The 72,089-nt window shown below is 37.4% G+C and overlaps 2 protein-coding genes across 2 annotated transcripts; both read right to left on the bottom strand.

Moving 5' to 3' along the window:
- Window positions 1–25,827: 25,827 nt before the first annotated feature.
- Window positions 25,828–27,709, bottom strand: LOC122005263 (probable protein phosphatase 2C 24). Its single transcript, XM_042560241.1, has 4 exons — window positions 27,125–27,709; window positions 26,701–27,030; window positions 26,491–26,596; window positions 25,828–26,401 (listed from the first exon to the last, which is right to left on the bottom strand). Exons 1-4 carry the CDS (start codon window positions 27,572–27,574, stop codon window positions 26,025–26,027), a joined length of 1,263 nt encoding a protein of 420 aa, XP_042416175.1. The 5' UTR covers window positions 27,575–27,709; the 3' UTR covers window positions 25,828–26,024.
- A 4,059-nt stretch (window positions 27,710–31,768) lies between these two features.
- On the bottom strand, window positions 31,769–32,728 carry LOC122004144 (pentatricopeptide repeat-containing protein At1g11290, chloroplastic-like). Its single transcript, XM_042559072.1, has 2 exons — window positions 32,225–32,728; window positions 31,769–32,158 (listed from the first exon to the last, which is right to left on the bottom strand). The coding sequence occupies exons 1-2, from the start codon at window positions 32,726–32,728 to the stop codon at window positions 31,769–31,771; spliced, it is 894 nt and encodes a 297-aa protein (XP_042415006.1).
- Between the last annotated feature and the right edge of the window lie 39,361 nt (window positions 32,729–72,089).

The raw sequence follows: 72,089 nt of genomic DNA on the forward strand, positions 1-72,089 counted from the left end.
TTCTTCCCGTTGCTGGTTTTCTAGCTAGGCTTGGATCCGAGAAGCTGCTGCTTCACCAGGGTTCCTGCTGACTTCAAGAAGGCAAGCAAGTGTTGTTTACATTTCTGTTCTTGTTTTCTTGTTCCTATTTGTACTTCTATTGCTGTTGCAAAGATTGTGGTGAGGTTTCTCCACCCACAAGGAGTATCTATTAGCCGGGTTTCCGGGGACTCATCCACCGACGGATTGATAGGCTTCGTCCACCTTACGGACACGCCGAGGAGTAGGAGTTCATCTCCGAACCTCGTTATATGGTTTGTCTTTCTTCTCCTGTATTCTTTCTGCATCTATTTTTCCGCTGCGCTAACCCTAGTTTATAGAAAGAAACGAGCGATTTGGGGCGGCTATTCACACCCCCCCTCTCTAGCCGTACGAAAGATCCTAACAAGTGGTATCAGAGCGAAGGTTCGCTCTTCATCGGATCAACACCCGTGGGAGCAAAGCTAGAGAATGGATCTCTATGGAGAAGATGTCACGATTCAACCCTTCTACGAGTCTCACGACAACTTCACATATTGGAAGGTAAGGATGATGTACTTTCTTAGGACTAATATGTTAAATTGGTTTTGTGTACAAGAAGGTTTTTCCCCTCCGATGGACGAGGAAGGAAAACCTATCAAGAAGAAGGAGTGGACGAAGGAGCAAATCCACAAATCAACCATCAATGATGAGGTAACGAAAATCATTGAATTTTCTTTACCTAATGATGTTTTGTGTAGGGTAGAAGGATACAATAGTGCCAAGGAGTTGTGGAACAACTTGGCCAAACTTCATGAGAAGAACTCCACTTCAAGTCATGAAGAGGAGACAAGTGAGTCATCAAGTAGCTCACTTCATGGAGATAGAGAATTGGGAGTTGAGGGCTACTCAACATCCAAGGAAGAAGAGGAGGAGAGCTCTTCTTCAAGATCGGAGCAAGAAGAAGCATCTACCTCCGGAAGGGATGAGGAAAAGAGCCTTCATCCATCCTCAACCCTAGGTAACTCAAGCATCGTAATTTCAAATAAGTTACATATAATATGCTTTGAGTGTAGGGAGTTTGGGCACTACAAGAGTAAGTGTCCAAGGAGGGTTAGGAAGACTCCACCGGCACCAAAAGTCAAGGGAGCCGGAGTCCCGACACGCAAAGGCAAGGAGCACGTGGTATGCTTCCAATGCAAGCGAAGGGGACATTATCGGAGTCATTGTCCGAGGGGGAGGCAACCTCACAAGGGCAAGAGACCGGGCACATCGATAGGGGGAGCTAAGGCAAACCCTAAGGTAACCTCTAAGGTTCATTTTTGCAATTCTAATAAAATGCATGCTAGGAGTTTTATTGCAATTGCAAATAATGATAAGCATGATAATCTTAGGAATCAATATATGTGCTTAGGTGCCAAACATGTGAGCCTAGATAAGGATAACACTAGGAAGGCTAACCCTAGGATCAACCCATCTAAGGCTAAGGATAACCTAGGTAGGAATCCTAAATCAATTAGACACATGCCTAGGAATACCTCAAGGAAGAGTGATAAATCAAAAATTGAGGTATTAGAGAAGGAGAATCAAGTCTTGAAGTCAAGACTTGATACTTTGGAAAAGACTCTTAAGAATTTGGAGAAGTCATCTCTAGGCTCTAAGAGTCAAAAACCAATGTCCAAGGACAAGAAAGGTTTGGGTCACAAACCTAAGTCCCAAGTGGTCAAGCCCACTTACCACAATGTTCCATTTGATTATGGAACAAAACCTAGGGCTAGGAAGACCATTACCAAGGTCACAAGGGGAGTCACCCCTATAGTTGACCTTGATGAGACCCAAATGACCAAGGCTTTAAAGCCTAAGAGGGTCATTAGGAGGGTTGCTAGGGAAGTTATCCCTAGTGAATATTTAGTGAACCCAATGAGCTCAAATAGGTATTGGGTTCCTAGGAGCATCTTCTCTACCCCATAAATGGGTTAGAGAATGTCAACTCCAATAAGAAGGGTAGTTAACCCAACTTTGAGGAAATTGACACTCAAGGAGCATTTTCAAGGTTTTGAGAACTTTTGAAAATGAAATGGAATTATCATTTACTCCCTTGAAGAGCTAAATGTGCCTAATGGTGGAAATATCATTTTTAATCTTAAGTGGCACAATTTGAGGAAAACCTAGAGAAATACCATAATTGGGATTTTGGTTTTCTCTTAGGGATATATGGGCAATCTAGGGTTAGATTTTAAGTTAGCTAAGGCTAAGGATACTTAGATAGGGAATTTAGGTATTTTATTTGTGCTAACTTGCCATGATTGGTTACCATATGCCATGCCATGACATCATATTTATTTTATTATCATTTGAAATGTCATGATAATGCTTAGGCTAGTTGTTATGTCATGTTTATTTAAGTTTCAAACTTTATGCCATGACATCATGACATTGGCACATGTTTTCATTTATGATATCATTATATGCCATGTCATCATCTCTTGCATTATAATCAATGTAATTGATTTAAGGAAAAACACATTTTGATATTGAGATCAAATTGATGTTTAGAAAATGCATGAGAACTTAGCCTAAGTTGACCTTAACCCATATCTCACATCAAATTGACTTGAATGTGGTTTGATACACTTTAGATGTGTGTGAGATATTAGGATCATGAGTTAGGATCAAGGTGCATAATTCTTGTACCTAGATGACCCTAATTCAAGAAATGGAGGATCATAGGAAAGCTTATGTACAAGTCATGTACATTTAGCCCTAAGATTATGGTCCTAAATTCAAATGGTTTTAAAAGCATTTTAAAATTGATTTGAAAAACCTTGATGAAGCTTTCCTAGTGATAGCATTCATCATTGAACTTTGTGATACAAAGTTGAGTTAAAACTTGAACTATTTCAAAGTTTTTGAACTTTGTATCAAGATTTGAAAATGGAAACTATTTTCATAGAAAATTATTTTTCCATGATAGTGTATGATATGAGGAATGTATCCTCAAAATTTCACAATTTTTCGAATTTTCTGGAATTTATTAGGGGTTTCTGAATTTCGGGAGAAGAAAAATCAGAAATCCCTGTGATCAGTGTCTGGATCGGTCGCTGGACCGATCCAGGGAGGGCTGGATCGGTCACTGGACCGATCCAGAGTGCTGTGGATCGGTCTGGTGACCGATCCAGTGAGGTCTGATAGCGTGCCAATGTGCTGAAATTCGACTGCATGTCTGAAATTTCGGCTGACAGTTGGTTTTTAGATTTATAAAGGTTTGAAACTCTCCAAGACATTGTTGGTGCAATGGTCAAGGGGGAGTTGGCCTTTAGGGGGAGTTTTAACTATTAGTCAAGGGGAGTTGACTTTTAGGGGGAGTTTTTACTCCTTGAGGATTAGTGATATGGGATTATCACTAAGTGGATTGTTGAGCTTAGTATCAAAGGGAAAATAAGAGTTTCAATGAAAGGTATGGGACTTTCATTAGGAAGAAACTCTTGACCTTGATACCCTCCTTATTCTTTTGATGTGTGTCAAAAAGGGGAGAGTGTTCATTGGAGAATTATTGGAGAACCCAAGTTAGGTTATCGGTTTAACCTAAGCTAGGGGAAGATTGTCAAGGAATGTTCGAGGAAGAACATTGGAATACTTTTTGATGTGTGTCAAAAAGGGGGAGAATTATTAGAGAACCCAAGTTAGGTTATCAGGTTAACCTAAGGGGAGAATGTCTAGAGAATGTTCAAGGAAAGAACATTGGACATTGGAAGATGGTTGGAAAACCTAAGTTAGGTTATCGGGTTAACCTAACTTGATTATGGTTTTGTCAAACATCAAAAAGGGGGAGATTGTTGGTGCAACCTTAGGTCAAGGTTGACCTGGTTGACCCGACTCGAGTTGACTTGACTCGAGTTGTATTTTGATGTTTGACTTGGGAAGATTGTCGGTGCAACCTTAGGTCAAGGTTGACCTAGTTGTGTTGCATGTTGATGGTTGGAAAACCTAAGTTAGGTTATCGGGTTAACCTAACTTGATTATGGTTTTGTCAAACATCAAAAAGGGGGAGATTGTTGGTGCAACCTTAGGTCAAGGTTGACCTGGTTGACCCGACTCGAGTTGACTTGACTCGAGTTGTATTTTGATGTTTGACTTGGGAAGATTGTCGGTGCAACCTTAGGTCAAGGTTGACCTAGTTGTGTTGCATGTTGATGTTTGACACTCGTGAGAGAGTTCTATTCTTGATATGGGACAAGAATAGATGTTTGGGAGATTATTGGTGCAACCGTAGGTCAAGGTTGACCTGGTTGACTGATTCGGGAAAAGTCCAAGTATGGAGACTTGGCAGCGGAAAAGTCCAAGCAGGAGCTTGGGGAAAAGTCCAAGTATGGAGACTTGGCTCGGAAAAGTCCAAGCAGGAGCTTGGCATGAAAAGTCCAAGTATGGAGACTTGGAAAAGTCCAAGCAGGAGCTTGGCAGGAAAAGTCCAAGTATGGAGACTTGGGACGGAAAAGGGAGCTTGGCACGGAAAAGTCCAAGTATGGAGACTTGGCACGGAAAAGTCCAAGTATGAAGACTTGGCACGGAGAAGTCCAGGTGAGTGAAGCCAGGCGGTGGAAAGTCCTAACTGGGATGTTAGGCGGTTGGAAAGTCCCGGTGAGTGAAGCTGGAAAGTCCTAACTGGATGTTAGGCGGTTGGGAAGTCCCGTGAGTGAAGCCGGGCAAGGAAAGTCCCGTGAGTGAAGCCAGCAGGTGAAAAAGTCCCGGTGAGTGAAGCCGGGCATTGGAAATCCCGGTGAGTGAAGCCGGTGAAAATCCTAGTGAGTGAAGCTAGGTGAATGAGAAAGTCCTAACGGGATGTTAGGCGGTGTGAAATCTGGTGAGTGAGCCAGGTGAAAGTCCTGGTGAGTGAAGCCGGGCAAGGGAAAATCCAGATGGATCAAGGGTGATCGGACATCTGGTGTTGAGAAGTCCAAGTGAGTGAAGCTTGGCATATGGAGTCGGAGAGGGCTCGGTAGCTCGTTCTCCGAACTAGGTTAGAGAGGGCACTCTAAACCGAGGAGTTGGATCGGTCTAGTGACCGATCCAGTGATACTGCGTTTTCCCTGATCGGTCTGGTGACCGATCAGAATTAGATCAGTGGCTCACTGATTGCAATCTGATCGGTCTGGAGACCGATCAGGAGGCAACGCAACCTTGCGAGAAGAAAACCGTGGATCGGTCTGCTGACCGATCCACCCATGGCCTGATCGGTCGGCAGACCGATCAGGAAGAGATCAGTGGCGAGAGGAGCCGAAGACTGATCGGTCTATGGACCGATCAGGAGGTTCCCTGATCGGTCCACAGACCTATCATGGGTGACAAACAGAAGCTTCACGCGCCTAGGCTGATCGGTCTGCAGACCGATCAGTGTTCTAGCCGTTGCGATGCAACGGCTAGTTTCTTTTCTTCTTCGCAGGTATAAAGGGGCTGAGGGCTTCTACAGGGCTTCTTCTTCTTCTTTCTGGAAGTACTCTTCTGCCTGAAGCTTTTGCTTCTTCTTCCTGCTGAGCTTTGTTGAGCTCGTTGGGTGCTAAAGCTTTGCGTGAGCTTCTTCCCGTTGCTGGTTTTCTAGCTAGGCTTGGATCCGAGAAGCTGCTGCTTCACCAGGGTTCCTGCTGACTTCAAGAAGGCAAGCAAGTGTTGTTTACATTTCTGTTCTTGTTTTCTTGTTCCTATTTGTACTTCTATTGCTGTTGCAAAGATTGTGGTGAGGTTTCTCCACCCACAAGGAGTATCTATTAGCCGGGTTTCCGGGGACTCATCCACCGACGGATTGATAGGCTTCGTCCACCTTACGGACACGCCGAGGAGTAGGAGTTCATCTCCGAACCTCGTTATATGGTTTGTCTTTCTTCTCCTGTATTCTTTCTGCATCTATTTTTCCGCTGCGCTAACCCTAGTTTATAGAAAGAAACGAGCGATTTGGGGCGGCTATTCACACCCCCCCTCTCTAGCCGAGTACCCAGGATCCTAACACCTCTAAGGCAGCCAAAGAAGCAGTATGGCTCAGAAACTTCTTGATGGACTTAGATGTGATTCCTGGTTTGCCCAAAATCATCACAATTTATTGTGATAATAGCGGTGCAGTAGCAAACTTGAAGGAACCACGAGCCCATAAGGCAAGTAAACACATAGAGTGCAAGTACCACCTGATACGAGACATCGTAAAGCGAGGAGAAGTTGTTGTCGCCAAGATTGCATCAACAGATAACCTGGCAGATCCTTTCACTAAGGCCCTTCCGACGAAAGCTTTTGATCGATATGTTGAAGGAATGAGAATCAGATGTATGGCAGCGTTTATGACAGCATAATCTTTTAGTATAAGTGGGAGATTGTTAGAGTGTATACTAAAAGTCTAGTTTTTTGTAAACATTTATTTTTGAAATAAAAGAATCACATTAGTCAAATGTCTACATTTATATGCTAAGTGTAGTTGTTCAATTAATTTATATTATAAATAACATGATGTGTGGTGTCACACACAGAAGATCATGTTATTAGTTCCTTATAAATTATAAACAGTAGCTCACGACTAAGATGGATAGGAACAAATCATTGGAATAGTCGTAGTGTAATTTGGTATTAGTTTATCTTGACTATAAAATTACACTAGTACACTATGAGTGTATTGAGCAGGACCATTTGAGGTAGCTTCTTTTTATACTGACTAAATAAAAGAACAAGACCTCTGTTATTATGGAAGTGTGTGCTCTTAATCCTAATATAATAACAAGCACATATACTTAATATTTATTTCTTTAATCTATCAAAGGGTGCAAATTAGTTCGATAAATCAATATGCCCGATAAGTTGGTAAATAATATTATTTATAGTGTGTGTTGTTGATTATAGAAGGAAACTGTGTCCTAGGAATCTAGGTTGATGATGTCCCCAAGAGGAGCTCATAAGGATTGTCATGTAAACCCTGCAGGTGGACTTAGTCCGACATGACGATAAAGTTGAGTGGTACTACTCTTGGAGCTAGATATTAATTAAAGTGAGTTGTCTGTAACTCATTTAATTAGTGGATATTCAATATCTTAAACACAGGGAGACTAACACACTCATGATAAGAAGAAGCTCATATAGTAATATGAGATTGGTGCGGTAGTTCAATAATAACTCTTTAGTGGTATGAGCTATTATTGATGAACTCGAGTTGGGTGTTTGAGGCGAACACAGGAAGCTCAAGTTCATCGAGAGACCAAAACCAATTTCTTCTCTCGGTCCCTGTCGTAGCCTCTTATTTATAAAGTGTTATACCCACTCATACCCACCTTCTTACCCATCTTAAGGTGGCCGGCCAAGTCAAGCTTGGAGCCCAAGCAAGGGGCCGGCCAAGATCAAGCCTTGATGGAGCAAGTAGGTGGTCGGCCCTAACTTAGAGCCCTTGGCAGCCGGCAAGAGGGGGTCAAATACATTTAAATCAAATAAATTCAAAGCAAATTTAAATTATCATCAAGAGGGGGTCAATTACTTTAACTACAAAAGTAATTGACATAAAACTAAAATCTAAAACCAATGTTGGACCCTTGGCAGCCGGCAAGAGGGGGGTCAACTACCCTGCAAAACAAGAACACAGACCCTTCTCGAGCTTTACAGTGTAATTAAAACTAACACTTGTATAAACATAATTAAGAAAAGAAGGCATCGAATTTACTTGGTTTGTAATCAAGGGATTGCAAATCCAAGACCTTGAAAAGCACATTACAATTCTCCTCTTGGCGGAGTAGCCTCTTACAACATTGAAGCACACAATTACAAAGTTAAACAAGAAAGGAATTGATTACAAATGTTTTGTCTAAGCTTCTGGGACCAGTGCTATATTTATAGCCCTGGTTGGGGCGCCTGAAAGGGTTCTAGGAGCCGGGGGAGGATAAATTTTTATCCTCATCACAACAGAACGTGCTACGTCGTGTTTTGGATAAAAGCTTGCTCAGAGCGCCGGAAGGGTTCCAAGCGCCCTAACTAGAAAGTCAACTTCTAGTTGACTTTTTGGTCCAGGTCTTCCGATCCGGTTCTACTCGCTTAGGTGATCTCGGTCATAGGGCTCACCCGAATCTAACTTCCGGCCTTCGAGCAGTCTTCCGCTCTGGCTTCTCGTCCCTCGAAAATGTCGTGTGCATCCTTCTAGTTCGCCCGCGTTCTCTTCCACAACATCTCGTCTCTCGGACGCACCGAGCCCGTCGGCTCTCTCCCGTCCATCCATCTTGCTTGTTGCATCTTTCACTCGACTTCTTATGCTCCTAAGTTTCTGCATACTTAGACACAAGGGTTAAATACCAATAGGACCTACTTAACTTAGTTGATCACATTAAAATTACCATGGGGTACTTACAATCTCCTTTTTAATGTGAGCAAACCCAAGTTAAGTTAGGGTAAACCACAAAAATAACAGTTATAAAATAAGATTTTTGCAAGTACAAAAATTAACATAAATTCAAAATTGTGCTACCCTCCCCCTACACTTAATATTTACTACTCCTCCTTTTGATCTTATTAAAAATGGGGCACTTTAAAAAAATTCTAATTAACAACAATAAAAAGTCTAAGGGACAAAAAAAAATTATTAAAGTTTAAGCTTCGATTTTTTTTTTACATTCAGAAAATTTTAACATTTGAAAATTTTCTTACAGTTAAGTGATGAAGTTCTCAGAAAAATTAACTTTTAAATAATTTCTAATAAAAATTTTGACAAACATTTGAAAGTATTTTTTGTAACAACTAATTGCTTAACAGTTAGTCAATTAAATACTTATTTCAATAATTGACTTCCAAGTTGTGGTAAAACACTAGGCCTTCTTGGATATTGGAGTAACAACCACTTTCTAGACAAAACCTTTTAAAGAAATTAAATATTTAACTTTCTGTCTGAAAGCCAAAAAAATAATTAATCTAAATATGATTTTAGAACCCAAAATAGGTTCCTTCCTACAGGATTAATTAAAAATTTCGTAGGAACATATTTCTATAATATTTTTCTAATTTGGCCATTATAAAATCTATAATACCAATTTAATCCTTTATAGTTTCTAAAATGTGTAGCAGGAAAAATTGAACATGCAGAACTTTTTAAGTTTTCAATTTGTTCCTTTAAATTAGCATTTTCAATTTTTAATTTTCAATTTTCAATTTATCAAGCTCCTCTATTAAGCATGACTTTGCTAAGATTCTTTTTATTTCTAAATTCTCCTTGTTAAAATTATCATTTTTACTTTTTAATTTGCATATTGATTTAGTCATAGACTTAATACCAAAATAGAGCTAATTAGGAGGTAAGAGACATACCTCACTTACCATGTCGAATATGAAGTTTGATTCCCCCCTGCTTCGCTGCTTTCATCTGATGTCACTCCCCCTTCATCGATGTTGGCTTCTAAGGTGCTTTGATTTTCGTGGCTAGCCATCAGTGCTAGTCTAGCGTATGCTTCTATTTCTGACTCGGATGACTCCCCCTTGTCTTTTTCCTCTTTGAGCTCAGGGCAGTTCTCCTTTATGTGTCCTTCCTTTTGACATTGGTAGCATCAAACTTTTCATCTATTTCTTAGAGTTTTCCTGTTCTGCATTTCTTTAAATTTATTATATCTAAATTTTTTTTTAAACTTACTTACCATATAAGCTTCTTGGTCTCCTTCCAGATCTGAGAGTAACTCGGGTTCATCTTTCTTGGTGGCTCTCAGTGTCAGGTTCTGGCTTGACTCTTTACTTGATCTTGCATATCTGGATTCGTGTAATTCCAAAGTCAAAAATAATTCTTCTAGTGTACTTACCTCCAAGTCCTTCAAGATATAGTAGGCATCGACTATTAAGGCCCATTCTGGAATCCTTGGAAAGGCGTTGAGCGCGTAGCGTACCGAGTCCTGATTGGCTAATGTTTCGCCAAGGTTGACAAATCTGGTGATCAGTTCCTTGATCTTTGCGTGTAGTTAGTCTACCTTCTCACCTTTTTCCAAATGTACGTTTGTTAGTTGATTTAGAAGAAGGTCTTGTCGTGTGAGCTTCGTTTCAAATGTGCCTTCATGAAGTTTCAGGAATTTCTTCCAGAGTTCTTTAGCGAACGAGTAGCTTCCAATGCGGTTGACTTCGTGAGGCGGCAACACACACAACAGGTGACATTCTGCTCTGCTGTTGGCGACGAAATCACTTTGTTCCTTCTTCATCTGAAGATACTCATCTTTCTCTATTCATTATTGATCTTTCGGAACTACAAAACTATATTTAATAATTAAAAGAATTTCAAAATCAATTTTTAGAAATATCTTCATTCGGTGTTTCCAGTGCGCAAACTCCCCCTCGAACTTTGGTGGGACAAGGCTTGGTCCGACCATTGATTTTACTTCGGTCGGTGGTTAATCCTTCTGAAGCGAACCTTACTCTGATACCACTTGTTGGACCCTTAGCGGCCAGCAAGAAGGGAGTCAACTGCCCTGCAAAACAAGAACGTAACCCCCTTCTCAAGCTTTACAACATAATTAAAACTAATACTTGCATAAATGGAATTAAGAAACTAATTAAGAAAAGGAGGCACCGAATTTACTTGGGTTATAATCAGGGGATTGCAAATCCAAGACCTTGAAAAGCACACTAAGATTTTCCTCTGGGCGGAGTAGCCTCTTACAACGTTAAAGCATACAATTACAAAGCTAAACAAGAAAGGAATTGATTACAAGTGTTCTGTCTAAGCTTTTGGGACCAGTGCTATATTTATAGCTCTGGTTGGGGCACCTGGAAGGACTCCAGGAGCCAAGGGATAAACTTTTATCCACATCGCAACAGAATGTGTCATGTCACGTTCCGGATAAAAGCCTGCTCCGGGTGCCCGAAAGGGTTCTGGGCACCCTGATTAGAAAGTCAACTTCTAATTGACTTTTTGGTCCGGTTCTTCCGCTCCGGTTCTGCTCGTTTGGGTGATCTCGGCCATTCGAAATAGGGCTCACCCGAACCCAACTTTCGGCCTTCAAGCAGTCTTTTGCTCCGGCTTCTCATCCCTCGGAAATGTCGCGTGCCTCCTTCTCGTCGGCTCACGCACTCTTCTGAAGCACATCGTCCCTCGGACGCACTGAGCCCATCGGCTCTCTCCCGTGTCGTCCTTCTCTCTAGTTGCATCTTTCGCTCGACTTCCTGTGTACCTAAGTTCCTGCACACTGAGACACAGGAGTTAAATACCAATAAGACCTAACTTAACTTGGTTGATCACATCAAAATCACCACTGGGTACTTACAATCAAAAGGTTCAATAATTTAGGGGGAGGCTCCAAATTAGCTGGTACCTCTAAAAATAATAGTTTATCTAGCAGGGTAATTAGGATTAGGCTAAAAAGGGACAAAAGTTTAGCTTGAAAAAATAGCACTGGAGAAGTAGGTTAGGGAAGCTCTGTCTATGCATGTCTAGGAAGATATGACTTCGACCTAGTGCATTTGGCTTAGTGGAACTAACTAAAGTTATCTCTTACCAATCCTAACTGGTTAGACCAAAGTTTTGTTATTAAGTTCAGTGGATAGGACTATTTGGAAAACATCGAAAGCATGGTTACTTTGTTGATGCCCAAGTGACTCACCATAGCCCAGAAGTTTATTCGAAGAATGCCTATTTGTTGAACCCAAATCTAAACTTGAATCTAACACAAGTTTAAACCAAATCCTGAAATTCAACTTAAACTCATCTCACAAAATCATAGGATTCCTTTGTTTAAAAACTTAGACTTTGTGAGATGAATAAGGATAAAATTTAAACTAAATTAAATTAAAATTAAAATAAAATCAGTCAAGTTAAATAAGTTCACACTTAAGATGAAATTTTTTCTCCTAATTTTTTTAGGAATCTAAATGGATATTGGACAATGGTTGCTCCCGACACATGACCGGGGATCAAACAGTGTTCACAAAACTAACCTTCAAAAAACTAGGAACAGTAACCTTTCGAAACAATGGTAAATTGAAGGTAATTAGAATAGGTAACATTAAGTTAGAATCCAATTTCATTATTAAGAAAGTACTCCTTATTGAGAATTTTTAATTTAACTTACTCAGTGTCACTCAATTGTGTGACTCAGAATATAAGGTTAGGTTTATATCCACTGAATGTTTAATTAAACATATGAAAGACCCTACAATAAAAATAAAAGAACTTAGGAATAATGATATTTATACAATTGACCTAGCCAGTCCCTCACATAAGTGTCGCCTGACACAAAAAGATGAAACCTGGCTATGGCATAGGAGAATGTCCCACACTAACTTTAGAAGCCTTACTAAACTAAATTGGTTAGTTAGAGAACTACCAAAATTACCTAACTTAGACTCAACGATTTGTAATGTTTGTCAACAAGGAAAACATACCAAATCAACTCATAAACCAATAATCAAATTCAAATCAACTCACCACTTGAGTTATTACATCTAGATTTATTTGACTCACATCGGGTTAAATCTATTAATGGAAACCTATACTGTCTAGTAATAGTTGATGATTACTCAAGATTTATTTGGGTAAAATTCTTAAAAAATAAAGATGAAACATTTGATATATTTAGTAATTTTTATAAACAAGTTGAAAATGAAAAAGACTCAAAAAATCAAAAGAATTAGGAGTGACAACGGTGGGGAATTTAAGAATCATAGGTTTACAAAACTCTGCCTAGAAAATGGGTACCATCAAGAATTCTCACATCCTTATACACCTCAATAAAATGGAATGGTAGAAAGAAAAAATAGAACTCTTCAAGAAGACATTAGAACAATGCTTAATGAATATCAATTACCAAAACACTTTTGGGCAGAAGCTGTTAGTACAGCCTGCTATGTCCAAAATAGAACAATAATAAATAAAACATAATAAAACTCCATTCAAAATATACTATAATAAATTACCTAGCATTAAATACTTGAAGGTATTTAGATGCCCTGTATACATACTAAACCCAAGAGAATATTTAGAAAAATTTACATCAAAAGTATAAAATAGAATCTTTGTATGATACTCCCTAAATAGTAAAGGATACAGAGTTTACAATAAAACTACCCTAAGAATTGAGGAATGAACCAATGTAAAATTTAAGGAAATTACTAAAGAAACTAACTCAATTCAATCGCAATACCAACCAATTGATTTCACCAGAGCTAGCACTGATCTAGGGGAGCAAATGAAAATCCAATTGATGAATATGAAATTGAACAAAATATACTACAAGAAAATGAACAAACACAAACTGAGGCTAGAACAATAAGAACTAGCTCAGACCATCCAGTTGAACAAATTATAGGTGACCTAGACCTAAGAGTTCAGACTAGATCATCTTTTAGAAATCTAAGTCAAATATCATTAATTTCTAAAATCGAACCTAAAGCAATAGAAAAATCCCTACTCGACCCATACTAGATCATAGCCATGCAGGAAGAACCAACCCAATTTGAGAGAAATGAAGTCTGGGACTTAGTACTACTACCTGATAATAAAAAAGATAATAGAAATAAAATAGGTATTCAGAAATAAATTAAGTGAAATGGAAAAATTGTTAGACACAAGGCTAGACTAGTAGCTAAAGAGTTTAGTCAAGTAGAGGGATTCGACTATGATAAAACATATGCTCCAGTGGCTAGACTTGAGTCTATCAGAATGCTACTGAGTTATGCAGCCCATAAAGATTTTAAGCTTTATCAAATGGATGTTAAATCTACCTTCCTAAATAGGCTAATAAAAAAAGAAGTTTATGTAGGTTAACCACTTGGGTTTGAAAATATAGATCATCCTGACCATGTCTTTAAACTCAAGAAAGCATTGTATGGTCTTAAACAAGCACCTAGGGCCTGGTATGAAAGGCTGATCTCCTACCTAATCTCTAAAGGGTTCAACCAAGGTCAAATTGATCCAACTTTATCTGTAAAATTAGTTAAACAAGATATCTTTATAGCCCAAGTATATGTAGATGACATAATATTTGGCTCAACCAACTCAAAATTTTTACAAGAATTTATAACTTTAATGGAACAAGAATTTGAAATGAGCATTGTAGGTAAACTAACTTATTTTTTAAGATTACAGATTAAACAAACTAATGAAGGAAATTATGTTTATCAACAAAAATATATTAAAGAATTACTTAAAAAGTTTGGAATAGAAAATACCAAAGAATTAAAAACATCAATGACAACTAACACAACCTTAGATAGTGACCCAAATGGAAAACCTGTTGACCTAAAATACTATAGGAGTGTCATAGGCAGCCTTTTATACTTAACTGCAAGCCGACCTGATATTTTATTTGCAGTTAGTATGTGTGCTAGATATCAAACATGTACTAAGGAATCCCATTTAACTAATGTAAAAAAGAATATTTAGATATTTAAAAGGTATAATAAATGTAGGAATATGGTATCCCAGAACACCCAATTTTGAACTAATTAGTTACTCTGACTCCGATTATGTCAGCTGTAAACTAGATCGTAAAAGTACAAGTGGTGGATATCAATTACTTGGACCATCACTATTAGCTGGTTTAGTAGAAAATAACACTGTGTTGTTTTATCTACTACTGAAGCCGAATACATAGCAATGGGTGAGTGTGTAGCACAATTGTTTTGGATGATGCACACATTAAAATACTTTAACTTGGAATATAAAAATGTAAAAATCCATATTGATAACATCAGTTCAATTAACTTAGCCAAAAATCCAGTGCATCATTCAAGAACCAAACACATTGAAATAAAAGATCACTTTATTAGAGACCACGTCGCCAAAGGAGATATTGAACTCAACTATATTGAGTCCAAGTCAAATTTGACAGACATTTTCACCAAACCACTACCTGAATCTGAATTCAGTAGTTTACGAAGACAATTGGGACTGTACACGATAGACTAGGATTTTTTTAATAATTTATAAATTCTAGGAAAATCATTTACTTATGTTTCAAAAATTTTCCATTTCTCTAGTGTTGAAAAGTTATTTTGGCCTTAATCTAGAACAAACTCATAGAAAGCGTGAACCTATAGATCTAAGAAACGAGCATCTCACAAACACCCTAGGTCTACCTTGATTGTATATTCATAAACATAGAATGACATGAGATGTGTAAGCATCTTGCCTAGACTTCAGATACTTATATTAGTGCATCAACATAAATCTGGGCATAAAATAACAAAATACAGTGATCAAGCTAAGTAATCCTTCTTAGTAAACAATGAGTTTGATCAAATCTTACTTAGCTTGACTAATCAAGTGAACACTGCTATCCTTTAATGGTTAGACATATTGAAAAGTGAATGATTACTTTCTTAAATGTTATCAAATTAAGGAAGAGAAATTGTTTAGACAATCTAAACATAATTTTTTTCTTAAAAAGTCTTGACAAACTTACTTTGAAAACTTCATTCAAATGTTTTGAAAATCTCTTTGAAAAATATTTTTAGAATATTTTGAAATGTTATTCTATGAAAAAAAATTACTCTTAAAATGTTAGAAATATCACTTTGAAGAATTTTTTATTCATTTTTACCTTTAGAATCTTTATTAGAAAGTTTTTTTTTTCAATTAATCCTACAAAAATATTAAAGCATTAGAAATCACTTTTTCTAATTTTCCTTAAGAAAATTTTTTTTAAAATAACTTTGAAATTCTTACTTAGTAAATTTTGTTTAAAATATCCCCGTTGAGAGAACTGTAGGCGTCGATCTAACTTAGGTCTATTTGGGAAGTCTAAGTTGAGATCTTTACTAGATCCTAGTCTCGATGAGACAGGATCTAATTACTACCCTATCTACTATGTTGTGCTAACTCTAATTTGCAGGGGAGATATAACCTTTGATTGCCCGAACTAAACATTTCTTGTAGGAAGAAGGCTGCTGAAGAAAAAGCTCTGGGAGCCCGAAAGGAGTCCGGGTGCCGGACCGGGCACCCAGAGTTGGTTCGGGCACCGGGAGCAAGCTCGACCAGCGGGTACCACAGGCGCCCAGACGATCCGGGCGCCCGAACTCGATCTAGGCGTCCGACCCGAAAAATCATCCACAAGCTTTGGTCTCGAGGAGACAGGATCTAATTACTGCCCCATCTGTTATATTTTGTTAACTCTGATTTGAAGGGGAGATATAACCTTTGATTGCCCAGACTAACCATTTCTTGTAGGGAGAAGGCTACTGAAGAAAAGGGTCTGGGAGCCCGAAAGGAGTCCGGGCGCTGGACTCTGGGCGCCCAGAGCTGGTTCGGGTGCTCGAAGCAAGCTTGGCTAACAGGTATCACAGGCACCTAGGCGATCCGGGCACCCAGACTCGATCCAGGCGCTCGACCCGAAAAATCATCCACAAGCTGACGTGGAGTGCATCGATTGACCGAGTCACGTGGTCCAGGCTCTTGGAGGGGTTCCAGGCGCTCGGAATGGACCTATTTAAACACCTTCGACCCAGAGTTTCAAAACAACAATTGCGACAAGTATTCTTCTTGCTCAGTGCTCCGAAAAGGCTCCCGCAACGCTGCTACGCTCCACCAACAACCGGACTTCAGCTTTACTTAGTTTCTTATTGTCGATAACCTTGTTGTTTTTGTTCCTATACTTATCTTGTAACACATTTTGCTAACTATTAGTGGATTGCCCAACGAAAGTACTTGATGAGTGCGGGCCTTAGAGTAGGAGTCGTCGAAGGCTCTGAACCAATTAAAATCAACTTGTGTTAGCGTTGTTTATTTTTTCTATTTTTCGTTGCGTAACTTAGTTTTAATTCAAATTTTTCGACGATCGCTATTTACCTCCCTCCCCCCTCTAGAGTTCTTTTCGATCCTATAGAATCTAGTCAACTTAGAGGGAGTAATTTGCTAAGTCATAAGTTGACTTCTCAACAACACAACTTACGAAGAAGTGTTCGTAAGATTAAACCTCAGAAATGGTTTGATATTGAGAATGAGGCATTAATAACACTCTTAATTGACAATGATGAATCTCGAATGGTTGAGGAAGTATTAAGATGCTGAGTTAGAGAAAAAAAATAGAAAGTTGCAATAGATGAGGAAATGAAGTCAATGAGAAAAATCAAGTTTGAGAGTTAGTCTATCTTCCTCTAGGCCGAAGAGCTATTGGGAATAAATGAATTCTCAAAATCAAGAAGAAAGTGGATGGATTAATTAATTGATACAAAGCTCGACTAGTTACAAAAGGATATACCCAAATGGAGAGTATTATTTGTTAATATTAGCCCTAGTACCAATTATGAGATGATTGTAAAGAGCACATTTTGTATCATATATCACTATTAATAAAAGGCAAAGGTTTTGGTTATTATATTTATTTCAGTTCAGTACCAATTGAATAAGTATAATAATATCCTTGGATAGTAGGTTCTTATCTATAGTATATCAATTGGTTGAATGATAGTGAGATATTGTAGAGAATATTATTCTTAACTATTCCTAATCGAGCATTAATATACAAGGACAATATTAATGCATTGAGACTAGCATGTAGGTCAACGGATGACTTGATCTCACAAGTCATGGATATGATATATCAGGTTGACACATGAGTATATATTAGAGAATATATACTGAATGATCCGCCATGAGAATGTTTCATGGTGTTGGAGTGTATACTGAAAGCCTAAGCTTTGTAAACATTCATTATGAATAAAGAATCACATTTGGTCTAATTATCTACATTTGTTTGTAGTTGTTCATTTAACTTATATTGTAGATAACATAGTATGTGGTGTCACATACAGAAGATGATGTTATCAGTACCTTATAAATTATAAACAGTAGCTCACGACCAGAATGGAAAGGAACAAACCATTAGAAGGTCGTATTGTAATTAGGTGTTAGTTTATCTTGACTATATAATTACACTAGTACACTCAGAGTGTATTGAGTAGGACCATTTGAGGTCGTTTCTTTTATACTGACTTTATAAAGGAACAAAGACCTCGGTTATTATGGAAGTGTGTGCTCTTAATCCTAATATAATAACAAGCACATATATTTGATATTAATTTCTTTAATTTATCAATGGGTGAGATTTAGTTCGATGAATCAATAAGCCCGATAAATTGGGAAATGATATCACTTATAGTGTGTGTTGTTGATTATAGAAGGAAACTGTGTCCTAGAGATACTAGGTTGATAATGTCCCCAAGAGGAGCTCATAAGGATTGTCATGTTAAACCCTGCAGGTGGACTTAGTCCGACATGACGATAAGGTTGAGTGGTACTACTCTTGGACTTAGACATTAATTAAATGAGTTGTCAGTAACTCACTTAATTAGTGGACATTCGATATCTTAAACACAGGGAGACTAACACACTCATAATAAGAAGGAGCCCAAAATGTAATTTGGGATTGGTGCGGTAGTTCAATGATAGTTCTCTAGTGGAATGAATTATCATTGATAAAATTAAGTTGTGTGTTCGGGGCGAACACGGGATGCTTAATTTTATCGGGAGACCAAAACTAATTCCTCCTCTCGGTCCCTATCGTAGCCTCTTATTTATAGAGTTCTATACCCACCTATACCCACCTTCTATACCCACCCAATAGGGGCCGGCCAAGCTAGCTTGGGAACAAGCTAGGGCCGGCCTTTAAGGTGGTCGGCCCTAGCTTGAACCCAAGCTAGTAGGGCCGCCAAATTAAATTAAAAAAGAAATTTAATTTTAATTTTTATTATTATGTGGAAGATATAATTTAAAGAGAATTAAAAATAAAATATCTCTCTTGTAAAAGATCTACAAAAGATTAAAGAAAGAGATTAGATCTCTTTCCTTATTTGTAGATTGGAGAGATGTTTTATTTTCTCTTTAAAAATTATTCACATGTTGATAAAATTAAAATTATAGAAATTTCCTTTTATCAACCATGAAGAGATTTTAAAGAGAAATTTTATTTTTTAAAATTTCCGGAAACAAATTAGGAAGTTTTAATTGTTGATTAAAACTTGTCCAATTTGTTCTCCAATGATGTGGCCATTGAAGTTTGATTTGGAAAATTTATTTTATTTTCTAAATTAAATCATGTCAAGGAAATTGAGGAAATTTTATTGTAATTAAATTTCCTAATTTGCCTAGGCCAAGGAATATAAAAGAAGGGGTGAGGGTGCCTTCATGGGATAACCCTTATTATTTCTCTTCCTCTCTTATTCTTTGGTGTGGCCGGCCAACACCCTTCCCTCTCTTCTTCTTGTGGTGGCCGAACCTCTCCCTCTCCCTTGGAGCTCTTGTGGTAGCCGGATACTACTCGGAGAAGAAGAAGAAGAAGGAGAAAAAGCTAGCATCTCTTGGAGCTTGGTTAGTGTTTTGATTTTCTTCCTTGGTGAAGCTTCCTCTTTGTTGGCCGAACCTAGCTAGGAGGAGAAGAAGGTGATTGGTGGTTTCTCGTCTCGGAAGATCGTTGCCCACACAACGTTCGAGGTTAGAAGAGGAATACGGTAGAAGATCAAGAGGTCTTTCTAGAAGGTATAACTAGTAGTTTTTCCTTTTCCGCATCATGCTAGTTATTTATGGAAATAATACCAAATACAAGAGGCTTACGTTCTAGAATTTCGAATATATTTTTCGAAGTTGTGTTCTTTTGTTTCTTTCTTTTTCTTGTGATTTGATTGTTCTTTTTGGTTAACCTAAAGTTATTTTAGGAAATTAAATATTAGCTTTCTATTAAAGGTTTTGTCTAGTCGGTGGTGGTTGCTCCCATATCCAAGAAGGTCATGTGCCTCGCCACGTCAGTACTGGGAACCTTTTATGGAAATTAATATTTAATGGAATTAATAACTTAAGGAGACTTGGGTCGAACGTGTTAAGTTCCGCAGGAGATCCAAGTCAAAACCTAAAAGAACAAATAGATTAAGTTTTGGATCAAACGTGTTAAGTTCCGCAGGCGATCCAAAATTTAATTTAAAAGAACACATGGTAGCTAGGAAAAGGTTCAGACCTTTGTACAAAATTTTTGTACAGTGGAACCTATAGGTTTTCCGAGTAGCAACCAACACATGGATCTTCGTATGAGTGTCATAAACATTCTCATGTGACTATTGGTATGAATAGTCCTTAGACCTGAAGTTACTACGGTTCCCTACATAAGGAGTTGTATACTTCGGTATCGTCAAACCTTACTCGTAACAAGGTGGACTATAAAGTCGATCACTGGGTATGCAATAAATTATGCGGAGGGATGTGAGTGATGTAGATGGGATCTATCCATTCCATATGACGGAAGCGATATTTGTGGGCACCTTGATTAGTAGGACACAAGAAAGCATGGTCATGCGCAAATGAGTCAATATAAGATATTGAGCTTATTTGATTGAGTGTGTATACTTGGAGATCAAGAAACACAAAGATTGATAAGAGGATGACACGGTCGATGCCTCATTGATCAATCTAGATATCAAGGATAAAGGGACCAAGTCATACAAGATGATAGCCACGGATAGGTTAGGTCAGATCTCGACTTTATCGTCACTTGGATAGCAATGATGCCTTGCTAGATGTCACTCATTGTTTATGTATCGCAAATATTGATTTGGGTACATTGCCAACGTTACGAGAGCCTATAGGGTCACACACAAAGAACAAGTTGATATGGAGATGAGTTCATGTGATGAATCAATGGATTAAGTGTAATCCAAATTTGACTCATTGAGTTAGACTCAAAGGGATCCAATTGTTGGATTGAGTCAAGTTGCTTGAGAATCAATGGGTTGGACTCATTGGGTGAACTTGAGTTTACCAAGGAAGTTGAATGGTCAAAATTGAACCATTGGATTGAATGGGTGATTTTGAGCCATTAGATTAGAAGATGAAATGGTGGAGACTCTTGGTATACTATGGGATGGTTATAAATATCATTTGGATGATAATTTTGAGAAGATGAACAAGTGTTGAGACCCTTGGCATTCTTCTTCTTCCTCCTTCCCTTTCTTGGCCGAAATCACCATTGTGGTTGCTAGCACAACCTTGTGATTTCTTTTCTCCATCTTGCTTTATTTGTGAGACAAGTGAAGACAAGGCTTATTCGTGTGGATACCGTAGAGGCACGGACGCTTGAACACGCTGAGATCTGCATCTAAAGAAAGGTTGTTGTCGGGATTGCGAAAGGCACGCAACAAAGGTATAATCCTATCATGTAGCTTAGTATAGATTATGAATAGAAAATATTTCTTCCCTTCGCATGGATTTGCTGGATAAGAGGATCTAGTAATTTTTCCGCTGCATTTTCGCATCTTTGGCGCGCTAGATCCTAACATTATTTTTAAGAGAAGCTGAGTATATCTTAGGAGTGAAAATCATAAAAGATCGATCAAAAAGGCTTTTGAGTTTACCTTAAAAGACTTATATCACTACGATGGTATAACACTTTAATATGTTGGATTGCAACATTGTATCCCAAGACTCCTGAAGAAATAGTCAAAATGAAGAAAAAATCATATGTCAGTGCTATTGGTAGTTTGATATACACTATGTTATGTACTCGTCCTGATATAAGCTATATTGTTGGCTTGGTTAGGTGTTTCTAGTTAAACTCAGGATCGAGACACTAGATAGCAATGAAGAGGATATTAAAATACCTCAAAAGGACAACATGTTATGTATATGTTTCTAAGGATCTAGGATGAGCCTAAAGGACTATATAGATATATATTGGGTCGGGGACCTTGATGACAGAAAATGCGAATATGACTTCTTGCTAAATGGTGGTGTCATCTCATGGAATAGCAAGAAACTGACTTATATATCCTTGTTGACAATGAAAGCTATATGGCTTGGCTTGTGTAGCCTTATCGACAATTGAAGGTATATGGCTAAGCTTGTGTAGCCTTGTCGACAATGGAAGCTATGTGCTTACACAGCGTATGTGTAAGAGGTTGTCTGGTTGAGAAGGTTCCTGAAACACCTAAAGATTGCTGAAGACAATGGGAGTCATGTTACAGTGTTTTGTGACAGTCAAGCTGCTATAGTTTTTTTTCAAAGATTCCAAATATCACAGCAAAGATAAACATATAGAAATTAAGTATAATTTTGTAAGGGATATTGTTAATAAGAAATAGATAATTTTTGAGTATATCTCTATACGTAATATGTTTACAAATCTTTTTACTAAGTCATTGACTAAATAGTCATTTCAAGGATATGGGAAGTCTTGGTGACTTCGTAAAATGTAACATATATTGTAAAATCCCATGATATATTCAGTGTATATGTTGTTACATTTGGATTAAAGTCTCGATGAGTTTGTTAAGAGGTTGAGATTGGTCCTTACATGGACAATCGCCTCTATTTGTTACGTATAAATAGAAGTAAGACCATTTCTTATGAGATAACTTATGTAGATGTGAAAAGAGATATACCCATAAGTTAAGGTTGTTTTGATAATTGTGTCAAGATGAGATCTTTTATGTAACAATCACAGTAAATGAACCCTCCATTTACTGAATCTGCTTAAAGCCTGATTGAAATTCATATGTTGAATTCAGGATTAGACATTTGGTATGGCTAGATCGAAATATATGTACGGTGTTAAATTTAGAGAAAAACATGCACTCTTTTTAGTAAAGAGAATAATATCGTAGCATGTGATTCATACCACATGTGCTATGATGACAATAAAGGTAGTAGGAGAATGGATTCCTATTTTTCTACTATGTGAGGCCCTTAAGATTATAAGTTAATCTCAATTTTACCCTAAATCACTATTTAGCAATCTAACTTGAAGTTCTGATTAGTGTCTGTTACTTTAGTATGTTTCCTATTGGCTATAGGTGATTCGATATATGGAGCATAAATAGGAAAGTGACTGATTAGAATGAATAGATTCAAGCTAAGAAGGAAGATTAAAATAAATTTATATCTTTGACATTTATTCACTGGTAAACCAATTACAATTTTTGTTGAGTGCTTAAAATATGATTGTGTATAATTGTATTGATTGGAGATGTGAAATATGCTCTCGACATAATAGTCATTATGAGGGATTAGATATGTTAATATTGATGTAAATAATTAATCTGGGATAAAGACAAGTTATTGATGTTTCTAATTCGTTCTATAGAGTAGTTATATAAGGTGTAACAACTTTCTTAGCAGTAATTGCTCAATGTGCTTGCTGTCGCACGAACCATTTTTCCTAAAGTATGGATTAGATATTCTTATTTGGTCTTTGTGACTAATTAGTATTTTGCTCTGATCTTCGTAACTTGATTATAATATAATTTATGTGACTTACATGATTTTTGCCACTAGTTAATTTTTTGGACTGATTTGGACGAGTGGAAGATATAGGAGTTACGAAAATGAAAAGATGCCTCTTCCCCTTCTTCTTCCTCCTTTATGAGCGACCCTTCATCTTCCTCCACTATGAGCGATATTATTGTCGCTTGCCTTTATATAAGAGGCATCCAAGGAATCAAAAGAAAGGGTGTGAGCAAGCAATCAGCGAAGAACATGCCTCTATAGGATTTGATTTGTGAATCTTGAAGAGTTTTTCAATTTGTTCGTGATCATTCAGGAGATCATTGTACAATTTACAAATTTCATATTTCTGTATTTCATACGTTAGAATCAACAAAAACAGAAGTAGGATGGGTGGTTCAAGTGTGGTGGTGGGAGGCTGACAAGCACAACTGCTGCCATCAGTATGGTTGAATCCGATTTCAAGGTGTCGTAGAGGAACTTGTCCACCTGCTGTTCGTTTACCACCACATTGCTTTCCCTTAGCCATCAGTGGCCTTCCTTGTCTTCTGGCAGTTTCCTTCATTTCAGATAGACAGGCAGCACTTCGACGCTGTGCAAAGGTGAATACTTCCATCGAATGGTTCTGCTGAGCCCCACCCTCAATTTAGACCTCTCCCATGTCTTCATTGTGAATTGTCATCACAATCACCTCAGCCGGCAAGCGGAGCCCTAAACGAACTTTTTATCATCAGAGGTCTTATGTGTTTTAGATAAATTGTAACTTATTTACCAATATTATATTTGTTCAGCACGGCACGCAAAGAGGCGACAACACAATAAATTCACGCACTAGAATAACTCAAAGGGTTGGGCCAGACGCTGACACGCATTTTCAAGTGTTGCTGACGATGAAAAACCAAATTACCTTCGCATCCTGTGCAGATTTACAAATCTCTTTGAAACAGTTTGTTTACCCAATTAAATAAGTTCTTAAAATATTATCATAATTTTAAAATTATCATACATACTTTTCAAATTTTCTAATTGAATCGATTTTTTTATATATATCTGGAAAAATTCATCAGTCAATTTTGATCAAAATTCACTGATAAAGCTAGAGATCTCGAAATGACATAAAATCAAAATCAATTCCTATGTGTTCGTCTAGTTCTTGTAATTTTAAAAATACTATTAAACATTAATTTGACCCAATATATTGAGAGCAGTGATTTTTTAAATATGAATATGTTCAAAAAACTAATTCATATTTAAAAAATTATTGCTCTCAATATATTTGATCAAATTGATATTTGATAACATTTTTAGAATCGAGATAACTAGACGAATACATAGGAATTAATTTCATATCATTTTAAGATCTCTATGTCTATCAGCCGATTTTGGCCGAAACTGACTGATAGACTAAGAGACATGAAATCAGTTTCTATATGTTCGTCTAGTTCTCTTGATTGTAAAAATGCTATCAAACATCAATTTGACCAAATATATTAAAAGTAGTGTTTTTTTAAATATGAATATATCTAAAAACTTAATTCATGTTCAAAAAATCACTGCTCTCAATATATTCGATCAAATTGATATTTGAGAGAATTGATATAATCATAAGAACTAAAAGAACTCATAGGATCTGATTTCACTTCATTTCGAGCTCTCTAGATCCATCAATCAATTTTGATCGAATGAACCTACATTGATTTTATTTAGGTGCATTCAATCATAGTTTCAACAAAAATTACTATTCTCAATATATTATCTCAAATTGATATTTGATAGTATTTTTACAATCAGGAGAATTAGAGGAATACATAGAATTTATATCATTTCAAGGTCTCTAAGTCCATCGGTCGATTTCGATTGAAATCGACCGATGTATGTAAAGACCTTGAAATAATATGAAACCAGTTTTTATGTGTTCGTCTAGTTCTCTTGATTATAAAAAATGCTATCAAATATCAATTTGACGTAATATATTAAGAACAGTGATTTTTTAAACACGAATGTATCCGAAAAATGAATTTATATTCAAAAAATCACTACTCTTAAAATATTTGGTCAAATTGATGTTTAATAACATTTTTACTATCAGGAGAACTAGACGAACATATAGAAATTGATTTCATATTATTCCGAGATCTCTAAGTCCAATCAATTTTGATCGAAATGACTGATAAATTTTTCAAACAGAATGAAATCTATTCAACTTATTTAATCAATTTAAGAATGAGGGTAAAACGGAAAGTGAATACTTAATTTGATAATTTTAAAATTATAATACATAATCCATTTTAGTCTGATAATTTTAAAATTATAATACATAATCCATTTTAGTCGATATCTTAACGAACACGGATATGAAGGGAGGTACATATAAATACATAGATCATAGTCAATTCCTGAGAATCGATCCCTAATTATTATACTAAAAATATCATGCACCTATCATCTACGTTACCTTGAGGGTCACACAAAAAAGATTAAAAACTACCTAATGAAATGTAAGATGATGGTAAGATGGTCACTTACACTTAAATTCCTACCGCTTTCGTTCAAAGTTGGCAGCCTTCTTAAGCACCCTTCTTTTCCATCTAATGTTGTCCTTTCCACGTTATTCATGCACATTCCCTTTTTTTTCCCCACCAACTCAATTTGAAAATATAAATATCTTCTATTTGATATAATTTATCCAAACATTAAGGGATAACTTCAATTTTTCATTGGTTTGCCAATGAAATATATAATATATATATATATATACATTTTAAAAATTCTTACTTCGAAATTTTCTTGTGTATTTATTTCACTTATAAATTTTTATGTATGTTCTTAAAATCTTCGGTACTAGCTATTGGGGGTTCGCCACCGTGTCCCTCTTCCGCTGGTTTCTGAGATCCACGACGACTACGCTGATGTTGTCCGCACTCTGCCTCGCCAAGGCCAGCTTGGTCAGCAGCAACGCCGCGTCTAAGCACGACGAGTCAGCGCCGCCTCCGCCCTGTTCTCCGTCGTCGTCCTCACTTCGGCTCGCGGTGGCCGTCTCTGCAGCTTCGCCGCGGCGGCCCCCTCCCTGCAGGCACATCCTCGCGATCTTGCAGGCGGTCTCGTTGCTCAACACGTCCCACAACCCATCGCTCGCCAGGATCAGGCACTCGTCGCCCTCGTCACGCTTCGTGACCGTCACCTCCGGATCTGGGATCACGTACGGCTTCAAGTAGTCGTCTCCTGCTCCATTGAGATCGGTGATGATTAATTTCCTCTATAAAAAATCCAACCTTTTTACGAGAAAGAGAAGCTTGAGACGCCGAGCTTACCTATGGCTCGAGACATGGCAAGCACTCCGAGCACCCTCGGCCCATCCCAATAGATCACCCGACCACCGGCTTCTTCAATCCGCAGCAGCTCATCTTCCCGATCTGGCTGTCGAATTTGTACCACAAATTTCTCAGTTCTGATCACAATTTTGTACCAGATGATTCGTATCAAAAGAAACATTTTTTTTGTGCGCATGCGTCTTATAGTACCTTGTGATCGGAGGAAAGCGGGATCGGAACGCCTTTGCGGCAGAGAACGGCGCGCGAGTCGCCACAATTGGCGACCACGATGTGGGTTGGGCTAACGACGGCGACCACTGCAGTAGAACCCACATGGTCCGATCTAGGCGGCTGAAGCTCGCACCGGCAGCCTGGGCCTGAGCGGATGCCGTCCCTATTGGCTGTCTCCGCATCCATCCGGGCGAAGCTCCTCTCCATCGTCCCCCTCCATGCCTTCTGCGTAGAAGTGGCATCCAATCCCAGCACTACCACATCCTCCGCCACTAATTGATGCATCCGATCCCTACATAGCGCGGCCACCTGCGTAACGCGGAAGAGAAGGTCATCAACTGTAATGAAACAATTCTGCAGGGAAAAAAATGAAGAAAGCAAGTGCAGCATCTTAGCATCTTACATGAGAGCAACCATGCCCATCAAACACGCCGAAAAAATGGTGCTTCCCCAGAGTCAGATCGCCTCGCTGGAGGAAATCAGGACGAATGGAGACCGCATCTTCCATATCTCTCCTCCTTCCGCAGACCTCCGATGCCCCATACCTAGGACACCTATCCGTCATTTTCAATACCTCTGACGCCCCTACAGGAGAAGGCTCGGTACTCCCACTCGCCGGCGGCTCGGAATTCTCCTTGCACTCGGCAGTTGCGCCGCCAGATTCACCCAACCTCCGACGCTTCCTGCTAGTTTCCATCTCCACCAAGTCAGGAGTCTCCGTACCGGGGACGAACTTGAGCCTCCGCATATCCATCCGCCGCTCAATCTTCGCCAGTGGCCCAGACTCACACGAACTCATCGCCGTGGCCTCCGCACCGCAGCTCGCAACTCCATGGAAGATCTCAGCCATCATGGATGGATTCACTTCTCACGAACCCTAATCGATGGAACGTATCGATCTGATCCCCCTTCTCGATCCCCTTCGATTACGAATTGGAAGATAAAAAGAGGCAGGAGGCGACGTGTGTCCGAAGCAGCGAGTACACTTCAGACTCGTCGTGTGAATACCCAAGTTGTTACCCTGCATTTAAATTGAGAACAAGATAGCCCCACGAACTTGTCCCAATGCTATGTCTGGCAACATTATCGTGTTGGAATTGGTTGATTGCAGTAGGCAAGGCCGGCTTCTTTCTTTCTTTGTCTCGCCGAAAATGGTAAATCTCCACCGTTGATCTCGCCTGTCACGCATCGTGTCCAGGACGCGTGGAAAGTTAGGACACGTGGTCCACTACTGCCAATTGCCAAAAGGCAGAACGTTTTTTTTGTTATCGATGAGTGGGACCGTCTGATCGAACGGTCTGATCTCGCCTAAGTTCTCGATCGTATGGTGCCAAGGCTGTAACGTGGCGTTGTCGGCGCCGTGCACGGCTTGTTCGGCTTGGTATTTTGGTTTTTTTAGCAGCAAATATTGACACGTCGGGAAGGAAGCGGAAACGAATCAATAATTAAAAAAAAAATACTAAATATATTTATAAAAAAGAAGAAGCTTTTTAATACGGGGATGCGGGATTGGTCGGCTGTTGATTCGGACGACGCGTGTCGTGAATGGCGGGGCCTTAATATCTATGTTGTTTCTTTTGGAAAAAAAAAGTTATTAGGAATATAATCATCTTATTACAATGTATATTTAAAAAATATCTTAAATTATTTATTTCAATAAATAAATAAATAAAAGAACAGATATTTTATATTTTTAAATATTTTTATATTTTTAAATATTTTTATATTTTAATTAAGATATAACACTTAATATAATACTATTTTAATATTATAAAATAATTATCCAAGTAACTATTATAATTTTTTTTAAAAAAATTAATTAGTATAAAAAATTGATGAAATTTAATAATTTTAAATAATATTTTAATATAATAGTATTTAAATTTTAAAATTTAAGGTTTGAGATTTTATAATTTAACTATAACTATATAGGAACAACATATTATAATTTATTTAAAGTGATTTTGTCGCACTCAAAACTATTTTGATAAATTTTATATAATTTTAAGTTGATAAAAAATCTTTTAATCTAACAATATTTTATATATAATAATTTTGATTAAAATAAAATAATCAATTTTTCATATTTTTAGTAACTATCAATTAATTAACTGTTATAATGTATCTAAACTTTTAGAGTTATAGTTAAACCTTAAATTTTAAAAATTTGAACTCAAATTCTAATCTGTTAATATTATTATATTAAAATATTTTTTACTAACTTTATAAAAATAATTTAAATTTATTAAAATTATTTTAAATTTATTAAAATCATATTTGAAAAAGAGATTTTTTAGATTTTATTTTTAACCTTTAATTTATAGACTTTGTTTTTAACAAAAAGCACTTCTTAATTGATCTTCAAGATGCTGACTATTAGACTTAACTGGCGATTTATAAATTGTTCTTTTATAAAAGTGCAATGAAACTATTAATCGGCGCATGCACCAAAAATCGGAGTCCTGCTATTAAATTAAGGACAATGCTGAATGCATGAGCTGGGATTTAAATTTTAGTATAATAGGGATAAATATTTTTCATATATATTAGTCATTATTTTTAAGATTATTAATTATCCGTAATTTATCTTTTCCGTGTTAATCTTGAAATAAATTGACGGAGACACTAGGAGCGTATTCATCTTTAGATTTTAACGATTTAGAATGAATTTTTCTTTATAATTTTTAAATTTATTATATTTAAATTTTAGAGTAATATCATATTTTATGAGTTAATTATATCCTTTCTCATCTATTTTCATATATAATTTTTTAAAATAATATCTAATCAATTTTTATTAATACTTAATTGATTTTTTAACTAATTTAATTAATTTTTAGTTAGATAAATTCATTTTTTAATGGCCAAATTCTAACCATCTGATTTACTGTTAAATTAAATTTTGCAGGCTACTTTTCGTCATGTCAATTGACGTACTTTTGAAGAATTTTCAGTTTTTTCACCGACTTATAGCATTTTGGTCATCCAACTACATAAGTAGTGAAAAGATAACACCCTCATTTGAGATGCTTTAGTATCATCGGATTCATGATAAAATATAGATGGCGAAATTAGAGTACATAGTAACCTTCTAGATGGTAAGATATTTTTTTCCTCATAAAAATGAATCCCATTAAAATCAACCCTCATCCTAATATGATCCGAATATCCCCTGAGGCATCTCACCACCATAAGGCACTTTTGTTTAGGGTGCTAAAATAATATCACTTGGTTTAATGTTTAAATGGAAGCGTCTTCTGTTGTTTTTTACTAGTTGAGTGGAAACAATTAATATGAAGAGGTTTAAAGTATGTTCTGCACAGCATGCAAGAGCAAATTATTGGGCAAACAATTTGCCAAAAATAGTAGCAATTAGTAGAATTTAAATATATCAAATTAAATTTATTTATCTGTCAAGATAATTTGAATAGATAATTTCAGATTATTAATAGAGATTGATTTTTACTAAATGTTGACCATAGAGTGGCTGAGCGAACAGAGCGCCTGAGTAGCAAAGTCCGAACGATTGAGTTTGTATGAACGAGAAGTCGTGCGCATGAGTCAGAGAGGACGAGTGTCGAGTGGGCAAGTGGACAAATAAGCCGAGCGGCTAGGGTTGTAAACAAACCGAGCTGAGCCGAGCTTTGGGATGTTCAAGTTTGTTTGATAAGATAACCGAGCCGAGCTTAAAATGAACCAAGCTTTTGAAATGAGTGTTCAAGCTTGGCTTGGGTTATTTTTTATGAGCTTGAGCTTGTTTGAAACTTGGCTTGAGCTTGGTTCATTTAGATGTTATCAAGCTTTCAATTCAAGCTTGACTTGAGCTTGGTTCGAGCTTGGCTTGAGATTGGTTTGTTTAGATGTTATCAAACTCTCAATTCAAGCTTGTTTGATTGTTTGAAACTTTTAATTATTTGATTGATTATTAAAATTGATAATTTAAATTTATTTATTTATTTTATTTTATTATTTATTTGGTATATTGAAAAGAGTTTTATTAATAAATATGGTCTGTGAATATTGTTCATGAACGTTGTTCACGAACGTTGTTCACGAACGTTAACGAGCTGAACACTTATGTGTTCAAGCTTGTTTGTTTAGCTTAACGAGTTGTTCAAGCTTGTTTGTTTAATTAATCTTATGTATATTGAACGAACATAAAGAAGCTCTTACTAAGCCGAACACCAAGCTTGTTCAAGAACGCTTGGTTCATTTATAGCCCTACGAGCGGCCTAATGTCCCAGGCGGCTGACAGGTCAAGCAGTGGAGACTGCTGAACACTGAGTCTCTGGATGAGTGGAGCAGAGCGGCTGGACGGACTACAGGTCGGGTGGGCAAGTGGTAGAGTGGTTGACCAGGTAGATTGGCCGAGCGACAGGGCTGGCAGAACGGTCGAGTCACCGATCAGACCGAGTGACAGACAAGGCAGAGCAGTAGAAGACAGAATGGCCGAGCGAGCATACGACCTGACGAGTGAGCAACCGAACGAATATTCGGCAGTCCGGGTAAAACAAAACCGAGTGGTCAGGTGAGCGTGCTGCTAGATGAGCGAATGGGTGGACGAGCATGCAACCAAGTGGAGGAAGAGGCCGAGCGAATGAGCAAATGGGTGGGCAAAGAAGTCGAGCGACAGAGCGGGCGATCAAACGACCTGGCAGAGAGGTCGAGTGGGCAAATGGACCGAGGCCTATTATGGTCGTAGTTTTCTTGAAACAGATTCGCTCCACCTCCGGCTGTGCTTTGAGGTTTACTCATAGGCCTGTTCAACCGGTCGATTAACCGATTTACCGATTTATCGATTCCGGTTAATTCCGGTTTATCATGGTTTATGTAAAACCGGTTAACCGACTGGTATTCTTACCGGTTCTACCGGTTTCGGTTGAATCGGTTCCGGTTGGTTAACCGGTTCCAACCGAAAACCGGTAAAGATTATTGGGCTTGGGTAAGTGGGCTTAGTCGGCTTGTGCGGCTTTAACTAAAGCCCAATTAAAACTTCTTAGAAAAAAAACCCCACGTTGAGCGACCGCAGAAGCTAGACTTACTGGCGTTAATCGATCAGGTTGAATGCCACTCTGCTGCATCTCATTGAATAGATTAAGACATTAAGTGCAGAGTTAGCATCACCAGTTTGCTCATAGCCAGAAATGATAGAATTCCAGGTCACCAAATCTCTATCTACCATTCCCTTAAACACCTTATGTGCTTCTTCCAAATGACCCAACTTCGCATACATGTCAATTAACGCATTAGACACAAACAAATCTGAATCCATACCGTGTTTGATGCAGTAAACGTGAATGCAAAGACCCGATAAAGGATTCTGCAGGGGTGTGCAATTGCAAACTGGCAGAATGCTCGTCACAGTGACCTTATCCATGGGCAACCCGAGCATCATCATCCGCTCAAACAATTCGGTGACCGCTGTCGTCCTACCATTCTGACAAAGGTCGGAGAGCATCACATTCTAGCAACCCAAGTCTTTTATCTTCATTTCGTCGAACACCTTCCTGGCGTCGTCCGTGAACCCGAGCCTGGAGTACATATGGACGAAGGACGCGGAGACGAAAACGTTACACACAAAGCCAAGCTTGCAGGCCAGGGAATGAATCTGCTTCCCCCACTCCAAGTCCCAGTAGGCTTTGATGGTGACAGGGCAGGTGAAGGAATCGTCGAATCGGGGCAGGCGGAAGGGGAAGGAGAGAGAATGAGACAGCGGAATCACGCGAGGGCGTCTTTGAGGAAGCCGTGGTGGGCGTAGCACGCGATCATGGAGTTCCAGGTGATGGATGTCTTGACGGGGGCGTGGCGGAAGGTGAGGACGACGGAGGGGAGGTCGCCGAGGCGGGAGTAAAGGTTGAGAAGCTTGGTGACAAGGAAGGCGTCGCGGGCACGTCTGGAGACGAGGAGGAGGGCGTGGAGCCGTGGAGAGGTCGAGCGAGGCGAAGCGTGGCGTAGGAGACGAGGTGGCCGCTAAAGTCCACCATCTCGCCGGGGTCGCGTCGTCCATGGATCGAACGGGGAAGAGGGCGGTGGGAGCGATTCAAAACCATCGATGATGAATGAATGCAGTTCACCGAAGTCTTGCTTTATGAGTCGCGCGATAGCTTGTCAGTCGGTTCCGGTTTATCGGTTAAACCGATAAAAAAAATTCCAAACCGGAAATTGACCAATAAACCGATTAAAACCGGTTAACTAGAACCGGTTAAAACCGATTAACCGGTTAACTGGAACCGGTAAGCTATCGATTTCGGTCCAATTTTCGGTTTCCTGATTTTTTTGCACAGCCCTTTTACTCGGGTCGTATGTTTCCCAGGATGCAATGATCAACCGTGATTCCCACCAAGTACTAGTGGTCATGGCGAACTGAGTGGGTACCTGACTGCTATCACGGGCACCATCCTAGCACCCAACACATTGAATGACGGTAATGACTATTCAATGCCTAGTGATTAATGATAGCCAGCGACCATTCCTATCAGGGAGGTGAAGAAAACAATGGTTAATTCTTTCGTTACCTTCTTAAGCAGCAAAAAGAAGCCACGTGGCAAAATATTAATTGTTCTACTTGAGCAAATTTTGTCTCGACTAGTTCGGCATTTGCCACATGCAGGTCGTACTCGCACACGAGTCAACATGATTCAATACAATCTAGACCCTAGATTTGCACCCCTCTTGCGCACTCACACATGAGAAAGAGCCTCTTCCTATGCATTTGTTCACATCATCAATATATGTGAATCAATATAAACTAACTAATATACCTTGAAACTCCTAATGTGGGATTAAAGTCACGACCTTCTTTCCTCTTCCACCTCTTCTCCATTCATATATATTCAACACAAACTCTAGGAAATTAGTTGTGGTATATGATGTGACATCCATTCTTCCATACTTGTCTATGGGAGATAGGGGGAATTGAAGTCACCCATGATGAGCTAAGGTAGCTCATTATCACAGAGATATTGCGAGAGATTTTAGAGACAGATTCGTTAAGGAACAACAGCCTCCACGTTAACCTTATCCCCTTACCTATTTAGACTATGCATGGAATATTTGTCCCGATCTCTAGCACAACACACTATTAGGTCTGATTTTCATTTTCACCCCAAATGTGAACCTTTGAGGATAGCACATTTTGTTGGTGTAGGAATCACCAGACGATAAAACCTATGTTTTGATAATGGAAAAGGATTCAAAAGTTAAGATGTCTTGTTGTCTAATAAGTGGGATTGAGCTTGCAGGAAAGTCCTAGTGGATTCTAGGCAGGTGGAAAACCCTAGGGGAAAGTAACCCTAGATCCTAGGGGGTGGTAACTTTAAATTATGGAAAACCCTAGGGGGAGGTAACCCTAGGTCATAGGGGATGGTAACCCTAGATGGAAAGTCTTGGCGAGTCGAGCACTTTGGGAGAAACCTTAGAGTCGGGGCCTCTAAGTAAAAATCCTGGTGGTCGTGAACTAGGTAGAAGACTGGATGGGTCGGGGATCGGACGTCCAGCAGAAAATTTCTGAAGACTCGGACACTGAGCAAAAGTCCAGTCGATCTGGAGGACCGGTCTGGCAACAGGTAAACTCTCTTGAGAGGAGTAGGTGAGGACGCATTCCCTTAAGAGGGAACAGTAGGTGTTGGTTTGACCTAGAGTTTCAGCGAAACTCAAAGTCAGAAACGGACAGTCCGGAGACTGTCAAAATAATTTACTATTTCATATTTTATTGTGCTAACTTTATTTTACAATGTATATTTTGTATTTGGACTAATATGCCTTGCAGGAGGTGGAAAGCATAAAAGAGTCTCGGGTGAATAATATTTAAGGCGTCTTCCATGGAGATTAAAGGTGCTTCCAGTGAACAATGTTCAAAGCGCCTTCCATGGAGCTTGAAGGCGTCTTCAGAGAGATAAAATTTGCAGAACGCGGATGTTATCGACGACCGAAGTTGCGGGGATAAGAATAAAGCTGGAGGCGACTTCCATGGAGGCTGAAGGTGCCTTCAACATGCTATTTAAGTCAGTCTCGAGTATATGCACAACAATACTTGATCTTCGCATTCTTTCTATTGCGCATTGCTCAAAAGATGATCCGACGAAGCCAACGCGACTCCGACAACCAGAAGCCTGAAATTCCTTGTTCTTAGTTGTCGGTATACTTTCAATTGTATTTTAATTATTGTACTTGTAATTTCTAGATTGATTAGTGGATTACCCATCGAAAGTACTCTCACGTGCAGACCTTGGAGTAGGAGTCGCCACCGGCTCCGAACCAAATAAAAGAAAAGTGTTAGCGCTTGTGTTGTTTTGCTTCTGCTCTATTTCTATCTTCCGCTTCGTTACTCTGGCTTTCCGAAAAGCATGAAAAAGTCACGAGCACTATTCACCCCCCTCTCTAGTGCATCTCAATCTTGCACATTTGGTGTATACGGATGACCTGTTACTACTCTCCCGAGGGGATGTCCCATCAGTGACGCAGCTAGTTGAGAGTTTATCACAGTTTGCCCAGATGACCGGTCTCACAACCAACTTAGTTAAGTCCAACATTTACATGGTAGGGACAGACCCCCCCTGGATCAGCTACTCATCATCACAGGATTTCAGATAGGGGAGATGCCCTTCAGATACTTGGGAATTCTCATAGCCTCCTAGAAACTAAAGATTTTAGATTATGCCACACTCCTGGACTCACTCACCCGTAGGATCAATTCTTGGCCGAAATCCACATTATCCTATGCCAGGAAAGCACAACTTATATCATCAGTTCTACAAGGGGTGGAATGCTATTGGATGTCAGTTTTACCACTACCCTAGGGGGTTATTGATTGTTTCTATAGCATTTGTAGATCTTTCATGTAGACGTCCAGGAGGCTCCTCATTGCATGGTTAAAGCTAGTGAGGCCCAAGTGGGAAGGTGGTCTTGGCTTGAGAAACTTATGGGCATAGAACCTAGCGCTGCTGGCAAAGGTTCTATGATACATATAAGACAAGCAAGACACACTATTGTATATACTGAGTACATCACATATACTTATAGCAGGTGGAGGTATTGAGGTGACAGAGCATACATATAGACTCCCTATATATATATATATGTGTGTGTGTGTGTGTGTGTGGAACGGATATAAACTTGTTTATAAACACACAGTTCATTTACAGCTATATATTCGTATAGAGCAGTATGAATTCTAAAGCAACTCACGAATCCCTCTGCTATGAAATCTGTCGTATAGCTAAATGTACATGTTTACTGCCATACTGTATTCCGACAGAATTTACTATGTCTCGTTCTGCCGTCGCCAGGCAAAAATCGCGAATGAGTCACGATATGCCGTTGTCGATGGGCACAGTCGCCATCTGCGACCGTCGCCGAGCCCCCAACGCAGAGCAGTCAACACACGAAGATTTCCTCCAATTCTTGCTTGCGGATGAATAGAGAGTCGCATACGGGTTATGACGGCGTGGATGCAGGCGGAAAAGATGGAGTGCCCCTCCATTCGCTTTCCTTGGCGTGGATGGGAAGCGACGATCGCCGAACAGTACAAATTTGGGAATGGGCAATGGCGATGCCGTATTAGCAGCGAGGGAGGTTGGGTTTCATTTTTTTGCGTTTCATGAAAAAAAGGGCAACGTAAAAAATTCTTTTTTTGCGTGTTGTATTGCAACAAAAAAAACCAATTTAATCGATCGATTAATTTTTTTAATCGATTAAACTTTTTAATTTAATCAATTAAACTTTTACACAGGTCTGATTTTTTAATGAACTGGTATGGTTCAATTAGCTTGAGCTAGTCTGATCTAATTAGACCTATATCGGGTCAAACTATTAGTTAGTTTAATTAGACCAATTTAGTATAATCAGACTTTGGTCTGATTCAAATCATTAATTAGTTGATTTAACTAGGTCAATTTGGTCCAAATCAGAACCGATCTGATTCGAACTGATTTGATTTATCAAACCGGATAGAATCGTACTGGTTATGTTTAATCAAATGAACTACATTTATTTTAATAAGCAAGATTTGATCAAATTGGGTCAGATTATCTAATGCACCAGAATTGATAAAATAAGTCTTAGTTTGATCAACAAGTCTGAGTTACACTTAAATGGACTTAAGTTAAATAATAACAACTGAACATCCTAATTAGATTAACTCTAGTGAGGGCAAGGGAATAAGCTATTGTTTAAGATCTAGTTTCTCAGTCGATTGATCTAGTGTGTTAGTCAATTGAAGCTCCTCAAATAAAGAAAATTTAATTTTTTTATTTGTTATTCTATGTATTGGTTCTATGCATATTTATTGGTTTGTCGATTTTGTATTGATATTATTATTTTCAATTTTAGGTGCCGAGGATGATATACACGATGACCATTCGCAACATGTGATGCAATGAGCTGAGGAAGGAGATTGAGTATGACCTAATTTACGGACGTAAAGGACATATTGGATGGCTCAATCGACTATTCTGGTAGCTTGAGCAAGAAAAGTTTCCAATCCTTGACAATTACATGATTTGTACTTTGATTCAATTATTGTCAGGGCATCCCAAGGTGGTATAGCACACCATATATGGGGGAACTTTGAAGGACGTATCTGATATGAAGAATTGTGTGTGGAGCTACTTCACCATGAGTATTATAAAGAGGATCTTGAAAAGTTCGAGGAGGATCCTAAAGATCTTGAGGAGAATCCAGAAGAGGATCTTGAAGAATCTGAGGAGGATCCAGAAGACGATTCAACTATAGATCAAATGGAGAATTCTAAAGCTAGTCTACTTAAGATTGCCCTAATCGAGTTCAGGATGAACGGGATGGTACTGACCACTCCACTAGTATTTTTCCTAATGGGAGTGGTGTTAGCTTATTTATCTTACTAGAGTGTTGTTGTTGTTACTATCGTTATATACGAATAATATTAGCCCATTAAGTTTAATAAAATCATATAATAGAAATTGTTATTATGTACAAACAACACTATTTTATAAAATGTTATATTATGCATTAACAAACAAGAAAAAGAATATTATGTGTTAGCAGTTTTAAAAGAATGATTAGTTCATTTAAATGATGATTCATTTCATGATTTGTTCACTTAATGATCATTTCATTTAATGGGATGCATATAATATAATTGATCAATATTGGTTAGATTGGATCATAGGAATAATGAGTGAAAATATAGTTGTCACTTGATTTTGTAAATTAACTTAAATTAACATTGAGTCAATCATAAATTATATGCATATGAAATACACTTAATTACTAAATAATGTATTTATTTATGTTAGATCATGACTGCTAAGAACATCATAGCTGAACTCAATAAGGGAAAGAAATAATATGGGGAAAACTATAAAATATGACATCTCAAGATATAATATGTTCTTAAGGAACAAGAAGTTTTAGAGCTTGTAAATAGTTTATGGAAGAACCTATTGATGATTCTACAACATAGTATGAACATGATTTTGATGCCTATAAGGCATGGAAGAAAAAGGATTCAACTGCCAAGTGAACATTGATTAGTTCAATGGTAGACGACCTAATATTTGAATATAAGTCATTACCATCAGCTCATGCCATTTCGGTTGCCCTAAGAGAAAAGTACAATGAAGTTATAATTTATGTAAGCTTTGTCAAATGACAATCAAGTTTGACAACTACAAAAAGTTCCTAAATGTTACCGTGGCTCAACATATGAGGAAAATGACAAATATGATTTAGAATTTAAATGTTGTCAGTTATGAGTTGACTAATGAATAATAGGTTTAAGTAGTTATCCATTCCTTCCTGATTCTTGAGAAATGATAAAACAGAATCTGACTCACAATGAAAGTATCAAGACTTTCACTGATGTCTCACGGTATATTGAATTGAAGGCGAAGAGAATAGAATCTGCAAGAATTTCTAGATAAACTTTTATAGCTGAAGTTTCTGTTAGAGCATCTGGTTTCAATAATAAGAAAAGATGGTTTAAAAAAGGAAAGGGAAAGGAAAAAGAAGCTAATGTTGTTGCAGGGCAAGGCCCAATCAAGAAGAAAGGAAAGAAGTATGAAAAGAAATATCAAAGTAAGCTGACTTACTATAATTATGGCAAGAAGTGCCACTTTGCTTGGGATTGTACTGATCAATAAAAGGTAGATCCATATTTATCCTCTTTCTATGAGCATTATATTACTAGTTCGATATTGTTAGATGATTTTTATCCTTTGTGAATTATAGATTCAGAAGCAACGAACCATGTAGCTCATGATTGAGCTACACACGTAGAGTACTGTCAAGTACCAACTGGCAATAAATGGATATATATGGGAAATAATGCAAGGATTGAAGTCAAAGGAGTTGATACATGCAAACTCAACCTACGTGGTGGGCATATATTGTTTCTACATAATGTCCTATATGCTCTTGAGATTTGACGAAATCTGATTTCCATTAATAGTCTTCTTAATTTGGATTATTGTATAAACTTTTATAGTCATTATGTAGAACTAAGAATTAACTTTGTGTTAATAGGATGTGGTCATGTATCAAATGATTTCATGATTCTTAGATATTAATTATGATAATAATGGTTATTTTTTAAACATTACTCTTACTAACGATGCTGATGTAAATAATAAAGTTTGGCATGCTAAATTGAGACATATAGGACAAGAATGAATGAATAGATTAGCTAAAGAGGATTTGCTCAACACTTATGCTAAAGTTAACTTGTCTATATGTAAACATTTTCTTGTTGGAAAAGCGACTATAAAACCATTTAATAAGGCTATTAGGGTTGAATCACCATTGCAATTAATTCATTTAGATATTTATCGTCGAATGAATGTGAAGGCTAGACAAGGAAGTTTTTATTTTATTACATTTATTGATGACTTTACGTGTTTTGGTCATATGTATTTGATATCTCACATATCTGAATCATTAGATTGCTTCAATCGTTACATAAATGAAGTTGAGAATCAATTGAAATGTAATGTTAAAACCTTACGTACTGACCGTGGAGGTAAATATTTGTCTGATCAGTTTAAAATAATATGTAATGAGAAAGGGATTATTAAACAACTAACTATCTCTAGAACTTCACAGTAAAATGGAGTTGCTGAAAGAAGAAATCGAACTCTTCTAGATATGGTTAGGTCTATGATGACTCAAGCTAATTTACCAATTTTCTATTGGGAAGATGCGTTATTAGCTGTAACCTATATACTTAACTAAGTGTCTTCTAAATCTGTTTCATCTACTCTATATGAACGTTAGAAAGGTAGAAAATCACATTTGAGTAATCTGACCTTGGGGGTCAGCTACTTATTTCATGATAAGAACTTACAAATATGACCAAGAGGTAAGAAATGCATTTTTGTAAGGTATTCTTATACTTCTAAGGGCGCGTTTGGTTCAAGGTTATCGTTGATAACCTTGGTAGGTTATCAACAAAAACCTTATTTGGTTTAGGTAATGTGTGATTCCTGGTAATGAGTGATTCCCGCCACGTCAGCAATTTGGGAATACAACAAGGAATCAGAAAACCTTGAAAGCCTAAGGTTTTCTACGATTCCGGGGTTATCATATTATTTTTTCCAAAATTACCCACCCACCACGAATAGGTCCTCGCTTCCATCCCCGACCTCCTGCTGCAATCCTTCCTCCATCCCATCCGCATCTTCCTCCGCTCACAGTCCATCACTCTCCCCCTCACCTATGTCGCTGCAGCAGCCGCCCTCCTCCACCTCCCCCTCAACTGTGCCCTCGTCTTCTACCTCCGCCTCGGCATTCGCGGTGTCGCCTTTGCATCCGTCTGCACCAATCTCAATCTCCTCCTCCTCCTCGTCCTGTACATCTATTTCTCCGGCGTCTATCGACAAACTACGGCGCTCGATTTCTCCATCGACTGTTTCAAGGGATGGCGTTCTCTGCTCAATTTGGCGATTCCCAACGCTATCTCGGTGTGCTTGGAGTGGTTGTGGTATGAGATCATGGTCCTCCTTTGTGGCTTCCTCCTCGACCTCAAATCCACCGTCGCCTCCATGGGTATTCTTATCTTGATCGCTGGGGATCAAGATAAGGGTTATGGTTTAGCGCTTCCTCATAGGTCAAGGCTCTGGCGAGCCCTCCGGTGCCGAGAACGGATGAGAGGGTGGCGAGGTTACGGATGTTGAGGGGTAGAAGCTACTGCATGGCCTCGACCCTTTTTCCAGGGGAGGAGGAAGAGGAAGAGAAGTCACGGGAGAGAAGAGAAGTCACGGCAGGGAAGAAGAAGCCACGGCAGAGAAGAGATAAAAAGATTTTCATTCAATTAAATTAATTCAAAAAGGTAAAGGATAAATTAGTAAATGTAAAATTAAGTAATTGCATAATCTCAGTTGAACCAAACACCTAATAAGTTATATTATATTCCCCATAACCAAGGTTATAGATGATGACTTGAACCAAACGCGCCCTAAGGGTTATATTTTCATTGGTGAGCAACAAGATAAAATAATCTATGAAATAGAGTCGAGAGCTGTTACTTTTTTCAAAATTGAGTTCCTAATAAGAGGTGAAGTTGATGAGACAATTCCTTTATTTACGATAGAGGAGGAGGATAATGTTCCTTTATCAACAAATTAGGTATCATAAGAGATGCCTGAATCTAGTCAACCTAGTGGGAGTGATTTGTCGATGAATGAGTTAGTTTCATCAACAATCTAATCTACAAAAAAGTAGTCATCAGATTATTCTTCGAAGAAGGTTTGACATTGAGAATGAGGCATTGATGATTCTCCTAGTTGATAATGATGAACCTTGAACGGTTGAGGAAGCATTGAGATGCTCAGTAAAAGAAAAATTGAAAATTACAATATATGCGGAAATGCAGTCTATGAGAAAGAATTAAATTTGAGATTTAGTCGATCTTCCTCTAGGCTAAAGGGATATTGGGAATAAGTGGATTATCAAATTTAAGAGGAAAGTAGATAGATCAATTAATCAATACAAAGCTCGTTTAGTTACAAAAGGATATACCCAAATGGAGGGTATTGATTTTGAATAGATATTTTCCCCAGTTATAAAGTTTGTGTCAATATGTATTATCCTACCTATAGTAGCACATTTTAACATGGAATTACATCAGATGGATATAAAAATAGCTTTCCTTAATGATAATCTTGACGAGAAAATCTATATGGCATAGCCATAAGATTTTATTGCTGAAAGCCGAGATAATAGAGTATGTAGACTTAGAAAGTTTATATATGGGCTAAACCAAGTGTCAAGATAATTAAACATAAGATTTAATGAAGTTATTTTATTTTATAATTTTGAAATGATCAATGAGGATCATTGTGTTTACCTAAGAAAGGAAAAAAGAAAAATTTATCATTTTATCATTATATGTTGATGATATGCTAATAACTAGAAGTGAAATAAAGTTTGTGATAGAAATCAAATCATGACTTTCATCATAATTTGACATAATAGATATGGAAGAAACTGAGTACATCTTAGGAGTAAAGATTATTAGAGCTTGATCAAAAAAGCTTTTGGATTTATCTCAAGAGGCTTATATCACTAAGATGTTATAACACTTCAGCATGTTAGATTGCAACATTGAATAAATACTTGTAGTAAGAGGTATTATTCTGAGTAAAAGTATGTATCTAAGATTCTTGAAGAAATAGCCGAAATGAAGAAAAAAAACCATATGCCAGTGTCATTGGTAGTTTAATGTATATTATGTTGTGCACTCATCGTGATATAAGCTATGTTGTTAACTTAGTTAGTTATTTCTAGTCAAACATAGGATCGAGACACTAGAAAGTGGTGAAGAGGATATTCAAATATCTCAAAGGGATAAGAGATTATTATCTTTATTTCTAAGGATTAAATATGAGCTTGAAGGGATACACACATGTAGATCGGGCGAAAGATCTTGATGACAGAAAATCCACATCCAGCTATACCTTCTTGCTGAATGGTGATGTTATCTCATGGAACAACAAGAAATAGGCTTGTGTAGCACTATCAACAATGGAAGTTGAGTATGTGGCTTATGAAATGGCTGTGCAATAAGTTATCTAGTTGAGAAGGTTTCTGAAATATCTGAAAATTACTGAGGACAGTGGGATTCATGTTATAGTGTACTACAATAGTCAAACTGCTATAACTTTTTCTAAGGATCCCAAATATCATAGCAAAGGCAAGCATATAGAAATTAAGTATAATTTTATAAGAGATATTATAGACAAGAAAAATATTAATTTTGAATATATCCCTACATGTACTATTCTTGTAGATCCTTTTACTAAACTATTGACTAAAGAGTCATTTCAAGGACATATAAAGTCTTTAGGACTTCATAAAATGTAACACTTTGTAAATACATAAAAATATCATGATATATTCAATGTATTTGTTACATTTTGGATAAAAGTCTCGGTGAGCATGTTGGCAGATTGAGATTGATCTACTCACATAGACAATTATCTCTATTTGTTAAGTATAAATAAAGATAAGACCGTTATTTATGGGACAACTTATGTAGCTATGAATAGAGACATACCCATAAGTCAAGGTCATCTTAATAATTGTGTCAGGATCATATTATTTATGTGTTAACAATGATCAAAGTAAATAAATCTACCATTTACTAAATCCGCTTAAGGACAAATTGGAATTCATATATTGGATTTAAGATTAGTCATTTGATATGTCTTTATAAAAATTTGTATGATGTTAAATTTTAAGAAAAATATACTCTTTTTGGTAAAGAGAAAAATATCGTAGTATGTAATTCATACTACATATGCTATAGCAATAATAAGGGCAGTAGAAAAATGAATCCCTACTTCTCTACTATATAAAACCCTTGAGATTATTGTTGGTGCGGTTAACACTAACAGTCTAACCCAGGTTTTGATGAATGATAAAATAGGTTAAGTTAGTCTTGTTGTTGATCTAACACTTTGACCGAGTGTGTAGGAGAAGTTCAGACAGGTCGACGGGCTGACCTAATGTCTGGCACGAAGCCCAGCTAGGTTGACGAACCGACCGGATAGCTGGCACAAAGTCCAAACGGGTCGATGGGCTGACCGGACGTTTGGCACGAAGTCCAGCTAGGTCGACGGGCTGACCGGATAGTTGGCACGAAGTCCAGATGGGTCGAAGGGCTGACCTGACGTCTGGCAGGTAAGTAAAGGTAAGCCACTGGAGGGGAGTGACTGTGAGGACGCGTTCCCAGGAAGGGAACTTAGGCGCCGATCCGACTTAGAACCATTTTGGAACTCTAAGTCGAGATCTTGACTAGATTCCGGTCTCGGAGAGACGAAATTTAATTAACACTATTTCTATTTCTTATAACTGTGCTAATAATCTATTTTGCAGGAGATATAAGTGCGCCTCGGACTAACGTTTTCTTGCAGGAAGGAAGCTGCTGGAAATCAAGGTCCGGGCGCCCGGAGGCAAAAAGTTATCCCCAACATCGCTGTGCCACGTGGAGTTCGCTGGTTGGCTCGGCTACGTCACTCTAGGGCGCCCCGAAGGTTCTAGGCGCCCCGAACCTCCTTTATAAGGAGGGTTAAGGTTGGAGTCAGAACAACAACTGACAGACTACTCTCTTGTGTTCCTGCGACGCTGCGAAGCTACTTCGACTACGCGTTGTTCTCTTTTTCCTTTTTGTCGGTATTATTATTGTTTTTTTTATTAGCATTCTTGTACTTTAAGTTGTAATCAATATTCGAATTACTAGTGGATTGCCCATCGAAAGCACCCTTGTGTGCGGGCCTTGGAGTAGGAGTCGTCAAAGGCTCCGAACCAAGTAAAAGGTTCTCGAAGTTTTAAATCGATATTCATCCCCCCTCTATCGACTTTCACGATCCAACAATTATTAATCTCAATTTTACCCTAAGTGACTATTTAGCTGTCTACTTGAAGTTCTAATCAGTGTCTGCTACTTTAGTATGCATCTTATTGGCTATGGATGAATCGGTCTATGGAACATAATTAGGAAAGTGACTGATAAGAATGAATAGATTCTAACTAAAAAGGAATATTAAAATTGATTTACATCTTTGACATTTATTCACTAGTCGACTAGTTACATTTTTTGTTGAGTATATAAAATGTAATTATGAATAATTATATTGATTGTAGATGTTGAACATAATTTTGACATAATAGTCATTATAAGGTATTAGATATGCTTATATTGATATAAATAATTTAATCTAGGGTAAAGACAAATTATTAATGTCTTTCGTTCATTTGATAGAGTAACTAAGTTAAGTGTAACAACTTTCTTAGCAATAATTGCTCAATGTACTTGCTATCGCACAAACCATTTTCCTTGAAGTATGAATTGAATGTTCTTACATGGTCTTTGTGACTAAATGACCTTTATGGATTTACTTGGACGAGTGGGAGATGTTGGTGTTAAGAAGGTAAAAGGGCACCTCTTCCCCTTCATCTTCCAACCTTTTCACCTTCCTCCATTAATGGAGGTAAAGGAAGAGTCATCTTCATCTTATAAAAGAGCATCCAAGGCAAGGTGTGCAAATATCAAAACAAGGTTACTATGTTATGTACACGGAGGAGATCGAAGCACAACGGAAGTACTATTAGAATTCTGCCGAGACTGTGTGCTTGCATAGAAGAAAAATATCTGAGACGTAAGAGGAATTTAGTTCGTGGAACATTGAAGGACCTTTCGATTTGTAATTATCCTTACGATGACGAGTACTAGATCAACAAATCTAGTTTGAAGAATCAGTTTGATGAACTCACTGTAAGTGTTTACAACTTTTATATTGTATAATTCACGCAATTCGAATTCCTACATTGAGGACATCTAGTTTACAAAAATTATATAATGATATATAAATTTGTTATAGGGGACCACAAATAGTAATAATACATGAAAAAATAATAAAAATTAAATTTTATTTAAGATTTAGTTAGATCCAACCCTGGGTCGAATTAAATCTAGCCCGAGTCCATAACTAGGTTAACAGGTCGAGTACCCATAATTGACCTAGTTGTGGGGCTAGAACTGTAACTAGTTCGATAAGGGACCAGATCGGTTATAATTCCAATCCAATAAAAATGATGGAATCGATAGTTTTTTTTTTAATTTTGAAAAATAATTTATAATATTTAAGTTGTATTAATGGTGTGGTTTAATTAACATATTCTACCTTTTTATTTAAATTAATTTTTTAACATATTTGATTTGAGACTATCCTGCCTATCTATTTAAACTATTTTTTTAAACTTATTTACCTTGAAATTTTGACATGACTATTCTACTTTATAATTACAGTTAATTCACAAGAATATTCTATCTTTAACTTAGTAAATTTTATTTAACATTCTTAATTATGGAATAATTTTATTTTATTTATTTAATATTAAATTTAAAAAATTGATAAAAATTATTTAACTTAAATAAGCAAAAATTATGAAAAATAAATATAATTTATTTAATAATAAAATTATATGTATAGAGAGAGAAAGAGTCGATATGTTGCACAACTCCGTGTCCGTGCTTGTGTGTGACTTTCACTATAGCACTGCCTAGTCAAATTTTTTTATAATTTTTTACCATAGTAGTACCTCTTCAGAATTAAAAAAATCTCACATTTGTCCCTCCAATATAGTATGCATGCATCGTCTCTCTCTAACCCATGCTTTACCTCCTACACATGCATTACTAGCTACATAACTGTACCTGCTATAACTACCCTTATTTTTTATGTTGTAGCAGCTATGATTGTATAGCTACTACAGCTACGACCTTCAAAAGTTTGCTACATAGTTGTAGTAGCTACGGGTTCGTAGCTGCTACAACTATGTGTTGGTGCAATCGACCTCTAGGCTTTCGATATTTGAGAATGTATCTAAGTTGGTCAGTTTGACCAAGGGATGATCCAAATAGGACTTGATGTTTGGAAAAGAGAAGTCTAGTCAGGACTAGATGACTAGCAAGGGTAAGTCCTAACCGAAGGATAAGCAGGTGAGAAGTCTACTGAGTGACTAATCCTAACTAGAAGTTAGGTAAGTGGAAATCTTAGTGAGTGAAGTCAGACCCTAGTGAGTGAAACTAGGTGGTGAAAGTCCTGGTGAGTGAAGTTGGGTCCTAGTGAGTGAAGCTAGATGGTGGAAGTTTTGGTGAGTGAAGCCAGACAATGGAAGTCCTAGTGAGTAAAGCTTGACAACTCTAGGAGGAGGTAACCCCAAGTAATGAAGAAATCTTGGAGGAGTAAACTCCAAGCATGTGTGACCGACTGGTTTTCGGTCAACCACGCATAGTCGACCAAACAAGCAAATCCTAAAATATGTTAACATTGCTTTACTTTACAATTTTATCTATTATACTAACATAGTATTGCAGGTAAGTCTTAGTAGATCAGCTTGGTCAGATACTAATTAAGCAAGACCAGAGAAAGTCCAAACAGGTCTAGAGGGCTAGATGTTTGGCAGGTAAGTGGAGGTAAGTCACCGGAGGAGAGTGACTTAGTGATGACGTATCTTGATTGAGGGGACGGTAGGTGACGGTTTAATTTAGGTGTATTTCAGAAATCTAAATTGAGACCCTGACTAGATCCTGGTCTAAAAGACAGGGTTTAAGTCATAAATTAATCATATTTTTATTATGCTAACCTTATTTTGTAGGTTAAATGTTTTTGCTAGACTAACACATTTTGCAAGGCAAAGGGAGCATAAAAGGCCTCGGGTGAACAATACCCGAGGTGCCTTCCAAGTGATGGAAGACGCCTTAAGTAGTGTTCATGGAAGGCGCCTTCAAGTATTTGGAAGGCGCCTTCGGTCAGATAAGGCAGAGACATAGTTGATGATAAGGAGCCACTTTTTAAGGGATAGAACTTGGTATTGAAGGTGCTTTCAATGCTATGAAAGGCGCCTTCCATCCCTTTTAAAAGAGCTATTCAACCAAGGCATTGATATCAACTCTTCTATAAGCTTCTACACATCTGTTTGACATTCCAATTACTCTGGCTTCCTACTATTGCTTCACTATGATATTGTTGTGTTCAACTACTGCTGAGGAACCATCCAATACCGAGCCTAGGCCAAATATTCTCGAAAAGTGTTGGGTAACGAAAATTTAATCTTCTACTTAATTTCTATTAAAAAGGAAAGTGTATCATGCTACACTTGTCCTGATTGTTGTTTGTACTCCATCCCCACTTTTGATGATTTCAGAAGAGGTTATTGGTGGATTGACCATCGATAAGGTCTGTGAGATTGTAGGTCTCGGAGTAGAAGTCGCCGAAGGCTCCGAATTAAGTAACCACTTGCGTTCTTATGCTTTCCATTTTCTTTCTTTTCCACTGCACATACTTTGATTTTAAAAAGAATAAAAAGAAAAGTTTTAAAAATCATGTGATTCACTCCTCTCTCATGTGCGTATTGATCTAACAAGTGGTATCAGAGCTAGGTTATGCTCTGAATTGTTGCAACCACCAATCAAACCGAGGAAACTATTTTATCTCCTTTTGGATTTTAGTTTTTCATATTTTTTTGGAATTAGTAAAGTTTACCTCTTTAGATAATTATTTCTTATTCAATTTTAATTGAAGTTGGTGTAGCACCACTCGAGTCTTTGATATTTCTTTTTACCTCAAACTCTGCTAATCCAAGACCTAGTCTTGGGACATTTTGTTGGTTGCTACTCGAAAGCCTAGAGGTTCCACTGTACAAAAATTTTGTACAAAGGTCTGAACCTTTTCCTAGCTACCATGTGTTCTTTTAAATTAAATTTTGGATCGCCTGCGGAACTTAACACGTTTGATCCAAAACTTAATCTATTTGTTCTTTTAGGTTTTGACTTGGATCTCCTGCGGAACTTAACACGTTCGACCCAAGTCTCCTTAAGTTATTAATTCCATTAAATATTAATTTCCATAAAAGGTTCCCAGTACTGACGTGGCGAGGCACATGGCCTTCTTGGATATGGGAGCAACCACCACCGACTAGACAAAACCTTTAATAGAAAGCTAATATTTAATTTCCTAAAATAACTTTAGGTTAACCAAAGAGAACAATCAAATCACAAGGAAAAGAAAGAAACAAAAGAACACAACTTCGAAAAAACATATTCGAAATTCTAGAATCGTAAGCCTCTTGTATTTGGTATTATTTCCATAAATAACTAGTATGATGCGGAAAAGGAAAAACTACTAGTTATACCTTCTAGAAAGACCTCTTGATCTTCTACCGTATTCCTCTTCTAACCTCGGACGTTGTGTGGGCAACGATCTATCAAGATGAGAAACCACCAACCACCTTCTTCTCCTCCTAGCTAGGTTCGGCCACAACAAGGAAGCTTCACCAAGGAAGAAAATCAAAACACCAACCAAGCTCCAAGAGATGCTAGCTTCCTCTCCTTCTTCTTCTTCTTCTCCAAGTAGTATCCGGCCACCACAAGAGCTCCAAGCAAGATATAAGTTTCGGCCACCACAAAGAGGAAGAAAAGAAGAAGATGGCCGGCCAAAATAACTTTCTTCAAGCATGAAGAATTTCGGCCACCACCAGTGCTCCAAGGGATGCTAGAGACGAGACTTGCTTTCTCTCCTTCTTCTCCTTCCTTGATCCGGCCACCAACAAAAACTCCACCAAGAAGATAGGTTTCGGCCATCAAGAGGAGAGGAGAGAAAGAGAAGGGCCGGCCACCATACCAAGGAAAAAGGAGGGAGAATAATAATAATGGTTCACCCATGAAGGCACCCTCACCCCTTCTTTTATATTCCTTGGCCTAGGCAAATTAGGAAATTTAATTACAATAAAATTTCATTAATTTCCTTGACATGATTTAATTGAGAAAAAATAAATAAAATTTCCCAATTTAATCTCTAATGGCCGGCCACTTCTAGAGGAAATAATTTAGACAAGTTTTAATCAACAAATTAAAACTTCCTAATTTGTTTCCGGAAATTTTAAAAATAAAATTTCTCTTTAAAAATCTCTTCATGGTTGATAAAGGAAATTTCTATAATTTTAATTTTATCAACATGTGGATAATTTTTAAAGAGAAAATAAAATAACTCATCAATCTACAAATAAGGAAAGAGATCTAATATCTTTCTTTAATCTTTTGTAGATCTTTTAGAGAGATATTTTAATTTTAATTCTCTTTAAAAAATTATTTCTTCCACATAATAAAAACTAAAATTAAAATCCCTTTTTAATTTAATTTGGCCGGCCCCACTAGCTTGGGTTCAAGCTAGGGCCGGCCACCCAATAATATACCTAGGTCGGCCCTAGCTTGGTTCCCAAGCTAGCTTGGCCGGCCCCTTATTGGTGGGTATAGAAGGTGGGTATAGGTGGGTATAGAACTCTATAAATAAGAGGCTACGATAGGGACCGAGAGGAGGAATTGGTTTTGGTCTCCCGATAAAATTAAGCATCCCGTGTTCGACCACACAACTTAATTTTATCAATGATAATTCATTCCACTAGAGAACTATCATTGAACTACCGCACCAATCCCAAATTACATTTTTGGGCTCCTTCTTATTATGAGTGTGTTAGTCTCCCTGTGTTTAAGATATCGAATGTCCACTAATTAAGTGAGTTACTGACAACTCATTTAATTAATGTCTAAGTCCAAGAGTAGTACCACTCAACCTTATCGTCATGTCGGACTAAGTCCACCTGCAGGGTTTAACATGACAATCCTTATGAGCTCCTCTTGGGGACATTATCAACCTAGTATCTCTAGGACACAGTTTCCTTCTATAATCAACAACACACACTATAAGTGATACCATTTCCCAACTTATCGGGTTTATTGATTCAACGAACTAAATCTCACCCATTGATAAATTAAAGAAATAAATATCAAATATATGTGCTTGTTATTACATTAGGATTAAGAGCACACACTTCCATAATAACCGAGGTCTTTGTTTCTTTATAAAGTCAGTATAAAAGAAACGACCTCAAATGGTCCTACTCAATACACTCTGAGTGTACTAGTGTAATTATATAGTCAAGATAAACTAATACCTAATTACACTACGACCTTTCAATGGTTTATTCCTTTCCATCATGGTCGTGAGCTACTGTTTATAATTTATAAGGTACTGATAACATGATCTTCTGTGTGTGACACCACACACTATGTCATCTACAATATAAATTAATTGAACAACTACATTTATCATAAATGTAGACATTTGACCAATGTGATTCTTATTTCTAGATAAATGTTTATACCAAAAGCTAGGCTTTTAGTATACACTCCAACACATTTCTGTTGGTGCGAGAAGCATCCTACAATTGAACTTGAGTTTTGATAATGACAAAGAGTTCAAAGTTAAGGTTATTTATGGTTTAACAAGTTTGAATGAGATTATAGGAAAGTCCTAAGTGTACTTAGGCAAAAGTCCTATCTGCGGTTAGGTAGGTGGAAAACCCTAGGGGCAGTAACCCTAGGTTCTATGGGATGGTAACCTTAGGCAGAAAGTCTTGGCAGGTCGAAGGCTTCAGGAAAAAACCCTAGAGTCGGGGACTCTAGGTTGAAATCCTGATGTCGTGAACCGGGTGGAAGACTGGATGGGTCGTGGAGCGAATGTCCAGTAGAAAGTCTTGGAGATTCAAACGCTGAACAAAAGTCCAGTTGGTCTGGAGGATCAATATGGAAAATAGGTAAACTCTCCTAAGTGGAGTAGGTGAGGGCGCGTTCCCCGGTGAGGGAATAGTAGGCGTCGGTTCAACCTAGGGTTTCCGGAGGTGAAATCCAAAGTAAGAACTGGACAGTCTGGAGACTATCAAAGTAACTTTCTATTTATCTTATTTTACTGTACTAACTTTGTTTTGCAGGGTATTCTTTATTGTAGACTAACATGCCTTACAGGACAGAAATGACACAAGAAAAGCTTTGGATGAACAGTCCCGAGGCGCCCTCCATGGAGCTTAGAGGCACTCTGGACGCTGAATGGAGGGCGCCCTCCATGGAGCTTGGAGGTGCTCTCAGGCGGATAAGCAGCAAAGATGCAGGAGCTTATCGATGCTGCGATTTTAGCGGGCATGGAGGCACCCTCCATGCCATTAGAGGTGCCCTCAACGGGCTATTTAAGCCTGGTTCAAGCAGGAACCAAGTAGTGCTTCCAACTTGCGATCCTTCTTCTGTGTGCTACTCAAAGAACGATCTGACAAAGCTGTAACTTGACTCCGACGACTAGAAGCTCCAAGTTTACTAATCTTAGTTGTTGGTATATTTTACTACATTTAATTAACTGTACTTAAAGATATAATATTTCGAATTGATAGTGATTGTCCAAAGTAAATACTTAACGAACGTGGGCTTTGGAATAGGAGTCGCCACAAGCTCCGAACCAAGTAAAAACCTTGGTGTTAGTATTATTTTTATTTTTCCGCTGCATATTACTCAATTGTTTTAAAACGAATGTAAAAACCATGAGCGATATTCACCCCTCCTCTAGCGCTTTCGATCCTACAATTGGTATCAGAGCGGGGTTACTTCGAATCAGTGAAACCACCATTTAAACATTTCTTTTTCATGGTAATTTTTAATTTACAGAGTCGATCAGAATCGGTAAAATTGCCGCCTTCCGATCTCTTTTATCACAATCGAAATTTTCTCTCGAAGCTGGTTCAACACCACTTGAGTTTGCATATTTAATTTTTTTTCCTTAATCCCGCACTACTAATCCAAGACCAAGTCTTAGAACAAGTTTTCTTATTTTTGTGTGTGCTAGATCCTTAATGTCCCATCAAGAAGGCTACAGCATAGCCTGCCCGCCTCTTTTCTCTGGCGAGGACTTTGGCTACTGGAAGAGCCGGATGGAATACCACCTCAAGACGCAAGTCGAGATGTGAATAATTATCCAAACTGGTCTAGAGCTTCCACGAGACGGTGCTGAAAAACCAGTATCATACATGAACTGGGATGCTAGTTGAATGAAGAAAATTGAAGCCACGCCAAAGCAACCTGCACCCTTCAATGTGGCATAACCAAAGAAGAGCTTAACCAAGTCGGTCTGTTCTCAAGTGTGAAAGAGTTGTGGGAAAAACTGATCGAGCTGCACGAGGGTACTTCTGATACTAAGATAAGCAAGCATGATTTGATCTTAAATAAACTGTATAACATAAAAATGCAGGAAGGTGAGATGGCTAGCCAACTTCACGCGCGGATTTAGGATTTGTTGAATGGTCTCCATAGAATCATTCAAAAGGTAGAAAACCGCGACATAATCAGGTATACACTCAATGCCTTTCCGAGGAATACTTTGTGGGCATCCATGGTAGATGCTTACAAAGTATCCAAGGATCTTTCATCAATTAAGTTAGATGAATTATTTTCCAAATTTGAATTACATGAACAGACTAATGCACATCCAGCTGAGAAAGGTATTACTTTGATTACATGTATGAGCAGAACCTGGGAACCAGAAGCAAAGAAGCAAAGGAAGAAGAAAGCACTGCAAGCAACATGGGATGAGTCTTTTTTAGAAGACTCCGATGAAGAGCTCGAATAGACGAGCTTCCTCGCGCTTACGACCCAAGAACAACTAGAAGAATCAGAAATTGAGAGCGAATTGGAAATCGAGTCTGAGTGAAGCCACAGATCCATATCCATTTCCGAATGGCCTAACCCCACTGTAAGAAATTCTCAATTAACTAAACTGCATAATTTAATCAATTATCTTATGCGTAAGTTAGCCAAATCCAACCTCCGAGTCAAGTCACTCCAAAAGAAAGTAACAATCCTTAAGGAGGAGACTAAATTGAATCCTTTGACTGAGTCAATTTAAATTGGAAGTTCAACTCAAGTCCAACAACTTGAGCAAGAAAATTTCAATTTGAAAACTTAAGTCAAAGAACTTAAAAACACGTTGGAATGGTTCACTTTGGGTTCCAAGAACCTGGATCTAATTCTTGGAAAATAAAAAGCCGTTTAAAACTGATCCGGACTTGGGTTTAAGACTAAACAAAAGTATAGATCTTATTTATCACTTGTAAATAGAGCTAATAGAAAAATAGTCCAAGCATGAGTTCCCAAGTCAAATTTGGTTAATCAAGTTGAACTTGGACAATATTGGCTCCCCAAGGATCAAATCTATTGCCTTGATAGACCTTATCGAGGTTATGATCCAGGGGGAACCAATAAAAAAACCATTTTTATAAATAAACTTGTTTGATACTTGCGTTATTGCTTTTATTATATATGCTTAGACTAGCCTAGATAAGGACCTAGGTTTGATTTACACTTGACCTAGGAGTTACTGTAAGGAAATTAAATATTCAATTTATGTTAAAGGCTTTGTTTAGAAGTGATGGATGATCGCATACCCAAGAAGGCCTAGTACCTTGTCACAACCTCGAAGCTAATCATTGAAATAAATATTTAATTAACTTATTTTAAAATCTGAGTCTAACTCAAATGTAAACCAATCCTTAGATTGTAATCTAAATTGAAGATTAAACTAACCATTTCACATCAACCCATAAGGTTCCCTAATTGCTAATTTAGAAAAGGGTGAGATGAACTTAGGTAAAATTTAGATATAATTAATTAATTAACCTAATCAATTAACCTAATTAATTAATTAACGTAATCAATTAATAAATCTCATTAAAACTAATTAATCTAACTTCTAATTAGACTTAAACTTAATTATACTTAACTAAATTTAACTTACTTAAATTTATTCAATTTAATTTCTTAATTAATTTAACTTAACTAATTTAATTCCAAATTAATTTAACTTACTTAGAATTCGTCAATTATGTGACTCAGGGTGCTTAGTCACATTTTCAAACTCCGATTGCTTAATTAAAAGTGTTAAAAATCTTGAAATTATACTTAAGGGAATTAGAAAAAAGAACATCTATACAATTGACTTACCAACCTCCTCACTAAAATGTCTATTGACACAACAAGAGGAAACTATAGGTCCCTTGGTGGCCGGCAAGAGGGGACGGGTGAATTTGCCCTGCAAAAATAAATTCAACCCTTTCTCGACTTATAGCTTCAATAAGAACACTTGTAATAAATAATTAAAAACTGAACTTAAAAAGAAAAGAGACACCGGAGTTTACTTGGTTACAACTGGGGAGGTTGTTAATTCAAGGAAGATGATCGTACTAAATTTCTCCTTCAGGCTGAGAAGCCTCTTTTACAGCAGTGTAAGCATAGAAAGAAAGAAGATAAACAAAACAGGAAAGCACACAAGTGTTGTTTCAGTGATTGCTTGATTGATTAAAAGCTTCTGGACCAAGGCTGTATTTATAGTCTTGGTAGGGGCGCCTGGAGGGTTCTAGGCGCCTAGAAGGGGATAAAATTTTATCCCCTTCATAACGGATCACGGTTAAATGTGATCTAGTCAAAGTCGAGTTCCAGGCACTCGGAATCGCTCCGGGCGCCTGAACTAGTCCAGGCGCCCAAACCACTAAAGTTAACACGGCTGACTTTTTCTGATCCAGACCCTCTGCTCCGGTTCTGCTCACCTCGATCCAGGTCTTCCACTCTGACTCCGCTTGCTTGGGTGATCTTGGCCATCCAGAATAGGGCTCACCCGAACCCAGTTTCCGACCTTCTCCTCGAGCAGCCTTCCTTCCTGGCTTCTCGTCCCTCGAACGCCGCGCATGTTCTTCTCGTCCATCGGTGTACTCATTCGTGGCACTTCGTCCCTCAAACGTGCCGAGCCCGTCGGCTCTCTCTCGTGTCATCCTTCTTGCTAGCCGCGTCTTCCGCTCGACTTCCTGTGCTCCTAAGCTCCTGCACACTTAGACACAGGGATCAAAACCAAACAGGACCTAACTTAACTTATTTGATCACATCAAAATAACCTTGGGGTTCCAACAATCTCTCCCTTTTTGATGTGAGCAATCCAAGTTAAGTTAGGGTAAACTAACATAAAAATAAAGGCAATAACTTTGCAATTTAATGTGTAAAAATAAAAAAAAATTAATCAATTTCATCTACCTCTCCCTAGACTTAATCTTTTATCTTCTCCTCCTTTGATCATATAAAAAATGGGGTATTAGAACAAGTCTAAGGATAATTCTGATTTTCAAATAATTTTTTAAAAAATTTATTAAGTTTTGAAAATTCTGAAAATTTTTTGCAGAAATCTTAGAAAATTTAAGTGTTTTAAAAAAATTTTAAGTAAAAAATTCCAAGCAGAAAAATTTTCTGAGTTTTAAAAAAAAAAATTCTACAATAAAAAAATTTTAAGTTATGCTTATCAGTTTGTCAATTAAATATTCAATTCAGAAATCAACTTCAAGACTGTGGCGAGGCACTAGGACTTCTTGGTTATTGGATCGTCAACCACTTCTTGATAAAGCCTTTTAATGATTCAAATATTTAATCTTCTACCTGAAAGCTCTAAGTCTAATTTCACTTTTAATTTAAACAAATTTTTGGAACCCAATATAGGTTCCTTCCTACAGGGTTAATCAGGTATTTTTTAGGGATATAAGATTTTGTAACTTTTCTGATCTGACCTTTGTGAAATCTATAATACCAGTTTAATCCCCTATAGTTTCTAAAAATAGAAACATTTGAACATGCAAAATTTTTTAAGTTTTCTATTTCTTCTTTTAGTTTAGCATTTTCAAGTTTTACTTTTTCAAAATCTTCTATTAGACATGATTTTACTAAAATTCTTTTTATTTCTAAGTTTTTATTTTTTAATTTATCATTTTTACTTTATCATTTTTACTTTTTAACTTGAACATAGATTTTACGATAAACTTAATGCTAAAATAAAGTTGATCAGGAGGTAAGAGGCATACCTCACTTACCATATCAGACTTAAAGACTGACTCTCCCCCTGCTTCGTTGCATTCATCTGAGGTCGCTCCCTCTTCATCGATGATAGCTTCTGAGGTGCTTTTCTCTTCATGGCTTGCCATTAGTGCTAGTCCGGCATATTCTTGCATTTTTAACTCAGATGATGAGCTGTCGTCCCAAGTAGCTTTTAGAGTCTTGTACTTCTTGGGTATCTTGACTTTATCCTTTTTGAGTTCTGGGTAGTCCTCCTTTATGTGACATTCCTTTTGACACTGGTAGCATTGAACTCTTCTTCTATTTCTTGGATTTTTCATCTTCTGCATTTCTTTAAATTTGTTAGATCTAAAGAATTTTTTGAATTTCCTTATCATGTAGGGTTCTTGATCTTTTTCTGAATCTGACTCGGGTTCATCCTTCTTGGTTGCATTTAGTGCCATAATTTGGCTTGACTCTTTTGTTATACCTACACATCTGGTTTCATGTAATTCTAAAGTAGAAAAGAGTTTCTCTAGGGTACTTACCTCCGGGTCCTTTGAGATGTAGTAGGCGTCGATTATCGAGGTTCATTCTGGAGTCCTGGGAAAGACACTGAGTGTGTAGCGTATCGAGTCCCGGTTGGATACCGTTTCACCAAGGTTTTCGAGTACGGTGATTAGTTCTTTGACCTTCGCATGTAGATCTACTACCTTATCACCTCTTTCTAGACGGAAACTCATTAGTTTGTTCCGAGGTATGCCCCATCTTGTGAGCTTGACTTCGGATGCGCCTTCATGGAGTTCCAAGAATTTTTCTCAGAGTTCTTTGCTGACGAGTAGCTTCCAATGTGGTTGACTTCTTGAGGCGGTAGCATGCTCAGCAAGTGATATTCCACTCGGTTATTTGCTACGGAGTCATTTTGTTCTTTCTTCGTCCAAAGACTCTCTTCCTTCTCCTCTCCATTTTGATTTGTAGGAACTACAAAACCATACTTAATTATTAACTGAATCTCAAAGTCAGTTTTTAGAAATACCTCCATTCGGCATTTCTAGTGTGTGAAGTCTCCCTCGAATTTTGGTGGAACGATGCTTGGTCCAACCATTGGTTTCTTTGCTTCGGTCGGCGGTTAGTCCTTCTGAAGCATCCTCACTCTGATACCACTTATTGGTCCCTTGGTGGCCGACAAGAGGGGAGGGGTGAATTTGCCCTGCAAAAATAAATTCTACCATTTCTCGACTTATAACTTGAATAAGAACACTTGTAATAAATAATTAAAGACTGAACTTAAAAAGAAAAGAGACACCGGAGTTTACTTGGTTACAACCGGGGAGGTTGCTAATCCAAGGAAGATGATCATACTAAATTTCTCGTTCAGGTGGAGAAGCCTCTTTTACAGCAGTGTAAGCACAGAAAGAAAGAAGCTAAACAAAACAGGAAAGCGCACAAGTATTGTTTCAGTGATTGCTTGATTGATTAAAAGCTTCTGGACTAAGGTTGTATTTATAGCCTTGGTTGGGGTGCCTGGAGGGTTCTAGGTGCCTAGAAGGGGATAAAACTTTATCCCCTTCATAATGGATGACGGTCAAACGTGATCTGGTCAAAGTTGGGTTCCGGGCGCCCCGACCACTAAAGTCAACATGGTTGACTTTTTCTGATCCGGACCCTCTGCTTCGGTTCTGCTCGCCTCAGTCTGGGTCTTCCACTCCGACTTCGCTCGCTTGGGTGATCTCGACCATCTGGAATAGGGCTCACCCGAACCTAGTTTCCGACCTTCTCCTCGAGCAGCCTTCCTCCCCGGCTTCTCACCCCTCGAACATCGTGCACGTTCTTCCCGTCCACCGGTGTACTCTTCCGTGGCACCTCATCCCTCGGACGCACCGAGCTTGTTGGCTCTCTCCCGTGCCGTCCTTCTCGCTAGCTACGTCTTTCATTTGACTTCCTGTGCTCCTAAGCTCCTGCACACTTAGACACAGCGATCAAAACTAAATAGGACCTAACTTAATTTGTTTGATCACATCAAAACAACCTTGGGGTTCAACAGAAATTACATTGTGGCATAGAAGAGTGAGTCACACTCATACCAGACTCATTTCAAAAATGAGTAAAAATGGCTTAGTTAGAGGTTTACCCAAATTAAAATTTATAGAAAATACAATATGTAATGCTTGCCAACAGGGTAAACAAACCAAATCAACCTACAAGTTAACCAACTTAAATAGAACTAACTCAATACTTGAGCTCGTACACTTAGACCTGTTTGATTCACATGGAGCCAAGTCACTAAGCAAAAACCAATATTGCTTAGTTATAATTGATGATTACTTAAGATTTACTTGGGTAAAATTTTTAAAGACTAAAGATGAAATCTTTAATAATTTTTGCAAGTTAATAGAAAATGAAAAAGATACTAAAATTAAAAGGATCAGAAGTGATCATGGAGGGAAATTTGAAAATCATAAATTTACTGAATTTTATAAAATTAATGAATATAAGCATGAATTTTCATGTCTTAGAACTCCCCAACAAAATGGACTAGTAGAACGGAAAAATAGAATACTACAAGAAGCTACTAGAACCATGTTAAATGAATATAATTTAAACAACTAATTTTGGGCTGAGACAATAAATACTGCATGCTATATTCAAAATAGAATACTAATTAACAAATTTCACAATAAAACCCCTTATGAAATTTATTACAATAAATTATCCAACCTAAATTATCTAAAGGTGTTTGGATGTAAAGTACACATTCTAAACACTAAGGACTACTTAGGAAAATTTACATCAAAATCAACAGCTAGTAACTATAGGTTAGACATTTATTTAAAGGTAAATATTTTGTTACTCATGCTTGGACATTAATCAAGGGGAAGTAAAAGAAGTCAAGTTAGAGTTTTTTTTAGTATTTACTTTTCAAACCTTCAGTTTTTTAGTTTTAAACAAATATTATTTTTAAGCTTAGTTTTAAACAAAAATTACTTTTACACTTAGTGTTTAAAACAAATTTTTTTTAAGCTTAGTGTTTAAAATATTTTTTTTAAAGCTTGGTGTTTAAGCAATCTTCTTAAGCTTGGTGTTGACACAAAAGTTATTTTTAATCTTGGTGTTTAAACAATCTTTTAACCTTAGTGTTGAAACAAAAATTATTTTTAAGCTTGGTGTTTAAACAAAGTTTTTTTTTTAAATCATTGGTGTTGGAATAAAATTATAGGTACTGAAACAAAGTTATTTTTAAACTAAGTATTTAAACAAAATAATATTTAAAGTTAAAGTTTTTTTTCATTAAATAAGCTTTCTATAAAATTTATTTTTAAGTACTTCACTCGGCTTTTATCCACGTCTGTTAAAACTAAAGCACTTAACTAAGTTTTAATTTTATTTCAAATTTTTAGTAAGTCATTTTCAAAGGTAAGTCATTTTACAACCTTCTCTCTGTTTGATTTTTTTGATATATGGCAAAGGGGGAGGAAAAAGTGAGAGTTAAGTAATTAAGAGGGAGGAAAAAGTGAATATGTGATTAAGGGGGAGATACAACTTGCAACCTGTTGATGTTACATTTTTTTTAACTTGTACACATTTATGCTTTTTATGGTTTACTTAACTTTGAATTTTATTGTCATAATAAAAAAGGGGAGATTGTTGGTGCGAGAAGCATCCGACGATCGAACTTGAGTTTTGATAATGACAAAGAATTCAAAGTTAAGATTATTTGTAGTCTAACGAGTTTGAATGAGATTGCAGGAAAATCCTAAGTGTACTTAGGAAAAAGTCCTAGCTGTGATTAGGCAAGTGGAAAACCCTAGGAGGTGGAAACCCTAGGTCCTAAGGGGTGGTAACCCTAGGCGGAAAGTCTTGGTAGGTCGAAGGCTTCAGGCAAAAACCCTAGAGTCGGGGACTCTAGGTTGAAATTCTGGTGTCGCGAACCGGGTGAAAGACTGGATGGGTCATGGAGTGAACTGTTGGAGCAATCTGGGTACCCTAGGTTTTGATGTTTGGGCAAAGGTTTAAGTTAGGTTTATTGTTGTATTTGATATGCATTGTGAGTGTGCAGGATACAGGTACAACAAGGAAAGTCCAAGGGTGATTCTTGGCAGTGTAAGTCCAAGCATGTAGTCTTGGCAACGTAAGTCCAAGTGTGATCTTGGAAAAGGAGGAAAGTCCAAGGATGAGTCTTGGCGGTGTAAGTCCAAGCATGTAGTCTTGGCAACGTAAGTCCAAGTGTGACTTGGCAATGGATGAAGTCCCGGAGGCGCGACCTCTTGGCAAAGGAAGACCCGACAACAATAACAAGGCCGATGGAAGCTCCAGAAGGCAAGACGTGAAGGATGGGGAGGCATCCGAGGGACGCAAGGCTGATGGAGGAGGCTAGAAGGCTAGGTCTAGGTTGGTCGGGTGAGAACGAGTGCTGAGTGAATGTACTCGGGGTAAAATCCCAAAATTAGGGTTACTGTAGCAGTACTGTAGCGCTACTGTAGCAGTTGACTGGTGGTTTCATCAGTCGACTGGTGCAGTCGACTGCATGTTTTGGCAGTCGACTGGTAGGCGGGGTTTTCTAACCCGTGGCCTATATAACCAAGCATTGGAAGCTTGGTTCAAGTTGACGAAATTAGTGGTGGTTAACCCTAATTAGAGTCTCCAAGTTCCCAAGTGATCTAGCGTGCTTGTACGAGGTTGTGGCGAGGTTTCTCCACCCACAAGGAGCTACGCGAGCTAGCCGGAAGTTCTCCGGGGAATCATCCACCGACGGATCGGGATCGTCCACCTTACGGACAGCCGTGGAGTAGGAGCTTTATCTCCGAATCACGTTAAATCAACGTGTTAGGTTTGCTTTCTATTGTTAGTGTTTATCTTGTATTTCCGCTGTGCACACTAACCATTGTAGGAAGCGACGATTTGGGTGAGACGCTATTCACCCCCCCCCCCTCTAGCGGACGTCAAGGTCCCAACAAGTGGTATCAGAGCAAGGTGAGCTCTTGTTGGACTAATCGCCAAGAGAGCGGCTAGAGGAAGAAGATGGAGTCGGAGGGACCTCTCGGATGGGACATCCGAATCCCACCTCCATACGAGCGCGAGGACTTCGACTATTGGAGGAAGCGCATGGAGATGTGGTTCCAAATGAATTGGGACCAATGGATTGCGTTGGAGGAACCGTTTAAAACTCCAACGGACAAGAAGGGAAAACGTCTCCGACGTCGATATTGGACCAAGGAGCAAAGGGAGCAATCGGAGACGGACAAGGAGGTAACTAAAATTTTAATTAATTTATTACCTCTTAATGCGATATTGAATGTAGGTGAATACGAGAACACAAGTGACCTTTGGAAAAAGGTAATTGCGCTTCATGAGAGTCCTACACCAATCCAAGGAGAGGAGGAGCCTAAGGAGAATGACTCATTGGTCCAAGAGGAGAAGGACCAATCGGATGTTGATACGTGTTCAACATTTGAGGAGGAGAAGGAAGATGAGGAGGTATCATCCACATCTTCAAGGGAGAAAGAAGTGGAGCCGTCCACATCTTCAAGTGAAGAGGAAGAAGAGCAATCCAAGGAAGAGGAGATCTTGGAAGCTCAACCCTCCACCTCAACTACCAATAAGAGCACAAAGGACCACATCAAATGTTTTGAGTGTGGTAAAATGGGACACTACAAGAGTAGGTGTCCTTCGCTCAAGAAGGTAAAGGAGGTAAACCCTAAACTCACTAAAGTTAATTTAGAAACTAATGTGAGTTGTAGGAAGAAGAAGAAGGAGAAGAAGCACATTAGGTGTTTCACGTGTGGTGAGTGGGGACACTACCACACAAAGTGCCCAAGGAGAGGAGAGCTCAAGAAATTGGCGCACTTGAAGAAGTGGGAGAAGAAGTGGAGGAAGAATGGAGGCTTATGTCAAGGGGGAGCTCCAAAGGTAAAGGGTAAGGTAAACCCTAATTTGAATTTAAGTTCAAATTCAAATTCCTCCATGCATGTTAAAAATAATATGAATTATTTTCCCATGCATATTTATGGTTTTAGATATAATGATAGGAATATGGTTAATGTAGGTGATAACCCTAGGAAATCATTTTCAAATGATAGACCTAAAAGGAAACAACCTATCTTGCCTAAGGAGAAGAAGGTGGTCGAAAACCTAGGCATTAATCCCAAGAAAGTGAGACATATGCCTAGGAAGGTGGGTAGGTCTAGGGATGCCCAAGGTGGACATGTTGACTTTAGGGTTAGAACCCTAGAATTGGAAAATCAAGCCTTGAAGACAAAGCTTGAGGAAATGGAGAAAATCCTAGAGAGGTTCATTATTGGACCTAAAGGACTTGACATATATTTGGGTGGTCAAAGACCCAAAAATGTCAAATTAGGTCCCTCCAAGACCAAAAGGAGGTCAAGTGCTAAGGTAGCACATGACATTGGTAAGAGAGGTGTGACCAAAGACAAGGGAGAGTCATCCAAGGTCAATAAGAAGGAATATGCTAGGGTGGCATATAATTATGGCAAGGATGGGATGTCCAAGGTTAAGGACAAGAAGAAATTAACCAAAGACAATGTGTCTAAGGTTAAGAAGGTGAGTTTTGTAGGCCAAGTATCACCCGAGGTGCACCGAAGTGGCCTAGCCATAGTGGATGAGTCACCAAGGGAGGTGACTAAGGTTAAGATTCCTAAGGTTAGGAAGAGCCTTTGGGACCCATGGTAGATGGGTTATCAAATGTGCCAAGTGGTTAGGAGACGGACTTAAGTCTCTAACATAGTGGGTTGACACAATTGAGTTGAGTTTCATGCATAGAAATATGAATTGAGTTCATATTACATGAAAATTAGTTTTTGATGTATAGATGCCATATAAACTAATGCTAGTGATGCATTATGATTTAGTATGGACAGATACATCAAGAGGAAGCCAAAACTAGGACTTTAGGTCAAGGTTTAATTGAACCATTTAGCTAGTTTTGAATTTTGTGTCAATCTTGGGATCTGTGATAAATATATTTATATATATATTTTTCCCAATTAGATATTGATATAATATACCTCTCCACAAAATTTGGGGATTTTTGGAGGTCTGTGGAATTTCTGGCGCATTTCTGAAGTTGGCCAGGAAAGGTTGATTTTTTCATGAATAGTGTACCAGTCGACTGGTACAGTTACCAGTCGACTGGTAACACTGTTCACGAGCACAGAATGTCTCTATAAGCTCATTTTCATGGGGGCAGTCGACTGGTACTTCTTACAGTCGACTGATACGGCCTGAAAATGTTTTTCAAGCATTAGAAAATGACCAAAAGAGTGGTGAACATGTATGTAATCTTATGGGGGATTAATACATGATGTTTATGGTTATTAGAGGTCAAAGAGTCCAATAATTGGGATATTGTTGGAGCTCTTTTTGATGTATGGCAAAGGGGGAGAAGTTTAGGTTTAAGTGGGAAACTTACATACCTTTGCAAGAAATCCTAGCTCAAGGGGGAACTTAGGTGAAGGGGGAGTGATTGCTCATTTATTAGCAAAAGGGGAGAAGTTTACCTTTGCAAGAAATTCTAGCTCAAGGGGGAGCTTAGGTGAAGGGGGAGCCTAGGATTAGGTTCCATGATTTATGCATATGTAGATTACATATATTTATTTGCATATGTATTGCTATATTGTTTCCCTAACTTAAACGGGTTGCCAAACATCAAAAAGGGGGAGATTGTTGGAGCAATCTGGGTACCCTAAGTTTTGATGTTTGGGCAAAGGTTTAAGTTAGGTTTATTGTTGTATTTGATATGCATTGTGAGTGTGCAGGATACATGTACAACAAGGAAAGTCCAAGGGTGAGTCTTGGCAGTGTAAGTCCAAGCATGTAGTCTTGGCAACGTAAGTCCAAGTGTGATCTTGGCAAAGGAGGAAAGTTCAAGGATGAGTCTTGGCGGTGTAAGTCCAAGCATGTAGTCTTGGCAACGTAAGTCCAAGTGTGACTTGGCAATGGATGAAGTCCCGGAGACGCGACCTCTTGGCAAAGGAAGACCCGACAACAATGACAAGGCCGATGGAAGCTCCAGAAGGCAAGACGTGAAGGATGTGGAGGCATCCGAGGGACGCAAGACTGATGGAGGAGGCTAGAAGGCTAGGTCTAGGTTGGTCGGGCGAGAATGAGTGCTGAGTGAATGTACTCGGGGTAAAATCCCCAAATTAGGGTTTACTGTAGCAGTAGTGTAGCGTTACTGTAGCAGTACTGTAGCGTTACTGTAGCAGCACTGTAGCAGTCGACTGGTGGTTTCATCAGTCGACTGGTGCAGTCGACTGGTAGCGAACAGAGGGTTGGTATCGAGCCGTTGGGCTGCAATGGTCGAATTTCCACGAAGGGCAATCGACTGCATGTTTTAGCAGTCGACTGGTAGGCGGAGTTTTCTAACTCGTGGCCTATATGACCAAGCATTGGAAGCTTGGTTCAAGTTGACGAAATTAGTGGTGGTTAACCCTAATTAGAGTCTCCAAGTGCCCAAGTGATCTAGCGTGCTTGTACGAGGTTGTGGCGAGGTTTCTCCACCCACAAGGAGCTACGCGAGCTAGCCGGAAGTTCTCCGGGGAATCATCCACCGACGGATCGGGATCGTCCACCTTACGGACAGCCGTGGAGTAGGAGCTTTATCTCCGAACCACGTTAAATCAACGTGTTAGGTTTGCTTTCTATTGGTAGTGTTTATCTTGTATTTCCGCTGTGCACACTAACCATTGTAGGAAGCGACGATTTGGGTGAGACGCTATTCACCCCCCCTCTAGCGGACGTCAAGGTCCCAACATGAACACCCAACATAAAATCTTGGAGATTCAGACGTTGAGCAAAAGTCCAGTTGGTCTGGAGGATCAATCTGGAAAACAGTTAAATTCTCCTAAGTGGAGTAGGTGAGAACGCGTTCCCAGGTGAGGGAACAGTAGGCATCGGTTCGACCTAGGGTTTCCGGAGGTAAAATCCGAAGTCAGAACTGGATAGTCTGGAGATTGTCAAAATAACTTTCTATTTATCTTATTTTATTATACTAACTTTATTTTGCAGGATATACTTTGTTGTAGACTAACATGCCTTGTAGGATAGAAATGGCACAAGAAAAGCTTCGGATGAACAGTCCCGAGGCACCCTCCATGGAGCTTGGAGGTGTCTTGGGTGACTTGGTTGACCGCCTCGTAACAAGGCGCGAGGGTGCCCTCCATGGAGCTTGGAGGCACCCTTAGGTGGATAAGCAGCAAAGATGCAGGAGCTTATCGTATTGTTATTTTTTTAGGATAATTTACGCCCCCCCTCTTACTACCCGCACAAGACCTACACTTTGTGGTGAGTGTAAGAAATAATTCATCAAAGTTGTCTATCATATGATTATAATTCCTATTAGGGAGAGTTTGTGAGTAGTTACAAAGTCAATGGTTGTCATATAGTAAGTTATTTCTAACTAGAATTTTTCAGCAGTTGTTAGTGAAGTACTAATGAAGAAGTTAGAGCCAAGTTTTGCCCTAGCAACTTTAAAAGCTTCATCTAAAGAGTAAAAACCTCTATAATAAGGTTTTTTTTATAGTCTAGAATGACTATTTTGACTTCTTCCCCGTTAGAATAGACTCCAACCTAAGGACTTGAGAAAACAGAGTAGCATAAAAAAGTGGTTAGATAGTGCATTAATAATTTAAATTTTATGGTTAGAAATTCCTAGAGCTGTAGGAATGTTCTAAACATTTTCCATCAGGTATTATTGAATGTGATTTAACTTTGATTTGAGATCAAATTGGAAAGTATCTTCTTTTTTAGTAAATTACCGAAGTTTCTGGTTGCCAAACCTAAACCATAAGTTTTTACTTTCTTTCATCTATCCATTGTTGGTGGATAAGTAAGTAGTGCCCGTATGCAAAACATAAATAATTAGTGCAAAAGTCTAGATACTATATTGGCTAGAGAATTATTGGCGCCTTTTATATGCTCCCAATTTATTTTTAATCCTCTATTGATGATTATATCATCAAACTTAATCCATCTTTTGGATCCTAATCCTTTTCTAGTTCCCTTAGTTTGCGTACTATATTGGACAATTGCTTCACAATTTGTTCTTATAGTAATTTAGGTCTTACTATAGATAAATAACATAAAAGACTCAAGATAGTAAATAGTTACTAAGATTTCATAATTCAATGAAGTGAGATATCCTTTTTTTTCTTTGTATTTTCCTGATGCATATCTATATTGGGATTTAGATGTTTTAGGATCAAATTTAGATCTTTTTCTAAATAATGCTCTACCTCATCCTGATTCACAACCATTTCTTTCTAGGACAAAATAATTAGAATCAAGGGATAAAGTAAGGACTGAAGTTGTTTTACCATAGTTTTTATCTGGTTTACTATATCAATATCCTGTTGGTTGAAGTATCTTTGTCCGGTAGTCAAGTTTTATTATACAGCAAATCACTTATTTTTTCAAAGTTCTTAAGGTAAAGTCTTGCATAATTCAAAAGTCCCAGAAAAAAAAAATCTAAGTCTTTATATCTTCCATTTTGTTTGGGAAATCAAGTATTTTGGGCGAGATATGAGCTTGGAGAAAAAATTTTTCTTATTCAATTTTAGTTCCAAGAAAGTCTATATGGTCAGTAGCTAGTTTCATCTTCTTTCTGAAAACTATTAATCATGTTTATAAAATAAGTTAAATATCATATGAAGATGTGCATAGTATTCTTCCTTGGTTTTGGAGAAGGCTGGTACATTATCTATATAGATACAAGTGAAAGAGGATACACCTCTAAATATATCATTCATCTTTCTTTGAAAGATTTGAGGAGCTACTTTAAGCCAAAATGATATTACTAGACATTCAAAGTGTCTTTCAAGACAAGGGAATATAGTCATTCTATAGAGTCTGGATGCATCATGACTTGCTAAAATTCAGATTTCATATCTGTTGGGAATATGCCCGTAAAACAGATATTTATTATTAATTGCTGAATTAAATAAAAGAAGTATTTATTTTATTGTTTGATTGTTTTATGCTTATTTGTATAAAAATGAATATCTGTATAAAATCCATAATATATTGATGTAACTATAATTTTAGTATATAAGATTGTTATATACAAGAGGATTAAAATCATAGATAATATATTTAAAATGTCCATGATTGATTAAAGTATGGATCTTTAATTGGAAATCATGAATGCAGTTTGCTGATATTATGAATATGTTAGTCTTATCCGGACAATCAGTGTAATGACACTAAGCAGAGGCATTTTATATAATATGATTATATAGGACAAGGACCAGATGTGATTTAAGTGTCTATGTTTAAGTACCGTTACAAAGACTCGAATCAACATCGCTAAGATGATCATATGTAGATCAATCTAAATCCTGAGTTGTCATAGACTCCTTGTTTGTATTAACAAGTCTCTTGATTTGTTTGTTAAAACCTATTTTAAATAATAGGTGTAACACTTACATTTTGGAGACTCAGTTATACATTCAGCTGGGAATATGATTTATAGATACGGAATCCGTAACTTCCGAAAGGATGCTAAAATGGTTCTCTTGAGTGTTGATTCTAGCACTGAATAGTTTGAGCGCTCTAATTCATAATTAGATTATGAATTAACTATTCACTAGTGAATCAATGGTACTTAAGGTTTTAGATACAAATAGAGAGGTAAAACGGTAATTTCGCCTAGCTCTATTTGTGAACCATGAACGGAGGGTTGATCGACATGTAATGATTATATCAATGGACTGTTCAAATCTTTTGAGTAAATATATTCCATAATTCTCAAGAGTTCAATTCCGGATTTTAGTGGAATAATCTCGGAATTAATAAATTAGATAATTAGTTAAAGAGCTTTAATTAATTGTATCTAAATTTATTGGAGCTTGAAATTATGGGTTCATGGTCCCCAAACCATCTTCGTATAATCATGATGGATACTCTTAAATAATTAATTTGATTAATTATTTATTCTCACAAAATTTATTAACTAATAAATTGTTTATTATTTTTACTAAAAGAAGATATTCTATTTGTAATTTGATTACGAATAAAATATAAAAGAGAGAGAAATCAAATATTCAGATATTCTATTTGTAATTTGATTACGAATAAAATATAAAAGAGAGAGAAATCAAATATTCAGATATTCTATTTGTAATTTGATTACGAATAAAATATAAAAGAGAGAGAAATCAAATATACAAATATTTTATTTGTAATTTGATTATGAATAAAATATAAAAGAGAGAGAAATCAAATATTCAGATATTCTATTTGTAATTTGATTACAAATAAAATATAAAAGAGAGAGAAATCAAATATACAAATATTCTATTTGTAATTTGATTACGAATAAAATATAAAAGAGTGAAATCAAATATTTGGATATTCTATTTGTAATTTGATTACAAATAAAATATATATAAGAGAAAAATCAAGTATTTAGATATTCTATTTGTAATTTAATTACGAATAAAATATAAAAGAGAGAAATCAATATTTGTGAATATTATAAATTTTCTCTCTCACTTTATAATACACGTTCCCATTTTTTCTCTTCCACTTTTGTATACATGTTCCCCTATTTTCTCTCCCACTCGATAATACACGTTTCCCTCTTTTTCTCCCATGTTCATAATACACGTTCCCCTCTCTCCTTACTATAATATACATCTCTCTTTCTCTCGAAAAAAAAAAAAGAGAGAAAGAATGAAAAAGAGAATTTTTGGTGAAAAATTCTACAGTTCATTTTGTGAGAAAAGTTAAAAGAGTTAGCCCACACTTTTGTCCATCCGTTGATTCGAAGAATTGGAGAGGAAGATCGTGGCATTGGAAGAACTCCGGCAACCTGTGAAGAACTCCGGCGACCTGCAAATCTTAGGCGCGAACTCAAGGTAAAGATTCTATTTTGTAGAATTATAAAGAAAATATTATAATGTTTGCATGTTGAATTATAAGAGATTTTATAATTAAACAAGATCTTTTGTTCGATCTAAACAAAATTATTTTGTTGTGAAAAATTTTAAAAGGCGTTTAATCTATTTTTCACACCTTCCGTTGCGCATCGAACAGTTAAATACCAACAATATCAAATTTAAAATACCATTTTGAATTCTTAGTTTTGTTAAGAAGTTGGTCTTTGTTTGGTATTTTAAAACCATCTTCATGACAATTGTCATTGAAATATTTATAATTAAACATCATTCTAGATTGTCCTCTTTTCCATTTAGCTCCTTTATTTACAATAAAAACAAGACTTCTATGTCTCGATTTAGACCTTTATATTACACTAAGAGTTATTAATTGGGTAATATGCATTTTTCATTCCTCTTTTTTTTTTTTTCAATTGGTGTATTTTAAGTCTTGTGATTTAATGGTAAGATCATGATCAATGATGTTTAGTTTACAATATATCCGATCTCCTTCCCAATATTTAGTGGGGGTTTCTCCTATAATATAACTTTCAGTTTTTCCAAATTTAGAAATTAAGGAATTTAAGTCTCCTTGTGTGTTAATCAAGGTTAGTAAATAAGTAGGATTTATGAAATCCTAGGGTACTTCACTTTCCTAGTCTGAAAATCAAGAAAATCTTCAGGGCTAGTACAACCAACTAACTCTAGTTTTCTTGTTGATAAGAGCCTTGTTTACAAAATCCTTTATTTTTATAGGAACACTCTAATATTGTTGTTGTATTTTTGGCTTTAGCTTCATTGGTAGAAGGGGCAGCACCACACTTACCAGTGATAATCTCGAAGGGATATTTAGAAAGGATAGGAGCAATTATGGGAGTAGAAAGAAAAATGACATAGTATTTGGTAAGTAATAATGCTCTTTATGGAGTAAGTAGAAATTTGAGACTAAGAATTAAGTGGATATTTTTTATGGGGTAACGGTCTAACCCATGGGTTATTGATTAAGTAGAATTGGAATACTAAACGTCCCATAATTTGTGTAAAAACAAAGGTGAATGTTCTTAATAAATTGATGACAAGAAAGTTTTTGGTCATCAAATTATGTGTTGATCAGTGGGGTCTTGGTAGTTTTGATGAGATGAGCAGGAAGAAAAGGAAGTAAAAGGGTTTCATCAATAGTAGAGTTTATAGCACCACTATCGAGAAAAGTATGTAGAGTAAATTCATGGCTATGAATATTTAAGGTACATTAAACTCTGATATCTACAAATAGTCTCGAATTATAGATACTTAGCATTTTGATAAATACTATGTCTATATCTTTAGTATCCTCAAAAATTATAATACATTTTCCTTTATTGAAAGGGAGACTTGTGTTGTCTCTAAGAGTAGTTAGGTCAACTTCTAATAAGCTCATTCAAGTTTCAAGTATTGAGACTCAAGTTTCCAGGTGTATATTCTTGTACTTCTATGGATAGTATGAACTATCGGAATTGTGACTTGGAAAACTTGTTCTAAGCAAAGATTATAACATTGCTTCTTGCACATTCTACAAGTTCCTCTTTTGTAATAGAGGGGTAAAAATCATAAATAAAATAAGGAATATTATTTGTGCCTCTTTAAGTGTCCAGTCATGGGGCACACTTTCTGGCCTGATCGTAAGTCTATTAAATTTTATGAGATAAATTGGTGATACATTAAATCATAGTCCTATGTGGTTTGGAATAGTTAGTCTTCTAAGTCGATGAACTCATCTTGGAAAGGAGGATTAGTTATTCCATATTTTTTTTAACAAATTGGTAAGGATGTTGGAGGAATGATTTAACTATAGTCTAAAGAAGAAGGTACTTCTTCCATATCTTCTACCAAAATTATAGAGTAAATGCAAGGTGTATTAGATACATCTGGTTGTACTTCTATTAAGTCAAGGTTTGTACATCCTACTAGCCTGACTTCTCTACTATCGAAATTTTTCCTGTCTAGATAGGTAGAGGATAAATGTCTTGATTTATTACATGCAAAACATGTTATAGGATTTGGATAAGTTTTTTTTTGGTTTGAATCTCCTAACATATTTTTACTTATTTAAATAAGGCTCATTTTCTTTACTTTTCTTGAGATAGTAGGTTTTCTTTGGTCGAGTCTTATGTATAGAAGTAATCATTTGTCTTTTCTTCTATTGCCTTTGCTTTTGATTGAGAGATCGACTCATATTATTGTGGAGTGTAAATCCGACTACAAAAATTATATTGTTGATTTTTAACTGTTTATATATTTGAATATAAGTACATTTTTCTTTAAGTTTGGAAATAATATGTTGAATCCTTACTCCTATGTTATCATAGAGTTCTGGCATATGCATATTAGCCCAAGACTTATGAATTTCTTTTCTTAAGTCTCCAGATATCTTACTCAATAGCTTCTCTCCTAAGGTTGGATTATAGTATTTTTCTGATATTACCGTCAAGGCAAAGAAGTCATTGTAAAATGGCTTGATCCGATTTCAACTAAAAAGTTAGAGTTGTTTTAAGTCTCTAATTCCATTTTTTTCCCCTTATATCTAGACTTGTATTTGCATCCCTAGCGGTTAATAGTCTAATAAAATATGCTTTCAATTTCTTCTTAGAATGTATTTGCAAGTGAGTTAGTATGTTTATAATTTCCTAAGTAATTTCCTAGCTTGGATGTTTGTAATTTTCTAATTTGTATGTTAGCAATTTCCTATAAAATTCCTATGGCGGCTTAATAAAATTTTCTAG

The sequence above is a fragment of the Zingiber officinale genome, chromosome 7B (genome assembly GCF_018446385.1).
Source record: "Zingiber officinale cultivar Zhangliang chromosome 7B, Zo_v1.1, whole genome shotgun sequence".
Taxonomy (NCBI): domain Eukaryota; kingdom Viridiplantae; phylum Streptophyta; class Magnoliopsida; order Zingiberales; family Zingiberaceae; genus Zingiber; species Zingiber officinale.

Bases quoted from the DNA above. Each gene is read 5' to 3' on its own strand.
- LOC122005263 (XM_042560241.1), bottom strand. From the start codon at position 27,574: ATGATGGCTGAGATCTTCCATGGAGTTGCGAGCTGCGGTGCGGAGGCC. The intron at 27,031-27,124 runs GTAAGATGCTAA...CGCGTTACGCAG, and splicing joins ATGGGCATGGTTGCTCTCAT to GTGGCCGCGCTATGTAGGGA. The intron at 26,402-26,490 runs GTAAGCTCGGCG...TCAATGGAGCAG, and splicing joins TGCCATGTCTCGAGCCATAG to GAGACGACTACTTGAAGCCG.
- LOC122004144 (XM_042559072.1), bottom strand. From the start codon at position 32,728: ATGGACGACGCGACCCCGGCGAGATGGTGGACTTTAGCGGCCACCTCG. The intron at 32,159-32,224 runs GTGTTCGACGAA...GACCTTTGTCAG, and splicing joins TCACGGACGACGCCAGGAAG to AATGGTAGGACGACAGCGGT.